Source organism: Drosophila montana, unplaced genomic scaffold, assembly GCF_035044405.1.
Source record: "Drosophila montana isolate Dmon_TW-CO22-7 unplaced genomic scaffold, ASM3504440v1 contig_1624_1, whole genome shotgun sequence".
Classification (NCBI taxonomy): Eukaryota; Metazoa; Arthropoda; class Insecta; order Diptera; family Drosophilidae; genus Drosophila; species Drosophila montana.
The window spans coordinates 2,729,177-2,800,239 of NW_026996559.1; the positions used below are offsets into that span (position 1 = coordinate 2,729,177).

Here is a 71,063-nt window from a genome sequence, read left to right on the forward strand (position 1 = left end):
ACTTATTTAATTTCTACTTTAGTCACGCATTGAAGAAGACATCGTGCGCCCCATAAAGTATAATATATATTTTGGATTAGTGTTCAAAGACGGAGTCTGTGAAGAGACTTGAAATTCGGTATGTAGCTGCTCCTTAACTACTCTGTTGCAAAACCAATATACCCTTTGCCCATTTCAATGGGTAGAGTGCATAATAAACTGTAACAGATTTTTGCCTTCGGGCCGCTAAAATGTTGAAATGAACATTTGAGTTATATGAGAAAGGCCATTTTGTGGTCAAGATTCGAATGTTGCAGCCGTCAGCGCAACTTTATTACACGAATTCATTTTCAGTTGTGTGGATGTTAAAATGTATGGAATTTATAATTATAATTTACTTGGCAAATACATGAGTACAAACTTCAAATAATAATTATTTTCAATACATAATTAGTGCAGTTGTAAGTGGTTCCATAATTGGAGAGTGTATGTGGTTGTGAGTGTGCGTGCGTGTGTGTGTGTGTGTGTGTGTGTGTGTGTGTGTGTGTGTTTCTTAAATTCAATTTGTTTGCAATATTTTACTTTAATTTGTTCATTTGTTCAGCAGAATTCAAATGTGGCCGGTGTAAATGAATTGCAATAAACTTGTCGCATTTTGTCGGCTGTTGTTGTTGCTGTTGTAGACATTTGCTACGATTGGGCTTCCGCTCCACTTAAAAGAGAAGCGCACACTGCAGCATGCAAATTGGCCATGGAATGTCAGCTTTGAATTTGGGTTAGTCGTCGGTTAGCAGAGCCTTAAATCAGTTAACGTTAATAAACCCACTGCGGTTGGGTCCGACAGTCAATCAGTCAGTCTGTCTGTCAGTCAGTCAGTCAGTCGGTCAGTCAGTTAGTCAGATAGTCGCAGAGTTGAACAGCTTATCATGCAGTCAACCAATCAATTGCTTCCGTTTCCGCTTTGGCTTTACCGCTGCAGTTGCGCAGGTGCACCACGAATTTAATATCGCTGATGTAGTCCATTTTATGGTTGATGAAGAGTGTGGGGGGGGGGGCTGTTGTTGGCGACGGGCTTGTGGGTTAACAGTGTGCTGTTGAGTATGTGGCTGTAGTTGTAGATTTTGATGTGTCTGGACGCCGTAATGTTATCGCTTCGCTGCCTCGCGCCCTGAGTGGGTCAGTCGAGGAGGCATTGAAGCGTGCCACGTGAATCCATTGAACGGGTGTAACGGGTGTATTGCCCCGCCTACCGCCAGCTGCCTGCCCCAAACAACGCTTTGGTCAATAACCTTAATTGCTCATCAATTCACACACACACACATACACACACACACACATGCACAGGCACGACAAAGGCGCTAATCAAGCAACATGTGTGTTGTCATGCAAATCCCGCTCTGCGTGTGTATGTGTGTGTGGCATGTATATGTGTGTGGCATTTGTGTGTGTGTGTGTGGTATGTGTGTCAGCGTGCTATCTGCTTCAGCGTTCATTGGCTTTGGCCATTCGCATTTAATCAATATTAATGTACTTCAACAAAACATTTTAATTGAAGTTGCTAAAGTGTCAAAAGTACATGTTACAGAATTGATTGCACACCTAGCACACACACACACACACGCAAACACACAAGCACACTCACATATGCATATTCTGCAAATCATTTGATGCGTTTTTTCATTCTATCGTCATTCTTTCGAGGTTATCGCCTTTTTGTCTTCCAAAGCGTTAATGGGCTGATAACAAATAACAACAATAACAACGGCGCTTATTTAAAAAAAAAAAAAGAGTATAAGCTTTCAGGTTGGTTTTAAATTAATCCTCTGAGTTATAATAATGGGGTTTCATAAAGTACTCCCACTTAAATTCTTAAATTCGCCGTAAATTAAAAAAAAAGAAGAATGTAGATACAAAATTGTATTGAAGGCAATTTTATTTTTATTTCAAGACATTTCCTTTCTTTTAAATTTGTTTTATTTTTAATTTAATTAAATTAAACTTACATGAATGAATACCAATACAACTTATTCTACAGTTAAGCCTAACATGAGGAAGTTAACAAAAATGGGTTGGTTATATAAACCCATCTGAGAAATCGATTGGATGGGACCTCCGTCGTCTCCTCAGCAAGCGGACTCCTCCAAAAAAATTAATAAAACTTTCTTTAATTATGAATAAATATGCGATTTATGCTATTAATAATTCGGAACTCAGCGGTCAGAAAATACTTTGGATATTGATATTCTTGTTCTTGTCAAACTACAAAAAGGAAACATACAAATGTATGCAGAGGCAACGTTCATTTAAAAATCACCAGGCTTGAAAAATCGCATTCAAACATAATTTTATTACAGGGTATTTTTGTGTGTTTGCCGCATTTGGCAAGCAGTCCCTGCCTGTATGCACCATTTTTTAAAGGGACTTTAATTTTGCAGCTCATCAGATTGGCCACAGCGAGTATTGAGAGATAAATGTGTGTGTATGTGTGTGTGTGTATGACTCTGTGTGTGTATGTGTGTTTATCTTTCTGGCTATGTGGCGCATTTGAAATGCCCAAACTCACACAGATCCGAGTTAACAACTTTCATAAAAGTTCATGTTTAAATGCGATGTGATTTATTTTTTTTAATAACGCGTAGCCATTAAAGTAAGTGAAAGGGTAACAATTATGTATAATTAATTTTATAATTAAGTAATTAGGTATACTTTTAAGTGTAATTATTTTGATAAATATTCTATCACCGACCTGTCCCTACGGCTACGAAAAGTTCAGGATTCAGTGCAAATTAAATCATTTCTTGTTAAGTTTGAGATTGACTGCTTAAATTTAGTCAAAATGATTACACATTAGTTGCAATGCCATACAATTTTGATCGGGGCTTTTTATCTAAAAAAATGATCGGTGTATAGTTTAAGGTTCAAGGCAACAACCTGCCTTGAAGTTCGGCTTGGTTCTTCACACTCACGAACCCAGCTCTTGGTTAAAAGCTTGGCCTATCACAGGTCCAGACCAACGTTTCCAGTTAAAAACCGATTTTATATCTTACTAATGATGCTTCAAGTATGTATCTCTAAGATCACATCATAAATATATAGGTTGTAAAACAATTTGCTGAGTTTTAAGGACACAGACAGCACAGACAAGCAAGTATTTATATTTAATACACATGTTAAATAGTTGCCAAATACCAGGTGGGCTCTAGTTAAATTTCCTCAAGACGAGCTTGCATTCAAAGAGCTTTACAGTCGTTACCTTAAATGTGGCATTATTTTTCCATTTTTCTATTTTGTGATGTTCAGTAAACATTCTGAAGGATTGTTCAGCAATTAGAAGGCGGAGGCTCCCCCATCTTGAGGCGCACACGCGCAACATTAGACAACTTAAAGCTTGAAGATAGTACTGCACCATGAGCTTTGCACGTCAAGGAGGTGTTTATTCTATTCAATATAAGGAAGAAAATCATAAATGTATATTTAGAAGCCAAGCTTCCGACAAAACACAACAAAGGAAACCTTATACATGTGTATATATGTACGTGCAGGTGAGTAAGCCTTCAGGTAAAACCAAACTACATCCATCCACACAGGCCTGGGACTTGCTCAGTTACTTAATATAGTTTACCAGGAAAGCGGTTGTTAATTTAATTGGAAATTTTGCAAGCAGCATATTAAGTGCCAGCATTCATAATGTGCGTATGCATTTCGTATGAAGAGGCTGCCATCGTTTTCTGGGAAAGCCCAGAATATGCAACTGTTCAAAGCTATATTGGGTAGCCACAAATGCATGTGTATATGTATGTATGTGAGTACATTGCAGTGTGTGCAGTTTGAAGGTAAAAACATGCCCAATTCAGATATTGGTTACTGTACAGATTCAAACAACTAAATCAACTATTTTAAGAAACTTCTCTGCAGCGCACAAGAATGAAAATAATATTTATTAGTTTTAATTTGTTATTGAGACGCCCACTTCAGAGTACTGGGATTTTATACACAAATATTTTTGGATTTCTATATTTATAGAATTTAATATGTACATAGAACATATAAAACCAACCAATATTTGTTGGGCATGTGTTATTGAGAGCAGCAGCAGTCCGCGTATTTTTGTTTATTTTATTATGTTTGTCATACTCTCAACACTCATATTAAGCCCTGAACCAGAATTGGGCGCAGGCCGCGAATTTACCGAACATGAAATTAACTTTTGAAAGAAAGAAAGCCCAGCTCGATGCACAAAATAGTATTATTTTTTTTTTCAATAGTTATATTTACATAATATATACTTCACTCTTACTCTCACGGATATCTCCGAAACGTCCGTTTGAATTCACATGAAATTTATAATTTATTATATTATTAAATTTATATATTATTATACTTTTGGGCATATCTCAGTGCTTATAAGAGTTTAAGACCTCAAAGCGTTTTTGAAATAATTTTATTAAATTAAAAATGCAGTTTTTCGGATAGCTTACACAAAAAACGTATTTTTTCGAGCGCACCCTTGGGGGTGCGGAAAGAGGAACATACCACAATATCTGCTGGCTAACAGGGTATCTATGCAGACATTCCTCATCTAATATTCCCTTCCCTACTTTCGTTAACATTTGTATTTGTTTTTATACAGTGCTCCTCTGAAAATGGGTAAGAGGGGTATAACCAACAGGCAGAATGAGGCTAATCCGAACACATAATGTATATATATCCAGGCTCAACATCGACAGCCCAGTTAATCTAATAGTAGTTTATATACAACTCATCAATCTCAGATGCTATACGATCTACATTCTTAAAATTTAAAACGATTCTCTCCTGAAAAATCGATTAACCGATAAGAATGCCTCGAAGATTATAAAGGCAAGGAACACCAAATATTATATGTATATTATACATACTTTTTGCTTACCTTCTCCTATTCCCTATAAAATTAAATTAAGACTAGGTTAAAATAGGAGTTATAACCTTGCGCTTATGCATTAATCCAATACACACATTTATGGCCTAGAAAATTGCAAAGGAATCGGACCTTAAACAACTAAGTATTAAAGAAGTAACTTCCCATAGTGTGGTGTTGAGGAAGGGAGTACATGAAAGGCGCAGCTTGACGCCTAGTCGTGCACGCCCGACTAGACCACGTTAACTTACTTTGTTTTTGAGCTTTGCAACTGTTAAATATACGCCGAAGCTGTCGGCTGCTGCTGTCGTCTGTCTTGTCGTTAGTTTTGTGCACTTGCTCAAAACTGGGAAGCCGTTTGTGTGTGGGCTTACTTTTGAGGCCCGGTTGGCCCATTTAATCTAATACTCTTATGTAGTTGCATTGGGATACTTAGAACTCGTCTCTGACAGCTGACAGCAAGCTGCAAACCTTGTCAAAGAGCTCTGGCCGTATAACTTAACCTATCATGTTTTAAATTTCACTTTGCCATGTGCTTATTTATTTTCTTTTTAATGGAAGCTTGTTTACTGCGAACTTGTTTACAAGTGACTTTGACGTCGGTCATGAATTCGCAGAAGATAACTGATTAATGTGCCTTGGATATTTTTCTATGAAAATTGTAAAGGTCACTGTGGAGCTGGGAAAATACGCTGAAAACCAACGACTTTCATCCTTCTGCCTATTACATAATTTTGCGGAAACGTGTGCAGCAGGCAGAAAGAGTCAACTACGACCCCATAAAGTACATATGCACATTCTGTCTTTTTGTCAATCCGGATATCATCGGTAAAATCGATCAAATTCGGTTTCGAAATCCAGCTCTTTGAGCATGTCTCGGAGCTAATTTAAGCTAGATAAATCAACCACGTTCCAGAGTATTTTAACTTTTTGCATAGCCGTTCCTCCCAGGCACTCTATAGTCTTGGGCTTTGGCATTTAAACACATCTGGTTACCATATAAATGCTTTCAAAATATCATAACGATCGGATAATACACACCGAAGTTAGTCAAGAACGAATTTCTCAAACTGTGTCACTAAGGGAAGAGCAAGCACATCCGCTGCTCAAATGGCGCAGCATGCGGCCTGGGTAGATGAAGAAGATGTTTATTTTAAGCCACAGTAACACAGTAAATGTGAAAACCAATTCTGATTTATGCTTCGCTGCGATTGAGCAACCTTTTCTGACTTTAACTTGGAACGACCGTCAACATTCCATTTCTCGCAGCAACGAGCACAGCGCCCTTTTATCTTGTATTTGAGCAATAATACTCCATTTCCTAATGGGTTTTTTTTCTCATACATGCAAGTCTGCAACCTGAGCTCGTCTATTGTTTTATCTGCATGCTAGGTCAAAAGTATCTATCCGAAAGTTCTCAAAACAACTTGGCAAAATGTGTAACAACTTAAATCAGATCTATTAGATCGATCCGATAATTCTGCAGCTGTGCGATGTGAGTTGAAGTCTTTTTATAAAGCTGATCCTTCTTATCCTTGTGTATGAATCCTAAGAAAATCTAACTTCAACAATTTGTATATCCTTTTAGAGTGTTTGGTAGGGTACACAGTGTATCTCCTAGCTCTACACTCCTGATGTCATGTATTATAAAATTAATCAAGAGGTCTTAACAAGTTATGTTTTGACGGACGTTGGGGCTCTTGAGACCTGGGCGATGGGTATCTTCCAGTCACGTGCTCTCGGTTATTGCAAATTAATGGGCCAAGAGTACGTATTGAAACATTCTGTGGTTCCAAGTGGCTGGCAATTGGCTTAGCTCTCAATTAGTTTGCGTATTGCTGACTTTGTATACTCAAGAGGGCAAAGTGGATTTTTGAAACCATTTTTGGTCGAAATTCCCATTGTCATCAAATCCACTTTGGCCAAGTTCACAGAAGCACGCACAAGAACAAGAACAAGAACACGCACACGCACACAGACTAATCAATTCGTCTGTGGACAGAGTTGGCTTTCTTTCCTTTCCGGCTGTAGGAGCCATGTCAAATTGCAGTGCTGGTTCTATAAACTGCTGCCAGCAGATGCTCAACAATTCCACACTTTCACTTAATGGCGGGGTCGCCGAGGGAAGCGGCGCCCAACCTTAGTGCACTTAACTGTGCACCTTTGTGGCATGTACATGCACATGCATATATATCTCTCTCTGTGTGTGTGTGTGTGTGTGTGGGTTTTGGAGTTTTTGGGCATTCGCAGTACCTTAAAATGTGGCACAATCATCGCATAGACTCTCTCAATCACATGTGGGAATTCAATTAAATGAACGGGCCGCAGCAAGTACAAAAGAGGCAGCTGTAAATGCTTAGATTTGCAGCAAAGTGCAACAACAACAACAACAACAACAACAGCAACAACGGCTGTGCGTAGCACTTTTGTTGCACTCGCAGGCCCACACACATATACAGAGAGAAGGGCATATATATGTGTTTATAAATAGATCCCAAAGCGTCCGGAAGTCACTTCCAGCTAACAACGGAAGTTGCAAACGTCTGCTGGTTGTTGTTATTGCTGCTCCTGCTGCTGTTGCTGCTGTTGTTGCTGCTGCTGCTGCTGCTGTTGTTGCTGCTGCTGCTGCTGGTGTGTTTTATAATCGCTTTTGAGTTGCGTACAAGCGACGGCAGCAACATGAGCCCGTCGCCAGCACCAGCACCAGCGTCAGCGTCAGCGCCAGCGCCGTTTGCCGTCTCGCCTGGCCAGCCAACAAGGCTCGGCTGTTATTCGTGTGCCCTTTACCGAGTCCTGGCTGCTGCTACTGCCACAGCTAGTGGCATGCTGTTTGGCTCCATGTTTAGTCATTGAGCAGTTCTTGAGCGCGTCGCACGTTGACGGCAACAGACCGACAGCAGTTCTCTTAAAAGTCAGTGCTTTTGTTTTTGGCGCGCATTTTTAATTCACTTTTAAAGTAGCTACATTTTTATTCTTGTGCTCCTTTTTTTCTGTACATATATATACATATATATATAATTATATTTTTTTTGAGTGCTCAAATCAAATTCAGAAATAAAACGCAACTGCAACTGGGTCCGGAGAGCTGCACAAAATGCGTGATCATCCAGCAGTGCCCAATGTGTTTCGAGTGGCCTCCTCGCACAGTATAAACAGCATGGGCGTAACGGCCACGCCTCGCAACAATAGCAAGCAGCAACAGCAAATGCAACAACAGATTGGCAACAACAACACTGAATTGGGCAAGAGCAACAGCTACGAGCAACAGCAACAGCAACAGCAGCAGCAACCAGCACAGATGGAACTACAACCGCAACAGCAATTAGCTAAGCATCAGTTAACCACCAGCGCATCCATTGAGCAGACCCGTCAATCCGTGCAGCCACAGCAATCGCCATACGCAACGCTGCCACGCGGCGGACAGCAGCGACGCGCACAGCAGCAACATCTGCAGCAGCAGCAGCAGCAACATATGCAGACTGGTGTCATCAACACCATTTCCGGCAGCATTCCAGCAACTGGCTTTTCATCGCTGGCGGGCAGCTTCAGCGACTTGCAGCTTAACAATCTAAACCATAACAACATCAGCTGCAGCAGCAACAATAATGATAGACGACAGCAACAGCACCAACAGCACCAACAGCAACAGCAGCAGCAGCAGCGACAGGTGTCTTCGCTGGGCACCTACAAAACTGCCGAGCAACAGCAGCAGCGGAGAGCGACAACTGGCGCCGGCGGCGCCAACTTGGATGTCCAGAGCGGACTCAGCAACATGGTTAACGCCAATGTCAGTGGCACTTTTCTATGGCTATTGACACCTGTTGCGGCTAGGTAAGTGTCATGGCATTTGACTTTTATTGCTCTGAAAACTGTTTAACAAAATTAAGTAACAAATGGCATGCACATATATTTTTATGTGCTTCACTAATTGTTCCCTAATTGAACTCCTTCCCGAAATGGGTTGAGGTTTTTTTGTTGAAATTTCAACATTGACTTTATATTTTAATATAATTTTTATGAAACTTCGCATTTTACTGCATTTTTAATACGGAGCAAGGTTATAGCTTTAAAGGTGATCTAAGTAACAATGTAACTATTGAAAATGGTCTCAAAATGTGAGTATATGAAAGTAGTACAAAAATAGGCATAAATCAGTGGAAATATAAAAAAATACATATGCCACTTAACGAAAACATGTTGAGCAACTGGGCCCAGGAAATCTCCGTGTATGGCAGACCCAGACTAGAGATTATTACTTTTCTTTAATTCTTGTGTGTTCTCAATACTAAAAATGTATTTCATTATCATCCCATTGTGGAATATTAAATTGGAATAAAATATAATATAAAATAATATATTTACTTGAAAATATTAAATTTTTTATACATCATTTGTTATTTAATGCTGGTTTTGGCGACCTTTCCATTTATGAACATTATTTAGCTAAGGTCCGAGATTTAATTTGGTAAAATCATAAATGAAATACAATTTTGCTGTTGAAAGCGCCACGTCAAAGAGTAAAATAATTGTCCTGGAAACGGTTGCCGTGGCACAACCGAAAAATTTCGGAGAAATATATGCATAAAAAATATTTGTTTTTAATTTTTAATGTAAATAAATTAAAGCCCGCACCTCAAGCCTGCTCAATAAATATTTAAAATTTTTAATAATATAATATATACATAAACAATATTATATATATATATAAAATAATAATAATACAATAATACATAATAATTTTTTTTGCTCTTCGTAATTTTTCCATTTTATAAATTATCCGCTTAGACTAATTTCGTAATATTAAAAATATGCATTAAAAACTTGCTTAGTTAGGCCATAAGTTAGACTAAGTCATGCAAATCGGAAACTTGTGCGTCCATTGTGACCTAGTGTGGACATACAAGTAATTGGCATCTGATTTTTGATTTTTTGTGTCCGAGTTGAGTTGTAGTTTTTTTTGTAAAGGGGCTCTAGTGCTCTCCTTTTGGGGGAACACGTAGCGAACGATATGCTCTTTTTACACTTAAACGATTTCATTCATCCTTCACTCATAAGCTGGATATAAGAGAGTATGACAAAATTTTGCATATATGTGTTTCAAGCGAATGAAAATAGCTTCAATCCGAGTAAATATTGATGTGGACAACGATTTCTTTGCGTATTACCTACGGACTTAAAATTTTGTTTTATGTTTAAAAAAAGAAAATTTCCATTAAAGCATCGATTTTGAGGAGATCTTTAAGGAACTATAAGAGCTGTAATTATAAAATTTGGTATGTATGTATAATTATATTATTTAAAGTAAGCAATAGAGAGTACAATTCTCTTGGGTTGCTTCTCTTCTTAGTTACATAGCCTTACCCTTGGTTAACATTTGAAGGCAATGCTTTTGCCCTGGAAATATCATATGGATAATTAACATATGACAAATGATTTGTTGCAATCGTTAAATGTCGTTTCAAATGTTAGTTTGTTTTTCAATGAACCAGTTGATAATTTTCAGAGATGAGAACCAAATAAAAAACAATAACAGTTTTTCGCTTAAGTATTAATTAATTTGTTGTGACCACTATCTCAAGCTTTCGCCCATATTCCACCCAGGGCGGCGAAATAAATTTGCACAAAGCGCTTCGAGAATGATTTATAAATTGCAAAAGAAAAAACTGTTACACACATATGTACACACACCGTTTAAAAAAATCTTGAAATTTGCGCTTTATTCCATTGTGAAGTACATTGAAATAAAGTTGAATAAAGTTACGATTGCCGCAGGGCTATTTAATTTCTGGCTTAACACTTATTAAATTCAAAAACAATTTTTCGATTTGTAAGGTTGAAATTCCTTGCAGTCCCACAACTTTGTCAAGCGAAAAGACGAAGGACAGGAATACTTATAAAGCGGTTGCCAAAGTATGGCAAATATGACAAGAATTGTTTGGGTGCAAACTGAAGAAACCGAAATCCAAATTGAGATTGTCATTGCGTTGAAGGAGTGTAGCCGAGCTGAGTTGCCAACTTTTCGAAATTAAGCACAAAAATTTGTGTTCCTAAATGTGAAATGTAAAATGTGGAGGCGGAAGAAGAGGGTTGGTTTTGGGTACAAAAAGTAGATGCTGCTCAAGCAAATGATGAAGGCGACTGCGCCCACAGTCACTGCAAATAGTTTGCGAACAAATTAAGCCCACTTTGCAGTGATTTGTGTCGCTAACACAATTATTTGTCAGCGGCAAGGGCGACGAGCAGGAACGCAGCCTGGACCCCACGATGTTAGGATGTCTATGCCTGTGGCTGAGACTTTTCCTTTTGCGCCACAGACAGTGCAGCTGACGTCTTCAGCTCCAGCTCCAGCTTTGGCTCTGTTCGATGCTGCCCCCCTCTGTCCGCCGCTGCGCTGCCCTCTCCTGTTTCTTTCTTCTGTACTGTTTAGTCCCTCAATCTTGTTGCTGTTTATTGCCGTGTTGTTGTTGCTGCTGTGTTGAGCACGTGGAAATACGTGCAAAATACACGCTGCGTTCCTTGCCGCCATCAGCGGATGTGTGAGAGCAGGTGATGTGAAGGGAGGTGAGGTGAAGAGCCGATGCTCCAGTTGGCTGACAAATGTCAAAAGGCAATACATACGTGCATGTGGCCAAGCATATATATGTATATGCATATATTTGTATTTACATACAATATATACATACATACTACATACATATATATGAATATTACTGAATAAGTAGAGCTTTGCATCGACTTTCCTCGAGAGACTTCTAAGGCTTCAAGCTGGACTGATTGAAGCGTCACGATTTAATATCACATGACAAATACACGTTTTTATTAAATCTGTGAAAAAGGAAATTGTCGAAGGCCAAACATTATGATATGTCATTATTTTACATATCTTGACTGGGAAATATATGCAAATTCTCATTTAATCAAATTAAATATGTTTAATTCGCGTACATTCGCATCGTTTAAGTGCATTCATGAGTGCCTTTTTGGCTCGCATTGCTCTATTAGTCACATATATTTTCTGCTGGCAAGGCTTGATCCGGGGCTGCTCCCTCCACCCCCTTTAATATGATATTTGTGCGCATTTTTTTAAGCCAACAATTTGCGAGACATTTATTTGCATATCAGCCAGGATGTCGCTGGAAGCCCATTCGCTTTTTGTGTTCACCTTCCTTTGGCATTTGTGCTTCGCGTCGCGGTTTCTTTATACCCAGCGCGCATCACTTACATGTGGCATTTCAGTTATATCCGGTAAAAGGTGGCAATTGCGCGAGGTCTGACTTCTAAATGAAGGTAGCTTTGTGACAAAAAAGGAATTATTCGGGGCTCCAAAAAAAATCACTTCAAAGTTGTTAAGCAGTTGACAATGCTGTAGAGATACCCTGTACCCAGCTGCATGCTGTCGTAGACTACATTTCTATTGACTTAAATATACTAGCAGTTGTTAACCGGCGTTGACCGGCGCTGCTCTTCTTTGTGATCTAACTAGATTGATGAAAAGGTGACTTAAATTTGGTATTATTATAACCGCCAAATGAAATAAACATTTCCCCGATTTAACGTGCGGGTAGATTTTTCACAAGCGATTGCGATGCAAATTCATTTATTGCAGGAGTGGGATTTTCCAGAAAGATTGAAAAAGGGCAACTACTGAGATAAATTCAGCTTTCCAGCTTTAACGGTGTGCTGTATTCAACTGGTCAGCTAGTTATTCAGGACAAACATTTTTCGACTAAGCTAGCTGCGTCTAATTTTGAGACTATTGCTGCTAGAAATAAATGATTGAGATCTCGCATGGCATAAAATACACTTTTCGATAAATATATTTCTGAATGTGTACGAATGTATGTTAAGTATATTTGAAACTGAAGGATAATCATAGCAAATGTAGAAGATATGTATATATAATACAGAAAATATAGCAGGCATCTATAATAGAATGTTTGTAACGGTAACTGAGCGATGGCTTCAGGGTATCTTCCAGTCGGGCGCTTTCTAGACTAGAGCACTCTTAATTGTTCTATCAAATATTCAGAATGACAATATCGATGAAAAATAAAATTAATTGTGCAAACCCGTATACATATATGTTGTTCGCTGGCAAATTTTATTTTAGAATAGACCAAACATGCAAATTTCCACTGAAACAGTAGCGACCGCACGTTTAAGCCAGCTCTGTGTTCAAAAAGATAAAAGGAAGCATTTTAAGTCGCTGCCAACCCATCCCACTCCAGCCAATGCAATTACCGCCTGTTAATAGAGAAGGACCTTCAAAGCAAATTTATGAAGTTTTCGTACCCAGTGTAATTGCAACATTTGCAGCACCTCCGGGCTAAAAGCGCTGTTTGAGGAATTAAAAGTCCTCAAGTTCTCCTCCTTTAAATCAAAACCGATGAGGTTGTTAAGTGAAAATACTGCGATTTGTATCAGTTAAAAAGAATTCAGCAATCCACCTGAATAGAAAGTTGCTTAAACTATTCACTTATATTTCGAGAATTTTAATTCAATACCCCCTTTGAAATGACGATAATAGATTAAAATAAACACACTCATCCCAAATTGATAATATAAGTACATTTCACTGAATCGGTTTGCTATTAACTTATTCAGTTGTAAAAACCTGCCCTAAAAAGTATGCTTTAATTATTTCAGCGAGACTTGCGCGAAAGTTAAAATGGAAATTAGTATTTTAGGTATTCGAACGCTATGCCATGGCGGAAATATTTAGCATGCCCATTTGTTCATTTCATTCGTTGCTGCTAACGACACAGATATCAGATATTTTTAATCAGCATTCAGACATGAAAACTCACACGCACACACCATCCCACACACACATGATGGCTCTTCTATATAATATTACAGGGCGCACAGGCTGTGTGTGTATGCATGTGTATTCGTGTGTGTGTGTGTGTGTGTGGGGTAGGCGTGCCGCCTTCATTTGGAACATGCACAGACTGCAACTTAGACTTGGCATCATTTACAGCATTTCGGTGGCAATTGTTATCGCCGCCCTGGCCGGTCCCCAGTGGCTTTTTACGGAGGAGAAGCTGCCCAATGCTAACTATAATGGCACCGCCAACTTTAATGCACTGGACGATGGCGCCTATGTAACGAAATATACCAAGTCTAGCCTCTGGATACTGTGCACAACGCTGCCAGGTGAGTGAAAGTGCGTGGATTAAATGAGAACAAATGCGTGCGGCAATGACATTGCGCATACGTCATGTGGTCCAGGCAAGATTTTGGCTGTCATTGGGCGTTAATAAGGTGACAAGGAACAACTAAATGAATACAAACACAAACACACACACGCACACACACACATAGACACAGAAACAGACACCACAACAATGCAGTCTATCATCCCGTCAGTTAGTGAGTCAGTCAATCAATCAAGCACACAAATAAACCGAACAACTGCCTCCAATTAGCGCCAGTCGCTGGCAACTGAACTGATTTATTTGGTTGACAGCGCTGCCATCCGAAACTTATCCAATAGCTGCCATGCATGTCATGTACTTCTCTACGTAATTATGTATACATATATTTTTTTCTGTTTTTGTTTCTGTTAACAAAGTGAATATTGGTTTTGCGTCCGTTCGTCAGCTCATATGAATTTCAAATTTTCGAAATATGCTCGCGTATCGCGTGTCACAAAAAGCGTTTGGTAAAAATATTTCGCTTCTATCCATCGAACAGCAAATGAAAAAAATCACTATACATATATCTAGTTTAGTATTATTCTTATTATTATTATTGTGATTATTATTATTATAATTATGATTATCATTACTGTTTTTATTTTTATTATTATCATTATTATTATTTTGATTTATATTATTATTATTTTTCTTATTATTATTATTATTATTATTATTATTATTTTTATTATTATTATTATTATTATTATTATTATTATTATTATTATTATTATTATTATTATTATTATCATTATTAATATTATTATTATTATTATAATTATTATTATTATTATTATTATTATTATTATTATTATTATTATTATTATTATTATTATTATTATTATTATTATTATTATTATTATTATTATTATTATTATTATTATTATTATTATTATTATTATTATTATTATTGTTCATTTTAATATTTTCCTTAAGCAGCTGCTTACATCCGACTGAAACGAGAGCAACTAAGTATATTTGTATTCTTACAGGTCTAGACGTGGACACATTCAACTGCGTCAAAATTGATTACTTCCCAAATGAAGGCTATCAACCTGACCCGCACGACTCAACGGCAGCCATACCCTGTAAGTAGTGCAAGAGATTTTCAAACTCTGGTGTATTTAGTTTTTAAATTATAATGTATGTATACCAGACTTTTGAATAATACAGAAAAATAATTGGAAGTACTTAATATGCACATTCGCCTTTATGGGATACCAGAACATCTCTTTCATTCATTCATTCACAAATCGGAAAGTGTAGGAAGTGGCAAAACATTGCGCTGTGATTCGCAAGCAGTTAAAGCGTACGGCACAAGTCATTTACATTTTGTGTTATATATATTTGATTGACATATGCAGGCATACAAATTGATTTTAATTGCGGGTTTATAAAATAAATATTTAATTTTAATATTGTTGAAGCATTTAATGACAATATAATTGCATTAAAGCAATTGATTTGTTGTACATTCCGATATCATAGCCTTTCGGTTCCCAGCCCCAGCCTGAATAGCATCAATTTGGATTTTTTTATTGTATTTTTTGATGAAATTTTAAGCGATTTCCACTTTCAATTCTCTTTTATTTTTATTTATTGTAGTTTTTCTTTTTTACCTTGAGATTGCAATTATATGTTTGCACAATAACAACAATCTCAAATATTTCATTGATTCGCGACGTCAATTCGCAGCGAACAGCAAACTTGAAAATAATTTGAAAATCGCTGCGGGTGACAATTTTTTGCTTTGTAACAAACTATTAGATAGCAAAGTGCTTTCCTTTCACATCGTTCGACATTTTCCCATTAATTTTTTATTACGTTTATTTATATTTTAAAGCTGAGCCGCGGGCAAAAAACACACGGCCTAACCAAAGCTTTGACTTTTTTCATGCTATTCACGTTGATTGGGCTTGTTTAAAAGGGGCGAAGAAAGTTATTGATGTGGCAGGCAGCAGTTAGCATTTTTACTATATTTTTTAAAGGCATTAAATCTAACCAGATATTTTCGTTGATCTTAGAGAATTTAGGAGCTACAGACTAATTATATATCCAAGTTAAGTATATACATAGATTCTTTTTTGATATTTGATGGATATACCACGCATATTTAATATTTACACTAGTATGGGTCTTTTGAATGTTCCAAAAGATTTGGGAAATATTTATCACGTTAAATTGTTAATATTTATATTTAATATTTATGCATAACTAGATATATGTATAATATGTGGCTATGAATAAGAGTATAAACGTACTTTGGGCCATGGTTGAAGCATATTCCCTACTGATTCTTATAAGTTTTTCATTACTTTTGTCTATTTTACCTTTATTTAGATACGGTAACTAAGACCTGCCCCATCTTTCTGTCCGCCGGCATTTTGCTATTCATCAGCTTTATTATCTTTATGATACCCACGTGTTCGCATCAGAACAGTCTGTACTATTTTAGTGCCGGAATACTATTTATCGTTAGCGGTAAGTTAACATTGCAAAACTATGGTTTCTTTCTTCTTGAATAATGCTGGAGCTTTATTTATTACAAATTATACAATGTACATATTATTGTTAGCTTATAATATCAACTCATAATGTAGGGGCTTGGCCATTTCATAAATATACCATTGTTTTATGTTTATTTATTGTTTTAGGTAGAGTAGAAGTGATGTGTATTGTAGGTACATTATAGCTATATTCATACATAGCACATTAGTATGTCTGGGCAGATTCTATAGCGTGAGACTTACCAAGTCAACAGGATTTATTCATAGCAGCCTTATTCCGTCCGTACTCCTTCTCCTTTCTACTAGACATCTGGTTATTAAGGTGATCTACCAACTTCTCCAGGTACTTGACAGCCTGTTTTTTTATGGTTTGCCCGAACATTGGGATTCCACATTCACGCTCAGTGTCGCTCAGTCTCAGTCAATTGGTCTTATCCCATTCTGATGCATTTTGGCAGCGATCCATTATAGCTGAACCATATATCGCTAGATGTGGCAACGATTACTTTGAGTTTTTTGTTAGCGTTGAGTAATTAGCTCATCCTTGGTTGTCTTTGAAGACTGCCAACAACTTGAGTAAAAATCCCGAGGTACTTGTGAGATGTGCTATAAGCCAGTAATTCTTCATGAAAGAACAGACCAGGACACATTTACTTCCTGAGTGCATTGGTGACGCTGACGCAGTTCTTGAGCTTTAAACGGAATACTACATTATCAAAAAAAGAAATTTTTTAATATTAAAAGAACGGCACGCCGATGATTAAATATCCGATTATCACTTGGAAAAAGGCCAGAAGCCGGCTATGAGCTGAACCGGATCTCATTCGGAATTTCACATTGTTTTTATTGAACTGTACAACCGAACCGAGACGCAAATCGAGCTATATATTTTTCGAGATCGCCGCCTCAACTCCAGCAGAAATGTTCGATTATTATGTTTTCGTAGCCAGTTGCTTGTTTAACATTATTCATTTGCCCCGAGCGACGCCGGGTAATTGTCTTTTAATATGTATTTTTTTCTGTTTAATTATCCCAAAGGTCTGGTCATGCTCATTGGTTTGATAGCCTATATATCCATACTGAAGGCCGAGATCGGCTCCAAGCTACGACCACGCTCTACACTGCAGCCGGCGCTTATCAAGGTGACCTACGGCCAGAGTTTTTTTCTGTTCGTCTTTGGGTTCATTGCCACTGAGTTTGTCGGAGTGCTCAACATTTTCCTCTTCATTAATCTGCAGGAGTTTAGCTATTACAGCGTAAGTATTGCCGGGCGGCGGCCGCATCCGCTTCGGTAATTATGCATAACTTGGAAATGGGCTATTACATTTCCTTTCGACCCCCACTTCCGGATGAAAGCGGCGAGGCAAAAGCCGCAACGAAATTAATTCCATGCAGTTCTTGGACGCAGTACTTAGTTAGGTGTCAGGATTGACTGCCTCGGTCAGCAATTATGGCCACTGTCAATCTTTCAACAATTATTTCATTACGACCCCAAAACACAGGTGATAAAAATGATTAGCAGTAGATAATTACAATAGTTAATCTATATTTAAACGTTTCATATATACCAGTTAAACTAAATTTAAAATATATATAAAAATAGCTAAAGAGGACAGCCATCTGCGGGCTGCAGAAAATTAAAGATTCTTGCGTACATTTTCGACCAATTGTTAAATAAAATGGTATCCGAAGTTGGTACATTTTTGTTTTGTAATCTTTTTAACTTTTTGCTGATGGATTTAGTTGGCTGTATATTTGTATATTTTGATGTAAAAACTCATTTTTCGGGCGATTACTAATAGGTAGGTTAAAGTAAGCCGAAATATGTTGAGTTGCTGTAATATATAAACCTGGGGTCGGATATAATTCTTTCTGCATGCTACAAACATATGCGTTAATAATTATACTCATTCCCACTACTGCGTGCCATCGAAAAGAGAGAACAGAGTATTGCGCAGTCGGCAACAACCGATTTGTCTTCTCGTAATACTTAATTCATTATGCAGATTTTTTTTTAATTCACACTCCTTGATTTTAAGCAGCGCCTACCTTGCTTCAGTGTGGCCGACATACAAGCCAGGTGCAAGGAGGGGCAGGGGGAGCATGTCCTAAGCCATTCGTATAAGCGATATAAGCAGCCGGGCACTGCAGCTGCTGCATCCCAGGAGACACCTCCGATGCCATTGCATGGCCAACGGGAGCAACAGCAGCCATCTGGCCACCAACAGCATCCGCGCCAAATGGCGCTGCGGTCGAGCAATGGACGATTGCATCAGGTGCACGATGCGGGACGTGGTCCCAGCCAGACGCAAACTCTACCTGCCGGCTATGCGTGCCGCAAACATCCAAATGCTGGCGGCTCCAATTTGAACCTCTATCTTCACAACGATCTGGAGCGTCGGTAAGTAGGCAGCCACAGAATCGTTTGCCACGGGGAGAACAGCTAATGCCATTGGGCCTCGCCTTACAGCTTCTACTTTGAGAAGCCGGCGGTTTCAAAGTGCAATGTGCATTCCCGCAGCTTTGCCAAGTCCTTGAATGAGCTGTGCATGGAGCCAGCTTTGCCGGCACCGGCACCACCGCCACCAGCAGCAACGTTTGCCGATCTGCCCCAGGAGTTTCCGCTGACGCGCTCCGTTTCGACCACGACGGACATTTACACGCCACCCTCGGTGCAGCCGCAGCGCAAGCAGCGACGCAACATGGCCACCAACACCCAGACTCCATATGATGACGAGGAGGAGCAAACGGCACGCCTATGCGGCCTGAAGCGCGGCCTGCGCAAGACCAAAGACGAGCTGTTCCAGGAGTTCTGCAAGCGCGCTGGCATGCGCAGCAAGCCTAAGAATATTTACTACATTCCCAGCGAGGAGGCGGATGATGCGCCCCCGTCCCAGGAGCCTCAGCCGCTGCGACGCAGCTACGAGGAGAGCCACAAGAGCAACCACAACGATGATGACGACGATGACGATGGCGATGATCATGGATTTCGACAGTTTCGCTCTGGTCCTACCTTGGACGAAGATCATCTATATGTCGTCGGGGGTAAGTGGCAAATACATTTGTATATAATTACCACCAAGCATACAAAAGATAGTCTTCAAATCGACCAAAAATTGGTCGAGCGATTTTCTGTTGCGACAAAGTTTACGTGCTTGCGTGATTACGTCCATTTATTACCTATGTTACCCAACTTTTCCCTGGCTAAAATGATTTAGTAAACTTAGTAAACGCTGATCAAAAGAGAAAATTTCATTATTTTTGTAAAGTTAATTTTTTTTAATTATAATCTTATTATTGCTTTTTCTTTGTAAACAATAAGCAATTGAATTTAAAAAATTTTTTACAAATTTTTAGTTTAAGCTATGGTTGAACCACCGACCTGCCGCTTATTAGTTCGACTCAGTTTTTTTCGTTGAATTCTTGACATCACTTTTTTACTAATCTTCCGCTCGTGAATACATTAAAATTTGTTCGTTTTATTTAAGTCTCTGGGCGTTGCATTTTTCAAACCCATCTCAAATGTAGATAGAGTCGGCAGACAGGTTTTTGCATAAAAAAAAGTTTTGCTTTTTAAGATATCTTCAGCAATTTCAGGTTCCTTTTTTTCTTGTTACGATTTAGTAACTAATTTATTTGCTGTTATTCCCAATATTATTAAGTTTTCACATCTATATTAAGGGGTAGATCCTGTCAAATAAGACTAAAAGCCGGAAGACCAGAAAAGTCAAAGAAGAATGAGAGATATTTTTATATAGTTAGCTGGGCTTTTCAAATGGGTTTCTATCTGTTGTTGCGTAGATATTAAGAATAAATTTTAAAGAAATTAATACACATTTTCGACTGCTCTACAGATCAAGCCCAGCTTGTGCTTCCCCGCCGCGTGTCCATGTGTGTGGATCCAATGCTGCCACCGTTGATGCAAACGCAGCAATTGCGCAAACTCAACTCAAATCTGTCGCTGCACACACCACAGTCGGACGCATGGCCCTGGCCGATGCAGCAGCGCCTGGCGTCGGAGCATGGCCAGAGCCGGACGCTGCCGCGGTGCTTCCTGCGTCAGCCGGCAGGCAGCCAGGACAGCCTGGGCTCGCTGCAGAGCAGCTACAGTGCCAGCCAACAGCGCTTCTCGCAGCTGATGCACCAGCACCAGCAGCAGTTGCACCAGCAGAACCGCTATCTATCCACGCTGACGCTGCCACGACCTTGCGACGAGGCACAGCTCAAGCCGCAGCCGGCGGTGCACTGGCCAACGGCCATACCTTCCTCGCCATCCAATTACGCCACCGGCTACCCACTTCCGCAGCCGATATACGCACCCGCTATTGCCGTGCCGGTGTCGAGCGCTGTCGCTGCATCTCATCCGCCCAAATTCCAGCGCGCCTACGCCTTCGACGACGCTCAGCGCCGTGCCAGCTTTGCCGTCAACGAGGGGTATGATCTTGACGAAATTGAGCGCGAACGCAGACGCTCTCATGCGAGTCTCTTCGGTGGTCCTGGCATGCCGCAGACGAGGGAGCAGTATGATCTCATTAATGGCACCGCAGTTTAAGGCCAGGATGAGTTTAGGACAACTGGTATATGTAGGTTGGAGGTTGAAGACGATCGGACAGCATCTATCTATACTCCACGCAAATAAATGTTTCCCTAAGCTTTAGAGAATCGCCATAAAATGAAAAGCTTCAGATTCAGAAATTTTTGTTTTGTTTTTTCATATTTAAAACAAACATTTTCTGCTTTTTCTAGCAAAAATATTTCTTTATTTTAGAAAATTTTTTTTTTTTAAAAAACTTTTTGCTTCTTAGATATTTTCTTCTACATTTTTGAAAGTTTACAAATGGTTTTTAGAAATGTTTATTAAAATTTTTACATTTTTTGGAGAAGCTAGCCTGTTTTTCTGAGTGTATGCTCGTTGGAAAACACCGACAATACTCTAGTCAACTAGAATGACATTTAAATCAAGGCTGCAATCGTCAGGAAATCATTTTAGGGGATTCGGCTTATGGCTCGGAATAATGCCTCGCCCTAAAGCTGGTTTCTTTAGTCTGGTCTTCTACGTCTGTGAATCTGGGATTGGATTCGAAACTTAGTTCACCTCATTTTTGACAATTTATTAACTACAATATTAATTAATTTTGCAAAATTTTGGTTTGCCTCAGATTAACGTTCGACTCTTTTCTATGCAACTAATCTTATAAAAGGCCTGGTTCATGGTCAATAAAACTTTCGAATTCCACCAGGCCCGGTTAAAGCCGGTCTTGCAGCCTTGTTTTAAATACTCTAGACAGTTTTTTAGACTCTCTGAATATATAAAATCAACTAATTGCGATAAATAAGCATTCTAAATTGAACGAAATTTAGGCTCGTGGACCGAACTTTAATGCCAAACCATTCGGTCCAAAAAGTGAAGAAATCCAGCGACAATTTGATCTACTATACTTTAACTGACAACATATGATGACTTTTAATAATTTCAAAATAATACTCATAAAAAAAAAAACGAACGAGGTAAAAAAAACGTAATTCAGCCAAGATTTGTTTATTTTTGTGAGAACAACTATTTATTTGGACAGTTACGAATAAAAAAAAGTTCTATATTCAAGAATATAACCAAACCTAATTTATCTTAGCCTACCTCTTATTTTATATTGAATTTCCTCCACCCGAAGGATACTGAATTTTTCTGTTTATAGTTAATTGTTTATAAGCCTACTACTTCGACTTACTATATTTAATATGATAAGGTATTTATATGTATATTAAGATCTTTGGACATACTGACATAATTTTGGAGGAGCCGAGCTAAAAAGAGTTACTAACTTATCAAGAATATAAACTATATAGTATATGTATGCACGAGTGTATCAAGCTTTATTGTATTGACGGGGCTGGACTGGGGGCGATAGCTTTGCTAGTCAGGATCGCAGCGACACATCTGCGAGCGCGTCCAGCAAAGCAATCGTCGCGTCGCCGTATCATCACAGATTCACGCGTTTCCAGAACTCCAGGCTATGTGACAGGGCCGAGGGACTTGAGGATGCATGCGATGCGGATGAGGCATTGCTTACCAGCTGCGCGTACACCTCACGCATGGCAGTGGGACGATTGTCTAGGCTGCTGCCCAGATTGCTTCCCAGGTTGCTGCCCAGGCTGCTTGAATTGGCCGTTGTGTTGCCAACATCGCTTAGCGCGTCCAGCAGACCCAGAAGGTTCGGACCCCCAGCATGAGCTGGAGCCACCTCCGTGCGGCTGCTTGGCGCTGTGTGCGGCCGCTGGGCCAGAGCAGTGGGTGGGCAGGTCGAATTCAGTATACTTGTGGGTGCACTCCAAGGACGCGATGGTGGCTTCATGTTAGGCTTTGGCAAGGCATCTGCTCGTGTCGAGGCCTGTGCTTCGGCATGGGTGCCAAAAAGCTGATTCATTCTGGCCATGGAACGCTGCAATTTGCGACTGGCGGGCGGCGTTATCGCCTCATCGCCGCCATCCCCACCACTGCTCAGCCTATCCATGTCTGCCAGCGAGGTGAGCGTGCCGCTGCTTAGCAGATCAGCTTCCAGCTCAGCGCCGAGCTGCGATTCGGCGGTCATCAGCTGCAGGCTGGCGGGCTGGGAAACGCGCGCCAACGTCGCCTCCACGCGGCTCAGCAGATGTTGTGTCTCGTGCTGCACCTGGTCGGCCAGCATTTTGTTTGCCATCGCTGGCAGCTCCAGCTCCAGTTCCAATTGCGGAGCCGCCGCTGCTGCTGCTGGCAGCACTGGGTGTGAGGTAGCCTGTAGCTCCGAGAAGAGTTTGCGCCTGGCCACGGCAATGGCATTGGTGAACTGATAACTATCCTGATCCAGCTCGGAGCCACTGTAAACGGGTGATGCCACTGGCGGAATCACCGTGTTCAGCTGCACATCCTCGCGCCGTATGCGTCGCTGCCACTCCCGAAAGCTGTCCAATGTGCGATGGATCTGCTGGCGCTCGCGGGCACAGCTAGCGCGAATATTGAGCTTCTGTTTTTGGGCGCGCGCACGCTCCAGATAGCCCAGGAAGCTCTGCTCCAGCAGATCGCTCTCCTGCTCCAGCTGTAGCATGCGGTTTCTGCAGATTGATGGATCAATTAGTAAGCTGCATGCGAAGCATTCGGTGGGGTGTACCTACTTGGCGCTAAGCAGCGCTTCATTGAAGCTGGGCACGACTTGTGGGCGTGCATCCGCAATGGTGTGCTTACTCTGGCCATTGGTGTTGGTGGCAACGCTGTTTAGCTGCGGTCTGGGTGGCTCAACAGCAGCAGCGGGAGCGGGCGGAGCTGCGCCAGTTGAGGGCGCAGCTAAGCCCAGCACACTATGTGGAAACGACGCGGATATTGTCCTTGCTGTTGACGCAGGCGGTACTGGTGGCGATTTACATTTGGGTTTACTTAATGCGGACGGTAGACGACAGACATCGTTGTTGGTCTCCGCGTCGGTCCACACCGGCTGGATGCGTGCTGTCTGCTCGGCTGCCAACTCCGTTTGCTGTATCTTCTCGGCCAGCAGCTGGTGATGGGCCTCGTAGTGCTCCAGCAGCCGAAATATCTTGTGCACTAGCTCACGTGCTTCCGAGGAGTGCGAGTCACGCTCCACATGCCGGCACAGCGTCTGCAATGGATGTTAATTAAGGATGAGGGGAAATTAGGATCGAGCTGGTGGGCAACACTCACGCGCCAGGAGCTCTGCCTGCGACTCAGGCGCATCAGTTCGGCGTGATGACGCAGTTTCACATCAAAGAGCTCATCCAGGCGCTGCTTTTGCTGTTCCAGTGCTTTGTTCAGCGACAGTTCAACACGCTCCAGAAAGATGTGACCACTATGGCTGTGCAGCATCTCAAAGATCCATTGCTCATAGCTACGTGACGGTGATGCTTTAGTAGCGGGTGCCGGGGCGGGTACTGCAGCTGCAACTGGGACTGGAGCTGGAGCTGGAGCTGGAGCTGGAGTCGTCTGGCTGGCGGCATCTTTCAAACATTGCTGTATGTGATCCGTGTTGGTGGTAATGTGCCGCTGGCGCAATCGCCTCGTTTGGGTGGCGACCGTCTGCATTGTGCATGGTGCTGACAGTATTTGGGTTTGGCTGGAGGTGTCCCGATGCTGCTGTTGCTGCTGTTGCTTCTGGCACTGCATGCCTTCCTGCACGCCCATATAGTGGCCATGGGAGAAGCCCTCGCGATAGCCCAGCTTGAAGCCCTTGTGCCTGCCCACGGCGTACTCTTGCTCCATGGCCAGATTGAGCACATTGCTCAGCGTTTGTACACACCCGGCGAGCTCGCCCACCAGCGCCTCCAGCCGGTCCAGCGTTATGTACATGCAATCCTGGGGCTGATGCGTCTGCTGCTGGAATTTCTGCAGAGCCTGCTGCACCATGGCCAGGCTGGCCACCTGCTCCGCATGCAAGTGCGGCAGCTTTGGCACTGATGGCGAATCCGCCGGCAATTGTATGGGCCCCACCGGGGACAGCACTGTGTTGCCATCCTGTCTCGCCACCTGCGTCTCATGCTGCTGCGTCAGCTCTGGTAGCTGTATGGCCGTCTGTCCAGGTCCCAGCGTTTGTCCAGTAACTAGCAGACGCTCGCGCTCAAGTATCTCCTGCTGCAGCAGCTGCTCAAACGCTTTGAAGGGGATGATTTCGACAGGTGGCGCACAGGATTTACAGAGTGCATCCATGTAGTGCATCAGCTGGGATAGCTGCTGCTCGACGCCATTCAGCGACTGCGAGACGCGTGGTCCAATGAACACAGTGCGTCCGTCGGCGGCCACAACCAGCTCCTCGGTCTGGTACAGGTGGCTGTTGTCACCATCTGGAGAACTTTGCACACATGCCGCCGGCTCTGTTTGCGTGGCCTCTGTCCTGCTCTCCCATGCCCTATGTGTCATTGTGCTTTCGTTGACCTGTGTCAAATCCGTGCGACGCGAATCCCCCAGAGTTTTGAGCAGCGCCAGCAGCAGCGACTGCTTCGGTTTGCCATAAGTCTGAAGTAACGTCTGCCCGAACTGAACCGGCGTTTCCCTGTGCTCGCCCAGCACCGCAGTGAGCACTTGCTGCAGCTCTTCCTGGTTAAATCGGAACTCGGCCCGACCCTCGAAATCGGGCAGCGTATGGCGATGCGGCATCTCGCTGCAGAAAACGGAGAGCGTGTAATGGAAGTTCTGCTCATAGAGAAACTCCGCGACGAGCGTGTGCAGCGCCAGCGCTATGGGCGACAGGAGCAGGCAATTCTGTTGCTGGCTCATCTGTGCAGCGGTCGCTGACGCCTTGCTCAGCAGCTGGCCTGGCAGCAAAATGGGGGTATTAATGCGCTGATGCTCTACCGAAAAACGAATGCCACTTACCCAGCGAGGTGCTGTTGAAGGTGTTGATGAGATCCATGCGCAGATGCGCATGCATCTTGCCCTCGATGCCCTCTTGCGCCATCCACTGGCGAAATTCTCGCTCGAAGTCTTGCTGCGACAGTTGCGCCAAATGCTCTAGCTGCAGTCGAAGCTTCGCGGTCTCCTCGTCAGTGGTGCCGGAGCTGGAGCCGGAGCCAGGAGTGGTGGCGGCAGCTGTGGCATTGCCGGCAGCGGTGGCATCGCCTGTAGCTGCAGCAGGAGCAGGGCCAGCGCAAAAGGTAACATTTCCAGCAGCAGTAGTGGCAGCAGCTGGTTTTACATGGATCTTCTCCGGCTGTTTGCCAGCTATTGCCGTCTGCGGCTTAGCTCTGTCATTGATGGGCTTTGACAACGGACGCGCTGTTGGCGGCGCCGGCGCCGGAGACGGCGTTCGTCTCCTTGGTACTGCAGCTCTCTTCTGCTGCGCCTGCGCTTCTCTCTCCTTTCTGGCCGCCTCGTGCTTGCGCTCGCGTTCGCATTGCTGTGGCTGTGGCTGGCGCTGTCTCAGTCTGATTAACTCTTCTTCTTTGCTGCGCTGCCTAACGGTTGTCAGTCGAGTGCTTCCGGCAGCGCTCGTCGCAGCAGCAGCAGTTGGCTTTTGCTTTGTTTTCATTCCGTTTCGAATTTGAACACTTGCAATTTTGTGCGCATCGGTAGAAGTTTTAGTTTCAGCTTTAGATTTTCGCTATAGCTTCAATCACAATAATTTTTTATTTATTTGTGCATATTTTATATGTTTTACTTGTTTCTGTGTTGCTCTTGTTCTCGCTCTCTTTGTAAATGTTGTTGTTTTATACTGCGATGTTGCCGGCACAGCCAGCGCTTGGTAAATAGTTTTGGGCGCTGCACCAAGCTGCAGCCACCACCGTCAAGTGGCAACCTTTGACAGCAGCGGCAGCGCTGCCTGCGTCGCAGGACGCGAAATGGTCAACTGCAGGCGGTCAACCGGAACGTGGCAGGTGCAGGAGCAGTCGATAATCAGTCTAGCGGTTTTCCAGTTGCTCATTGCAAGACTTGTTAGAATACATACGTACGTACATACATGTATGCTTCAACGAAATACACAAACATTTTGTGCACATTCAATCAAACATTTTACTAACACATTCGGCTTACAAATTGTTAAACATATCCTGTCATCAATATTGTTTTTCTTCTGCATATACATATATAGTTGACAGGAATTGTAAAATAAAAGCATTTGAAATACAAACGCCACAAATTGAGCAGCAACGTCCATCACACAGACAAAAGCTGCTTTCGTTGCCAATCGATATATCGATTACACGTGCTATCGGTGTTGCACAGCTATCGGCAAAGAATCAAAACAAAGACCACGCATTTATTTCGACAGCAAGCGTTCAACAAAGGGCACAAAGACGACTTGCAGGTAAATATATGCATAATGCGCACAAAGGCACATTTTAAAATGATGCCGCGTGCAGCGCATTCCTATGTGACGTGGTGATCTATTTAGTTTTTACACTAACCCAAAACAATTTCATCAGCAGTGAAAACGCGCAGTCATCATTTTCAGTAGCACTTGGAGCAGCAGTCAGTCACGCACAGCTCCCATGTCGCAGATTGACAACATTTTTAATCAGGTGCGTGCGCGCTTGCAGGCCCAAAGCATCAAGCTGTGGGAGGAGCCTTACTATTCCGAAGGCGTGGGCAGCATTGAGGCCTCAATTGAAGTAAGTGCACACTAGTCAGACCATGCAAACTGTAAGCATTTCCTTTGCCCACTGAACAGCGTCTGGCTGATGACTACGGCGCCCAGCTGGGTATCGACGCATCACGCTGCAAGTGCGTCCTCACTGAGCTGCAGGACAATGCGCTGCGGAAGCTCGCAGCTCGTCGGGAGTTCAGTGAAACGGGATTGGCCACGTTCAAGGTGCGACGGGTCGATAATCGCAATGGCACCACCTGCATACTAGACATCAAGTGTGACTTGAACGAACTGGGCTCCAAACTGCAGCAAACGATTGCGGCCAAGCTGCAGCTCAGCGATGCCAATCACGTAAAGTGCATCTCAGCGGGACGCATTATCTCTCCAAATTCAACGCTGGCTGCACAGCAGCTCAAAAACAATCAGCAGCTCATTGTGATAGTAGGCCAGGGCGACGACCAGAACGCGGCACTGCATGACCGAATCGGCAAGATCAAGGCGGATGTCGATGCGGTGGTCGCATCCCAGAGCCAGCTAATGGAGGTGGGTATACTAGAAATCATAGCAAGATCGAATAGGTATATTTGAAGTGCCAACGATTATTTATATAAATCTTTCATGACTGATCGTTCGATTGCTATATGATATAGTGTACTGATCCGATACACGAAAACTCGGAACTTTACAAAGATCCATTAAACACGTTTACGGGTTTTGACACCAATTTGAGGGAGACGGACATGACTATATCCACTCGGCAGTTGGACCTAAAGAATGCTAGCTAATATTTTTGTGCGGCCTTGCCCGGCCCAAGTTTTTGCTTCAAATTTAAGACATCACTGTTTGACCATTTCCCGATTCTGGACAGTGTAAATCTCCACGTTTAATCATTTCAGTCATTTAGTCAGTCAGTCAGTCAGGACAATCGGTAAATTAAACGACTGTAGTAAGAGCTCGCAAGCTAAGAGCGTACAAATAGAAGATACTTTGTTCGCATCTTTATACCGTCCAAAAATTTAAACGAAATTTGTTTACTTTGAACGCAATCTTTGAATTACATAGAGTTTAAAAAACATTTGAGGTCGATGGAATTTTTTGCTCATTTGTTCCCCATGGATGTCTATCCAGTCTTCAAAATTGTTCTTGCATGAATTTCTCAGGATAGATTATACATAGTGATAGGTATTGATATTGACAAGGTTAACAGAACTGGCAAATATAGAAAGCGAACCATGGAATGTTTAGTTCAGTAATGTTCGATCATAGCATTTTAATCTAGCGTTGGCTCCTATCATAGCTTCAAGAAGGGTATACATAAATCGATTAGAATTTGATAATAAGCTTATTCCCCATATAGATGGAGGATCAGGATGGCAATCCGGTGTTTCTACCGCCAAACGAGAATCGCGCACTGCTAACGGGCATGGGCTACTGCGAGAAGGCGCGCGTGGCAATGCACCGTGAGGATTATGAGGAGGCGCTGCTGCTGCTGCTCGAAGCGGATGAACAGTTTAACGCTTGCGATTCCAAGTTCCTGGAATCGGTGGATAACTATGCGCTGCTCAATTTGGATATTGTGTGGTGCTATCTGTGCCTGAAGAATGTCTCCCAACTGCCGGATGCAGACCGCCGTCTGAGCATCTGCGAGCGCAGCTTTCAGCGCAGCTATGGCGAGAACTATTCGCGTCTTTACGCGCTTAAGGGTCGCGGCTGTCCGGAGCGTGCGCTTATTATGCGTTTGCAGCTGCTCCAAGGCGTCGTGCTGTACCATCAAAATCAGCGGGATGCCGCCTATGAGCGCTTCGAGGCGGCTGCCGCGGTGCTCGGCGAGCTGAAAGTCAACGATGAGCAGCTGCTGCTGCTGGTCGAAATGGGCTTCGAGGTCAGCGAGGCGCGCCTCGCCCTGCGCTCCAGTTCGGGTAACGTAGAACGTGCGGTTCAGTACATACAGCAACGGAAACAACAGCTATCCGATGCCCGCAAACAGTCAAAGGGAGAGCGCGCCATGCACCGCCGCTATGCCAAGCAGGCGACCAAGGACAGCGACTGGGTTAATCCGCGTAGCGTTTGCACCCTTACCGAAATGGGGTTCGATCGTCGCCTGGCGGCGGCGGCGCTGCGCCGCACCCAAAACGATGTGCCACGCGCAGTGAGTTAGCAAGTCCCTCTGTGCAAGGGATTGACTTTATATGTGAATATCTGTGAATGCTTTTAGGTGGAACTGCTGCAAACCAACTCCGCTGAGCTGCGTGCAACTTTACTTGAGTCGCAAAGCGCTGACGCCGTACAGCTGGCTGCCCTGTTGCAGCTGGGCTTTACAGAGCCGGCTGCACGCGCAGCCCTCGAGAGCGCACAAAACAATTTGGAGCAGGCAACGGATTTTCTGCTCAAGGCTATTCAGAGCGAGGAGGAGCTGTTGCAGACCGTTGAGCGTGTTACACAGCTAGCCACCGATGGCATTGGCAGTGATGCAGCGTCCACGTCACAGGCGGCCACATCACCTACCGGCTCCCTCATAGATGCCGTGCTGCAAAAGGCCAAAGCCGAGATGGAGGCATATCAGGCGTACAAGCGTTTGCACGCCGATCTCACGCACAGTGATCAGGACTATTTGGATTTGCCGCTGCTGCAAGAGGAACAGCTCCTAGCCGAGTACCGCAACTTGCTCGAGCAGTAAACGGGAGTCGCTAGCTGCGTTAGCTGTTTGTTTTTAGCATTTAAGCCATTAAATTTAATTACGTTCGTTACGGCGGCTACGGCACGCTATATAAAAACCGGTTTATCACATGTGGATAACTGTAATCATGACTTGTGTATTGCAAATCGGTGACTTATAATGGCACTTAAGTGGGATTCCTCCCGTTGCTCCTAATCCCCGCATTCCCGATGCCAGTATCCCAGACCCGTAACCCAGCTTCTAGCGATCTGTCAACTGTAAGCGTAGTGCGCATTGCGTCTTGGCAAATAGTCGCATATTTGTATATATGTATATGTTTGTATATATAATGTATATATTATAATGTCCATGTAATCGAATAGTCTGTGATAGTGTGTCACACAGGTTATTAGCGTCTCATGCTAATTCATTTTATTTACCCAACTGACTAGATCATTGTCAATCTGCTGTTGCTGCGCCCGTTTGACCTTGTGCCAGGCCAAAGGTTGGGGTACATTTTGTAAAGACTTCATTATTCATTCAAATTCGGGCTAACATTTCACAGCACTCGGCTAAGCTGGCTGACAAAAGCTGTATGCTGTCTTAACGATCTCATCCGCGAGCATTTGGTATCAGGAATTCCAAATAATAACCATAAACACTGGATAAATTGCGGCTGACATGCCAATTTCCATAAAGCTCTTCCTGTTTCGTTGTTGTTGTTTTTACTCACTAAATGACATCAACTACGGACAATTATCGAAGCAGATGAGGCGGCATAAGTTAACGGCCAACGAAGCGCAGCCCTGAAATCTCATTGTTGTCAAGGGATTCTGTATGTTGCTGTTGATTTTTGAATATTTTTGTTTTTGTTTCTAAATAACTATTTTTATTGGCATTCAACAGTTATTAACAATTTCGAATGCTGTAATTAAATCGTTTTAATGAAACAGTGATTATATGTATATGTAAAAATGTTCTATCAAAGAGGGGCTTGACAAAGTACTCATTTCTAAAATGGCCTCCATTTATCTTGAATTATGAATAACTAATGTAAAAAATGTTTTTTTTTTTGTTTTAATACCCGGAACCCTATTTAAAATGGGTTAAAGGGTATAATGTATTTGTGCAAATGTATGTAACAGGCATGAACGCAAGGATCTCAGAACCCATAAGAGCTAGAGTCCGCAAGTTTGTTGCCCCCCAATTTAAGCCACAATTTTAATGCAATTGTTTTTTTTTTGAGAATATACGAATATTACGAATAGCATAATAAGATCTACTGTTTAAAATGTCATCAAGACGGCTAAGAAACAGAAGTCATTAAAGAAAACGTGTTTTGGCTGCCCACGTGTGCAGCAGTTAGCGCAAAGTGCAAGAATTTCTGTATACATGTACACACACACATTCATGCGCGTTTTTATTTAATTATATCAACAGCATTGCAACTGCGATTGTATTGTATTCTGAGCTGTGTGTATGTGTTGCTATTCAAATTCGCTTTTTTCTCGGCAAAAGTCAATCGGAGGTATGGCTTTTAAGTTGATGCGGTGGTAATTAGTGCGGTATGTAACGGGTTCAAATCTTATTGAAGGAACTTTTTTTTTTTTTAATTTATTTTTATTACTGCTTAAGCAAACGCGCTCGTAGCGCGAGCTGCATCTTGTGATGGTAAAAGAGGATACAGGATACCCCCTAGTCGGGAACTCCCGACTAGAGCCTCTTACTTGATATTTGTATATATGTACATGTATAAAAAGATTCACACGTGGCTTATACAAATTTATACAATTTGGAAAATAAATAATTTGAATCAAAAAATCGCTGTATCTTTTAAGAAAGAAGTCTCTGAAAATGATAAGTACAAAAAAATAAAAACTAAAACTCACAAAAAATCACAAGTTCCCATTCAATACTCTATTGGGACGAATATGGTCTTCTTATGCCCAATACCCATTGCAAAAGGGTAATTTAATGGGTATTATGGCGTTGGGCGAATGCATATAAGACAGAAGGACTACATAAATGATATATATTCATGCTTAACATCAATAGTTGAATCTATCTAGACATGTCCGTCTGTATAAGATCATTGATTTCAAGAACCATGAGAGCCATAAGGGTTAGACCTAAAGATTGCCCGCTATATTGCCCGTGGATATCCATCCCTTATCTATGAATTGAATAGGTATAGATTTTATAATTAAGTATTTCCACCTTTTAGCCTATAAGAGCTGGAGACACAAAATTTATAGGCTTTCGTTTAGTACACACATATTCAATATATAGCTTTTGAATTTTCACTTTTTGGATACCTTCCACCGATCCCACAAAACAAAGCTAAAAGTCTTTTCCAGAATGTATTTTCTATAGTATGGGACTGGGGGAAGAAGAAACACATCAGCTGCAGTACGAAGCTTGCCGAGTGCTTGTGTGTATGTGTGGAAGGTGTGTAGTTGTGCTTGATTGTCGGTGACGTGCTCTCAACCCTGGGTGCAGGATATATCCTAGCTGGGCATTCCCGACAAGTGCGATCTACTTGTTCTTTATGCGATTTACCTATTTGTTTCGAGTACAGGGTATACAAATAACATTATTTTAACGTTGTCTGCCGCCTTCTTTACTGCAATAAACCTTCAACCCGCAAAAACAATAACCTGGCTCTTAGTTTAACTATGGAATTCTTATTCTAGACTTTAATAGTTGCATTAATGTTCTAAGTTTTGTCTTTCGCACAACTTAAATTGCCGATTGGCATCGTTTACTGCGATTTTCGTTGTTGTTTAATTTAACAATTACATAACTAGACATATTTATACCCTGTAGTCATAGTTGTACATTAATTATTTTTATTTCAAATAAAGTTAAAAAGGCAAGTCAATATATCGTTTTCTGTCACTCCGTTTGCTTGCATATATATCCCACAAAACCGATTTGAGTCGGATAGCAAAAAGACTTAGATTTCTACAGATACACATATGTTTGTGTACTTCTATGTTATGAAGGTTAAAAATAGTTGGATGAATTTTAGGGGAATTTAAGTTGCAGAATGCATTAATGTATGGCATATTTGTGATACATTTGGGTAGAAGGTATCTTCTTGTCGAGCTGCCTTAATTTGTTTACTGTTGTCGTTGGTCTTTCTTGTGGTTTGTTTTGGCTTTAATTCCACTTTTTTTCCACCACTTAGTATTTAAAATTTTTAATGACTTTGGCAATTATGCGCAACTGATACGCAGCGAAGCGAAACTTTTGGCCATTTTATACAAACGGATATCTTGTTGTTTTGGCCAGAATGTTTCTGCTTTTGATTTTGGGTCCAAAGGCGCTTTACTGGCCCGAGTCCACCTAAAATTGTTTTCAATTTTCGTTTTGAATCGTTTTATTTATTAGTTGTTGGGTACGCAAACTTAATTCTTATAAACTTTAGCCTACAATTAGTTTGGAAATTATGTTATATATGTATGCATGTGTAATTTCATCAATTTTGGTTGTTACCCATAAGTTTACAGTTGAATGGGCATGTTATCGGGATGGTTGACAAACTTTGGGTTGGTGTTTGCTGAAATGAGTGGATGATCGAAAATTCGAACTTCGAGAATATACATTTGTCCAGTTATGGTAGTTCAAAGTTCCTTTTTTGTTTTTGGAAATGAGTTATGTTCTGAGTCTTGAACAAACTTTTTGTAATAATCTTCTTGTCCATCTATTCTATCTTTGAAGATGTTCAATTTGTGCTAATATTGTTCAACATTTCGGAATATTATATCATTAGCTTTCCATTCTTTCTATGGAAATTTGAGATATACAAGCTTGTTTGGAGGGTTCTAGTATTAACTGTATAAGAAGTACACTTGAACCCATATCATCTGGTATTGCTCATGGTGACTGCAATGTATATATACCTATCTATATAGAAAGTGTAGATACTGAGTGATATTGATATGCAATTGGCGTTACAACTGTTTTGTATTAAAAATTACGGTACCCGGACTGCTTATAGTCAAAATTGGTCATTTTAATCGGCCTGAAAAAGTAATAGATTTGTTTTTCCTGTCTTGCAGCTGTTTTAAAATCAATGTTAGCTCGACGATAAAGAACTTTTGTTAATTTCGCTTAGTGAACCACTTGGAATTAGCAAGTAATTCTAGGATGTGTCATGGCTTGAACTTTTGGGTTGTTCTGAGTCCTTTCTGGATTCCAGATTCCAGTGGGTGGCTAATTAAATGAATTTGGATTGGCGAGGTAATATTCAAAAATCATTCAGTTAGAGCCAATGCCAAATTGATAAAGATCGCTATAGGCAAATCAAGTTCCAACTCATTAACGTTGTAGCCACAATTGACGGTACAAAGTGCGGATATGGAGCCTACACGCCTGACTTGCGCTCCCCAGTAGCGATGACTTTCAGTTTTTCGGGAGATATATACTCATACTAAGGTAGACTTGTGTATGTGGGTATAGTTGTGTATGTGTTTGCATTGAATCTGGGCGAAGAACTGTAATGTCATGCATTAAAGCGGCAGTGAAACGGCTTTAATATATGGAATTAACTTATAGGAAATGGTGCAGCAATTAAAGCCATGCTATGCGACATCTCAATTTCCTGCGTTCTGCGTTCTTTTTGTTGTTGATTGTTTTGGCCCAAAGTTCTGGCCCTGTAAAGCAGCTGCACGCCATCTGTTTACAGTTAGAACAGATCATGGAAAAGGTAAGCGCCAGCAGGGAAGGGGCGCGGGGCGTGGGGATGTTCGTAAAAGGGGTTGCCGGGCGGTTATACGACTCCAAAACATTGCGTTTGTAGCGCCGATCGACCAGGTGAGAAGCGGCCGCTCTAGCCTAGCCGATCGTCGCTTGAATCGTTGGAACGTTGAATCGTTGCGGCGCCGCAGCTGCGGAATTAAATAATTTTCCGTAAGCGCGCTTTGTGAAGCTCAGTTCAATTGCGGCAAGCGTTGTCAACGGACGTCTTTCCACAACCATAGCACAGCTTTTCAACGGCAAGTTACACGACGCAAGCGCAACAGGCCGAAGAAGAAGAAGTAGTAGTAGAAGTAGAAGAAGCAGAAGACGAACAGTAAGCAGTCAGTGATTAGATGCAAATGATGCACCGCAGCAAAGTGCACAAAGAACAAGAAATTAGCAACAACTAACAGCTAAAAAGCCCACTGTGCGTGCGTGTGTGTGTGTGTAAGTGAAGCAACAACAACAACAATAACGTACATCACAACAAAACGCAACGTATTGAAAGTAAAACTTGGCGTCGCTCTCTCACGCCCAAAAGCGAAAACCAATACCCGAAATACCATTAAAAAAAAAAAACAAACAAACCAAAAAGAAAAAAAAAGAGTCAAGCGAAAAACAAGCCCAAGTCGTGTCTTAGTTTTTATTTTTTGTTTTTGTTTTATTGCTTGTGTGTGTGTGAGTGTGAGTGTGCGTGCATTGCGTGTGCACAGCGAAGAGACGAGAAATCATTTTGGAGCAAGTGCAGCGGGGGTTAGTAAGTCAATTCAATTGCATCTAATACCAGTTTAACTTCCTAACTAACACAAAAAATAAGCAATAACTAAACGAAGTAGTGGAGGAAGGAGAAGAGGTGAATGAAGATGTAGAGGAGAGCACAGACGTAAACGAAGCTTCGATTAAAAGCTTCAGGGCCCTCGTCCGTCCGTCCATGCGCCCTCAAGTCAACAGCTGTTTTTAATCGCTATCGCTTTCAGCTTACTTTTTCCTTTCTTTTGCTGTTGTTGCTGTTGTTGTTGTTGCTATTGCTATTGTTGTTATTGTTTCTTTTTTGACACGTTGCACTGGTGACGGCTGTTGTTGTTGTTGTTGTTGTTACTGTTTCTGTTGCTGTTATTGTTCGGCAATTGTGTAGTTGGCTTATTGTTTCATCCGTGAAGGGCCGCGCTCAGAGTTGCCAACAAAAGAATTGCTTTACTTAACGACAACATATGAACGTTAAATATAATAGGACTTGGTCCACTAACCAATCAGTTTAGTTGCACCTATTGGAAGCTATTCAATATTCCAAGAACTTGATATCCAAATCTTAACAGTAACAATTACCCTTAGTCAGAGAACATTTTTTTTTTCTATTTCTATTTTCTTATTGATTTCAAATGATCTAAGTATACGCACCTGCTATATTACGATTTCTATGATATGTTTATTTATTTATATTGCATTAGTTTACACTACAAATTTATGAGCCAAAGAAACAAGCCATTTTATAAATATTTTTATGATTGATATTCGACTGCATGCATAAATATTTATATGAATATCACATATGTACTATACATACAATATTTATATGTCTTACTCAATATCCGTAATAAAATCTGTGTATATATTTGTTTCGAATTCCGTAAGTGCTAGTGTTTTGAATCATTCTACTTTAAAGGTGACTAGTCGAGGCCTTAAACTCTTGATTTCCATAAAAAAACGCAATACATAATAATATTGGATACGGTACCTAAATCTTCTTTAAACGTATCTCAATCATTCAAGCAGTTGACCGAATAAGCAACCCCAGTATAATATTTTAAATGTAAATTTCCCGAATATTTACACAATCTGGAAGTGCTCTTTATTCTTGTCTATAACTATCTTTAACCGGTTTAAGCTGGGACTGTAATTTCATCATAATATTTGAAAATTTTCTGCCGATATATGTATGTATATACATACATATTTTGCCGGTTACTTGACTTGTTTTGAGCTATTTCAAAAACCAGACCTTAAGCGGTTTTAAGCTTGTCTACTTTGAAGAAACCAAGTTGCTAAATTTGAGTCATATCAGCATTATTTCAGATTTCAGAGAAATTGTTAAGTTATTTGTTAAGCTTAATGAATATAATTCTGCAGCATCGGAAGATTAGCTGTCTAATTAAGCCGTTCCACTAAGCAACTTAACAACGAAAATTCGGGTTCGAGTCCCAGGCGAGTGCCTGGGCATATAACCTAATAATTAATTGTAATATACTTATTATTAGTAAAAGTAATAATAATAATATGTTCTGCAGTAAAGACACCCATTTAAGTACTGCAGCATCGATGTTTTGTTCTTGGATATTATTTGTTTTTGGATATTCGCGAGTATCTCTCATATTTTTCCTTTAAGTTCTATCGCTTACCAATGTCAGCTTATTTTCATTCTTGGGTCCTCTGTTTCTTTATTATATGTAATACATACGTTATTTTATTCTTGCGGAATCTTTGGGCCATTTATTTTCAAAATTCAATAGCTCCGCGAGGGTATCATAGCTTCGGTGTGGGAATGTTGTTTATTAACTTTCTTATCTTTGGCATACTTTAACTACTCTCTGCAGATTCCCCTGTTAGTTGGCCCTTGACGCAACTTATAGCATGCAGTAGCCCCCTTGGTATCCGACAGATACTCGTTTACATATGGAGGTAGCCGGGCTTAATTGCATTGAGACTGTTGCACGTTGACCTTGCAAGTTGCTGAGCAGGTTAAAAGCAAAAAAGAGTAAAATACAAGCAAGACTGCGTTATTCGGGCGTACTCGACTATGAAATACCCAGAACTCAGCGTCCAGCTGCCGGTTAAAATATATAAAAACAATTATATCCACACGCAGCGATTCTGCTTCTTCTTTTTGCCATACACTATGGGAAACGCGTGCTTAAATAACTTCGGTGCATATAATCCGATCTATCTAACTAACGGGCTATTTTTTCCCTTTTGAAAGGAATGGGAAAGATATATACATAAACTAAAATAATTTAAGTCCTTAGCAACTATACGAGATCCCACATTTCAAGTTTGATGAAGTTATGATAGAAAAAACATGTCCGCAAATCGATTTCTTCAATATTATGAAAATGGGAGAAGACATGGAAAAAATGATACTCTCTACGTAAGGTTCGAGATTTTATATGTCAAGACTTTGGCTTTTGACGGAAAAACAAACGGACTTTGCTAAATGGACTCAGATTGTCTTGATCAAGAATGTATACACCTCATGAGAAGAAATGCCGAGTTCTGCCTGTTACGTTCATTGGAGCAGAACCAATATACCCAGCTTCGATGAGCGCAGGGTAGATTAAAAATTGAAAATTAAAAGCTCGGCAGCATTTCCTATGCACTCAGCCAACAGCTTATAAATAAATATATATACGATATACTTAAGCGCAAAAGATTTATAATATTTTAGCCATTATAGGTATATATAGCCAACAATGCGTCTCGGATCGATGAGGCCACGGTTATTGCCGAATCATGCTGATATGCTGATGATAGGGCTTCGTTGGCTGCAAGATCGCAAAAAACGTGCCAGAACCAGAATCAGACTGTTGAAATATCAAAATTAATTCGTAGATCAGTCAGACCACAGTCGTTGTCCGGGAGTTCAGAGTATTATGTATGCTTAAATTGAGAGCAACAGCCATGTAAATTTAAGTGGGGATAATATTCAAAATAAAAACGCATTATAATAATAAAGCTGGGCGGACGACGGGTGTTGCGGTTGGCGGGTTCGGCTTGCAAATTGACAATGAATACACGAAGCAAACGAGTTTTCTATTTATTAACTTTTATTTATTTTTGATATTCATTTATCGCACAAACTACGACTATGTTTCCTCTCGTCTCTGTCGCCTCTGTCTCGACTTAAATGTGTGATTTTTTTTTTAGTAGCTGGTCTTGAAGACTCATGGCCAAGGTCGAGTGCTTAATACACAGAGATCTATATACCATTAGTTGTGCTAAAAGTGCCTCCCCGACAAATTATATATTGTTGCTGTTTTTTCTTTTTCCGTTTTTTTTTTTCTATTTAAATATTGGTTGGTTTCATTTTTGTTTGCAAAGTTTTAAAGCATGCAGTCGCATAGTTATTGCTACTTACAACTGTAGCTGGGCTTTTTGTGTGCCTATGAGTTGTTGTTCCTAGCCCGAAGCATGTGGGCGGTATGTTGCAATAGTATGTTAAAGCCGTCAGCTTCAAGGTGTTCAGCCTGTTCTTATCATAATTAGTGCAGTTGTCAGCCATTTGGGGCAATTATCACATTTGGCGGCCGTTGTTGAGCATCTCTCAGCGATATGTCACACAGTGAGGCCTTCTGACTTTTTTGTGCGTTCCAGAAATTGTAGCTCCTAAGCAATTATATTATTAGTGTTGCATTCATAAATTGCATGACCAATAACTCAGCTTCACATCAAAGTTCTAGTTCGTTGACATTCAGTTAAAGTTAATGTGCAGTTAAATTGTACTTTGCTTTCTCATCCTTAATTTAATGTCAGCACGAGTCAAGAAATGTCTAAGCTTGATTTTTAACTGGCAACATTTATGTCAAATATTCACTATGTGAATAAGCTGCGTTTAATTTGGCGACATGTTAAAGTGATTGCTAACTTTACCAGCCGGAGGAGTGGATCTTAAGTTCGTTGGGGAACGGTTTTCGAGATTTTGTCAAGTTTAATTTATTTACAGAGAAAATCTGTGGCAAGATTAAATACGGAAACAACAATAAATCGAATTTTTTTCCTTTGCTAAGCCGATATATTTTTAGAAGTCCGATGCTATGCTGATTTTGGTCAAACTGGAAATAATGTGAAGCTATTATAGACTTAGTTTGGTTAAGATATGTATGCAAAAAAAAAAACAAAACTAAATCTCATAATTGAAGACATAACAATAAAATAACTTGTGCAAAATGAAGTTTAAAGTAGCAGCCATGTGATATAGTTATAATGTGTACTTTAAAAAACATATCTTTGAAACTGAGAGACTAGTTTTTACAGAAACAGATAGAAGGATAGACATCTCTGCGATTCGTCCTGATTAAGAAGTTGTCTTTTACAGTACTTTACAGAGTTCGTGGCAAAGTAAAAAACCCTTTTCGTGTGGATTTCTAATACTATTCGAGTTCTAAAGTAAACCCCTTTTGGAAGCTATAAACAATGCGCTTTCAAATACTCGGATGGATACTTTTAGGAAAGCCAAAAAAATGTCCATCAAATATGTCTATCTATTTCGAACTTTTCGAATATTTAAAAGCGGGAATATGTTATTATAAAAACGTTTTTTTTTTAAAGAGTTCTTCACAAAATTTGGAATTATTTGCTTAAAATCGACTTTCCCATGCCTTCTACATACAATAAGGCATATCCACTTACCAAAAAAGGAAGAGTTCTGTGAAGTTTTTTATTTTGCAAGATATAAATAAACTTGATACTTGAGCGAGAAAGAGATAGAGAGAGAGAGAGACAGAGAGAGAGAGAGAGAGAGAGAGAGAGAGAGAGCATCTGAATACTTTATCATTTAGCTCTATGGGCATAATTGGTATTATAATTGCCATTGGCTAAATGCTAATCGTCACGTAATGGCGCCTTTTAACTTGTCTCTTGGATGGTGTCATAGATTCATTGTTCTTCCATGACACAAGCGTGCACCCACTGAAATTAGACAAGAGTAAATTAATTTCGGCCATTGTTCTTCTATAGTTTAAGAGGCTGAGAGCATAGTTGAGATCTGTTAATTGGTTCTCATTCATTTAGCGTATGGTTTATTGAATGATTGTATTTGGTTTCGCATCCATTATAGTTCTCCTTTCAGTTGTTTCCAAATGTATTTCGTTTGCTTACAAGTGAAAAGGCTTGGCTTTCAAATTGTATTATGCTAGCGTGTTTTGAATAAATATATTCATATAATTCCCTTATAATTATGGAAGAAGTGTCAGCAGTTACGGGATTCCAGATAAACATTTAGCTAATTTAATGCTTCTCTAACGCTTTCTAACACTTTCGATTAATGTGATGGCTGCGCCTGACAAGAGCCGTGAGGCAATGAAGCTTTTAAGTTGTCTTAAAATTAATTTGAATTAATTAAAATTGCCAACTGCTGAAAATCGTGAAGAACCCTAAACGTCAGTCAGGTGTGCGAACAGGTTTGACAGACAGACGGAGTCGGCATGTCATACATACCTCGGGTACTTTTTCTGTTTTTTATTTAGTTTTTTGTTTTTATCTTAGTTTTATAGGAAATATCACGTTTGAAAACATGTCAAAGATAAGCGTTTTTTTTCAGTGTACCCGGCTTGTTATTCTCAATATGCAAGCGGCTAACTCTGCTGATCATTGGAAATGATCAGAGACGGACAGAGTGAAAAAAAAACTTTGCATTACTTCAAGTGTGATGCGGTCAGTCAAGTGTAAAACTGTGGAAATTCTAAGCTTATATGGCAACTGTTTTGAGTGGACTGTATTTGATAATTCCAGTCAGTCAGTGGTGGCTTAACGCTTCATAGAAGAAATAATCATGTACACACATTTATTTACCCAGGCGCGCTATTTTTCATGTACATTAGTTTAAATTAGAAGATCTAATACTTCTGTACACTTAGCGACTGCTTAACTTTTCCACGGTGTTTACATATAATGCACCAATTTTCGGTCGATTGTTTCTATTAAATATTGATAACTTTTCCTTAAGAACTCTGCTTTCGACAGATAAGCTGTTGCCTCCGGTAGAAGTCTTTCTACATATAGACGGAAGCACGACTTAGCTTGGTCGATTTGGTTGTTGAAGCGAATCAAAATTCTTGTACCCTTTTAAATATTAAATAAGTATGAATATGCCATCATATAACGCAGAGAATGGGACATCTTCGACAGCTTAAAGTATAAATATTCTTGATCCGTATCGACAGCCGAGTGTATATAGACATGTCCGTCTGTCTGTCTGTCTGTAGACCTGACGGGTCCGTATTTTCCTGGCAGCCAGTAAATATGTATCGGAAACGGCCGGATTGGACCACCATATCACATAGCCGCCATATGGAGAATCGGAATTCAATGACTGCTATAGATTGTTATTATACATCTTATGTGCCGAAGGTCCCTGTCAGAGCTAACATTCACTTCAACATAAAGTCAATCAGTTACCATGCCCATTTAATTACTGCCAGTATGCAAAACACCCTTTAGGGATATCAATCGTTTATTTTGTAGACTAGTGTGGCTCGGTTAAGCATACCAAGAACTCAACGGGCTGCCCGGACCTAGCGCAAGGTTCGAGCCGGCAACTCTACGACTCGCTGTCTGGGCCCTACGTGCCTGGACTGGCTAATTGCAAGTGCGATCTTTCGCACAGATATAACCAATGTTTGTATATGGGGATTACGAGACGCGTTTCTTCCGCATGCAAAGTGAATCGTCTGCGTACTGTGGGCTGAGGCGGGTTTGGGCGGGGGCTGGGGCTGGAGCCGGCGCGGGCGGACCATGCAAGCAAATAATAATCTCACATATGTGTTAATTATAACTAGCTATTGTCTTATATTTCCATTGTTATTGTTGGCGCTTTTTTCTTTTGAATTTGTTGTAATGTTTTAGCAAAATCATGTACTCTTAAGTTAGCTTGTCGATTTGGAATACACTGCGAGCCCAAAAGGTGCGAACGTGTTTTTAAAGCGAGCTGTTTTACCAAGGAACGTGACAACCATAAGTTATGCAAATTTACAACTATTTTGCCAGATACAACAACTTCATTGCAAATTTCAATTCACTTTTAAATTGATAAAATTCTACAGTGTTATATAAAAAAAACCGATGCGTTAAATGTGTTCAAAGCTTCAAGCGCAAACTCCTTTAGCCGACTAGCATTTCACTGTAATTGCTAATCACCAAGATCATGAAATATATTTTTATATAGTAAATGAAAGTTTTCCAGTATCTTTAAAGTTAATCATGAAATTTATACTCGTGTATATCAGAGTCAAATAACGTTGAAATATTTAAGGAATGGCCAATAGGGACAAGTCGCGAAAATCTATATTATCCATATCTTAGAGATGAGATGTATCAACATCCACTACGAAACGAACCAAGGATCATTATATTTGGAGCTTGCAGATCAAATCGAGATTTCCTGAGACTCTCAAAATAGCTCATCACCCAATAATCTAGATGACTCTTCTTTAGCGTTATAAAATAGCAAAAACAGAGTATAGCGTAGGCGGCTACCCCCGATTCAAGTTCTTACTTCTTTTAACATTCAAAAATTTAACTAACGTCCAAGTTTCGCCTGCAAATTCTGGTTGGAAACGTTTTAAAGCTCAATTTTTAAAGTGTTATTTTCTAAGTTTAGCTCTTTAGTGTTATAACTTTTATACGAAATGTACATAAAATATATAATGCGTGATCAGATTGATCAGCACTTGAATCTCAGTCGACCCAAATCGGGCTTCAACGTTTATACTGATAAAGAACAGATATATATCATATATCAAACTTAAGACCCAGTCAAGAAGAAGTTTAGGTTGCTAGAGCGAATTTACTTAACAAAGTAATATTTATAAGAATAATGTATTATTAAATCGTCAATTAAGACATACAGATCGATGTATGTATGTCTATCTTTATCAATTCATAGTCGCCCAGTTGTAATACTGCTTAAATTAAGAAAAACTGTCCCTGAGACAGACCTTACCACTATATTTATGAGTACAATCGGCAAATAAACAATATGTGTTGCACATTTAAATACACACATATTTGCTGCTTAATCGAGTTTATAGAACCCGTAATATTTTATAGTAGAGAATTATTTGTTGTATTCTTGTGTATAGTAGCATTGCATGTAGAGAGAATTTCGTTAGTATTTGCCTTGGAATTATCAGTGCCGATTCTCGCTTGTGGATCATTTCAGCCAATAACCAACTGATAGTGGGACCGAGTTGCACAATAAATCAATGAATGACATAGTTCTAAAGAAAAAATTTGTTATTTTATTGAACTCGTGTGTATTTGCGTGTTGGGCTAATGCTCAGCATTTGAATGATCGCAACTAGGTCGATCGTTTGATCGCCACATCATTAATAGATCAATGAAATGCATAATAAAAGTGTCATAATGTCATTAGCTACTCAATCGCTTGAATGAGAGCAAGAGCTTGATTTCTATATAAACACACAAACACACACACACACACACACTCACGCACACCCAATGCACTGAGCAATAAGTGTGCGAATAACTGGTTCAGAGATTGCGAACAAGTCGCAGAGAAGAGATTTAACTGGCATCAGATGGACGCAATTTCGTAATCCATTCAAGTTGGGAAATTGTGAAAACGTGAAAACGACCACAGAAAATAGTTGCCGTTTATGATATGTGCAATACATCTTAGCTCTTTGCTAGCGTACAAAACACCCAATCCTGTATTTTGAATAGTATAGCGAAAAACGAATATGAATACCACTTCATTGATCGAGTTATTAATGCAACTGAATAACAAGGATTGGGTTGACACTCTTGTGTGAGCATATAAATGCTGAATAGTCTTAGTCAAAAAGATTCTTAATACAACCATAACCCTTCCATTTATATTCTTGTTTCGCAATTCGATTAACTTTTTGTTTATTTTTTTTTATATTAAAGTTAAACTATTTTCAAACATATTCCTTAGGCAAGTTATATTTCGGGCTCACCAGAATTGAGCAATTTGTATGCTAATGTAAATATGAATTCTTTTTACAGACTCAGATAATTCTGGATTTGATTGATAGTTAGGGTGTTGCCTTTATTAGCTTTTGAGCAAACACAACAGTAGATGAGCAATCAGTTAACCAGTTCTCTAGCCTGCAATTAAAAGGTCAATAGCTATACATATAACTCTATAGATCGAATGCCACATCGCGCGACTATGATAACTACCGAGAATAAGCCAAGGAAATAGCATTGACACAGAAACTTAATGCACGAGTACAAGATTTTACACAAGACGAAAATGTATTTCTTTTGTTTGGATTCGCGAGAATATTGCATCTTTTTGCAGTCAACATCATTCTAGACAGACGAGTCACAGCAAGACCAAGACAAGCTCAAAGATTTATCCATTTTGGCTCATAAATTTGGCTGTTACATCAATGAAGGCGTAGAACGCTTGAGCGAACCTTGGACCCGGCGTTCAGCGGCTGTCAAACCCCTTTTAGGATGGCTAATTAATTGAAACTTCTAAAAATAAACAGAATAAAAAAAACCCAGCCAGTTGAGACAAAAAGTCGCAAGCCAAGCTTTGCATGCAAATATAACGAGAAGCCCTAACTGGTTTTTTGGTTTTTAACTTATTTTCGTTCCCATCGAAACCTACGAGAGCCTCAAATTTTAACAGTTTCGCGTTGTTCAGGAATTACTTAAATCCGATTCAGAGTTGCTCACATGCAAACGTCTGTGATCTTTAGCATTTAAATTCTAGCCGTATAATATATTGACTTTGAATACCATAACAGAGGTTGAACCTAGAATACCCTGCAAGCGGAAAACGTATTGCAGTGGCTTGGTGAGTTGCACACTTCTTTATCCTATAATCGAAGCCAATAATTGATTATCTAACTACTTATACAATAAAAGAATTTCATTATTTTTATATGATTAATTTAAGAAGTTAAAGATGTGTATAGATTACCCTGTGCGAAAAACAATAGTCGGGTGTTCGGAGATCGAAATCCAACCCATGATCTTAGGTGCGGTTCGTGCGCCCAGTGTTCCAGATTTTAGAAACTAGATTTTGGTTTGGCATAGATTTTAGATAGCTCAATGGAACAATTCAATAATTCTACTAAAAATATTGCAAGCAAATATTTTCATATACAAGAGAGAACCAGCCATGATTGGAATTTACCAAACATGGTTAGACAAATATATATATTTTTTAGAGCAGCTTTTTTGATGCAACTGGTTCGGTTAAAGGTCCGCCACAAGCGTTCGTTAAAATGTAACCTTTGATAAACCAAAGATTTTTGATTTTTCTCCACTTTACTGGACTGCTCCTAGGTGTAGTAAGTGTCAATAGAGTTGAACCAGGGAGATCATATAGATTTGCGTCAATTTGGCGATTGATTAGCTGGCTTCCCCTTACGATGTTCTGTAATTGCGTGTGTAATCTTTGGTGACTCAATTGTTGCGATAATCGTGTAAAAAACAACGTCAATTATTTAAATTAAATAACAACAAACTGTTCAATAGATGTAATTGCAACTGCAACTAAATGTCAGGAGCATTTCAAGCCAGCTGTCGGGTGCAATACATGGGGCCTATTAAAGTCTTTAATGCGCGTTGCGTCCATCAAACATGGAAGCATTTTAAATTCAAGGTGAACTCCAAACTGGCCACAGGCGGAACTGGCGGATATGAATTAATGATACAATCAAACATATGGCTAATTATGCATTACGAGGAAATTAACGCGTCTGTCCCAAGTTGACAGATCCCAGACAATGTGGAAAGTCTCACACTCGCCGCAGGCGCCGATAAAGCATCCACAAATGTCGCCTTAACAAAATTGTCGCATATACTTAGGAATCCATTAGCACCCGCTTCTGGCAATAGCCTCAGGGGCGCGCTGTTGTCACCCAAACCGGCCCAAGACGACTTGATAGTGTTTTGTTGGGTCTGCGAGCAGAACGAGAAGTGATAATGTTTCGCACTTTATTCAATATACAATTATAAAATGTGAGCACTAATACGGGGTTTTAGAAAGTTCAAGTGTGGAAAAACGGTGCAGCAGCAATTGCTTACTTTTATATCTAATTATTTAATTTGTTATTCACACAAAAAAAAAGTTAACAATAATATTCAATGAAATGCAACAAATATTTGTAAAGAGAATGCGAGCCAACCGTTTAAGATAGAGCATAGAATATTTTTATACCCTTGCAGAGGGTATTATAATTTTGTCTCGAAATGTGTAACGCATAGAAGGAGACATCTCTGACCCCATAAACTATTAGTATTCTTGATCAGTATGAACATCCGAGTCGATATAGCCATGTCCGTCTGTCTATTGTCATGAAGAAGAAGTCCCTTTTGTTGTTGCACGCAGTACATATATCGGAACCGGCTGAATCGGACCACTATATCGTATAGTAAAAAAAAGGGTTCTGTATGAAAAACTTTTTGTTTTTTAAGATATCTGAACCAAAGTCGGCAGTTACTATGCCCCCTACATTAATGCAAAATCTTATTTACTTTGGACGACTATATCATATAGCTGCCATAGGAACGATCGGTCGAAAATTAGGTTCTTGTATGAAAAACTTTTTGTTCTTTAAGATATCTTAACCATTCTCTGCATTGACTATTTTCCCTGTGCTTCTTAGATAGCCCTCGTTTTTGTTCTAATCAGAAATATTTATCTAAAGGAACAATAATATGAGCGAAGGCAGCTCTAATGAGTTTGTTAATTATAACACAACAGGGTTCGTAAGCCCAAAATTTTATTTATAATCTATTGGTACTTTATATGGGAGTATGATGCTGACGAAGTTGGCGAGAATAGCACAAACCATTTCGAATCCACTTGCATTTTCATGATTATTCATTTGAACCCGGCGACGATGTGTAATTTATTCTAATTTCCGGGCCGTTGTTTGTGTTTTATTATTACTTTATTAAATTAATGAATTGGTTGTTGAGGGGTTGAACTGAGGAGCACGCGATTGCATACGCGTTGAAAGTTTCACCGGACTAACCGAAACGCACGCGGACAAAGGCTTGTCGGAAAATGCTACTAAGGCTTATATGTTCTTGATCAGTATTGACAGCCGACTCCAAATAGCCATATCGGTTAGTCGCAAAATTATTTTTAAAACTATCGTCAGTTTGCAAATGCTTGGCTCATGCTTGGAGTTTAAGAGTTTTAACTGCTCCCTTTATATTGACCAATTTTTATTAACATTGACCTTAATATAAATAGGTCTTGAGGAGGAATCGGACGAACAATGATTTTTTGTATAAAAACATTTCTTATTTTCAATAAATCTTGACCAGCCTCAGCAATACCAGCTATACAAGTCTCCTCAGCCAGCATCAAATCCATATAAAAGCGTTCTTTCAAGTCATAAGTCTACAAGGACGCTTAAGCTTCGGCGAGCAGAAAAAATCCATTTTTTTTTATGTTACCGTATGTGAAAGTCTTGCGGGAACGGGGAAATTTTTTGAAAATATAAAGGAAGCTTTAGCACTACAAGGTCTGTTAAGATTCTGTCTACATTCTAGTTGACCCAACTGGGGCAGAGTGGCTGTCCTTTGGTACATTGTATTCGTATAAAGTAAATGTAAAACTGCATTTCAACATGGCTTTCTTCTTGTCAAATAGCTAACATGTAGATTGACAAACAGATTATGTCTAAAAGTTCAATTTTGTATGCGTACTCGTGCAGAAGCGATTGGTTGATATCTGTCAAAGAATACATTGAATACATATGACAAAAAAAAAAAATTTTAATAATGTTATTAGCTCTCGTGTAACAAATATTAATTGAAAATTGGTGCTGAAATTGCACCGGCGACCTCTCGCAAGTTAGTTCGACGCTCAGACAGCTAAAACCCGCAGGCTCGTTTGCTTATCACACTTATTTGGTTGTGTTGTTGTTGCTGTTGATGTTATCCATACATACTTTGATTACGGTTTCCCTCCATTTGGAGATGCAAGTTTACAAAACCTCGTCTTAGTGCTTCAGTGAACATTTCAGCTTCGTAGCTCCTGCGCCTTTCGCTGGCGATGATCATCAATCAGACAGACAGTCAGGCTAAGCTCTTATAAATATGAAGATTTTTCCAACCTAACTGGATCGATATTTTTCACTTGCAAAAAAATTACAGCTTTAAAATGTGTTAATGATCTGGAAGATAGTGACGTCAACAGAGAGTAACTGCCGAAACCCCCAACTGCAGAGCGTGGAATTGGAGTAAGCAGCTGCAAGTGGATACGATCGCAATGTCCTTCAGAACGAGCGAGGTTAGAGCCCTGCTGCGCAAAGACGTGCTTGTGCGCTGGCGCCAGAAGGGCTTGACGTTGACGCTGTTCATCTGGCCTTTGGTGACCTTCATACTGCTTTATCTCATACGGCTCAAGTATGGCTCGGAACAGGTGGATGCTTGCCAGTTTCCCACACGCCTGCTGCCCACCAAGAATCAGGTGGTGCCCAGTGCATTCTCCTATATTTGCAGCATAGAGAACAAGTGCTTGAAAACCGATCCCTATGAGGAGTACTCCAAATGGCAGGGAGCACCGTAAGTCTGGGTCTTGGATGGCATCTTGTGAACCATTTTTGCTGATACTCTGTTTGCAGCTTGCATTCCGTGATTGACATTGTTAATGTATTTGTCACCGATGATCGTCTGTACAATGCGGTTATTGAGCTACCGGAGAAGGCGAACTTTGTGAATGCGGTGACTACGCTGGTCACCAGTAATCACCTGGATCTTATTCGAAGTGAGTTGTTTGCAGATATCCTAGTGAAATTGTATATCCTAATCGAGCCTTTGCAGGCAACATAAGCGAAATTATTTCTCTGGTGCCTGAAATTGAGCGCCTGATGAATTACAGCTTTGATATCACGAAACTGTTTTCAAGTAAGTTGGCAGCCCCGCAGCTCGCTCTTATGCTATTTGTACTCAGAGCAAGAACTTTGATCTCTTTCCTAGACCGGGAGACATTCGTTAAGCTGGGCGTTCTGCTATGCGGTCATCCGTTTCCCAGCACGGAGAGCATACCTCTGGTCAACGACATTCTATACTCCGAAGACTTCAGTGAGGTCAACGACGATGAGCTAAAGGCCATGCCAAGTATGCCCCATTCTCCTCTGGTTTCAGCTCTCACCGGAACCTCTCTTTCTCTCACACTCTCTCTTTCTCTCTCTCTCTCTCTTATAGCCAAGTATTGCAAGCGTTTGTATTTAGATGTTACTTCAACGAACCAGGGCAAGCTCACCTGGAACTTCATCAAGCCGATTATACAGGGTAAAATTCTATATACGCCAGCCAATGCTGATACGGAGAGCGTTGTCAAGTTTGTAAGCACTCCAAGCTTGTTAACTGATCTTTGGTCTTTGCGCTAACTCTTTTTTTTTTTGAAGACTAATGCCACATTCGAAGAACTTGGTCGACTCAAGAATCTTTCGAGCGCCACTGCCGCCATACTCAACAAGCTGCATACGAACGCCACCTTCCAGGAGGCCTTCGACAATCTGCTGAAGCTGGCGCGTTCGCCGCTGGTCAAGAGCCTGTTGGGCAATGACTTTGACATTGAGGAGATCGAGCGCATCATGAACTATGTGCGCAACAATAAGCTTATCTACGAGATACTGACGACAATTAGCGAACTGCTGGAGTGCCTTTCGGTGGACCGCTTTGAGCCGGTGTCCGATGTAGACCAACTGCGGCGGCGCGCCTACGAGCTAAATCAGCAGCGTATTTTTCTGGCCGCCCTTAACTTTGAGAACGTGCGGGGTGAGCACATAACGTACAGATTGCACATGGACACGGACAATACGCAGCCCACGTTCGAGAACAAGAATCGATTTTGGTTTCCGGGGCCGGCCGCCAGCATGCTGGTGGATCTCAAGTACCACAGGGGTTTCGTGCAGCTTAAGCAGATGGTTGACCTGGGCATTATCAAACATAAACGTCAAGAGTTGGGTCCCGTCGAGGAGCCAGAATCAGATCAGCCCACACGCCCCGTCATCAGCTTGCAACGCGTGGATGATGACGAAGACCTCTTCAATGATGAGGATGACGCGGACTCCGACAAATCGGAGGTTTCGCACACGACGATCTTGCCGCAGTCACCAGAAGTAGAGACAACCACCGTTGGGGAGCAACAGCAGGAGACTACCACGGAACAGAAGACTACGCAAGAGGAAGATAGAGTCACATTATCCGCTAATAACCCAGATTTTGTGTTCCTAAGCAATGGCGATGTAAAGGAACGCAGCGAGCGCGTGCGGCGCCAGCAACTGTCCGACCTAACTAGCCCAAGTGACAAACAGCAGGAGGAGGAGGAGTTAAATTGGCCAGCGGTCAATAGACATCGCGTCAAGCGTCAGGGTCTCTTGGATCTGCTCAGCAGCTTCGGCAGCGACAGCGACTCGAAGGGTATGAAATTCGCCGTGGACGATATGAGATTCTATACCAAACAATTTCCATATCCGGCCTATGTCAGTGATGAGTAAGTGATCCATTATGCAAGAGCCTTACCCACCGAAGTGCCTAATTGCCTAATCTTTGCAGCTTTAAGCGTGGCATTTACTTGGCCCAGGCCGTCCAAGTATCCTTCTGTTTGGGTCTGGTTATAGCCGTGGCCATATGCGTTCGGGAGCGTATCTGGATGCGTGAGAGCCGAAACAGCATGGTGGGTAAAAGCAAGAGGAATCCAAAGGTTGCCACATAATTCTGATGATGATTTTATGGATCTTTCAGCTAATGCGCTCAATGGGCCTGCATGCACACTCAGAACTGGTCGCCTGGATTCTAATTAGCTTCGTGGAGCTGTGCGTCATCTTTGTGCTGATCAGCATCGTCCTCTATGCCGGTGGCATTCTGGTCTACACCAACTGGTTCTTCATGATGTCCTATTGTCTCGTCTTTGGCGCGTGTCTGATCTCATTCTGGTGTGTACCGCAAACAACAAATTGACTGTGGCATTTGACTAAGTGACACCTTATTGATATCTGCAGCTACATGTGTTCCAACTTCTTCATATCTGCCAACATTGGTGCCGTCGCCGCGGCGCTGATTTTCTTCATCACCCTCTGTCCATTTATCATAGTGCTTCTCTTCGATGCAAAGCTAAATTTGCTGGAGAACTTTTTGGTGAATTTATCCTTCACGACAGCCTTCGCCAAGGGCTGGAGCGAACTGATGCGCATGGAGCTGCAAGAGCAAGGTCTGGGCGTAGGTCATCTGCTCCAGCTGGGACCCACGGGCAGCGACTGTGCGCTGGCATTCCTCATGTTCATTCTTGATCTTCTGCTATATGCGGCCATTGGCTATGGCTATCAGCGCTTTAAGAAAAGTGAGTCCAACTTTCGATCTTTAAGGTGGGTGAATCTAATCTAATGGCTTCCTTTTAGATAACTATAGCTTCGTGCGGGTAGCTCGCGCTCAGCTGGATGCCAAGTTGGGCGCCTCACTCAGCAGCGTGACCAAGATGTACGGCAACAAGTATGCCATATCGAACATCAGCCTAGACTTTGCGCGTAACCAAGTTAGCTGCCTGCTAGGACGCAATGGCGCCGGAAAGAGCACGCTCATCAAGCTGCTCACGGGCCAGACGGTGCAGACGACGGGCCAGGTGCTGCTAGCCGGCGAGCACAATGTGGGCGTCTGCTGGCAGGATAATATACTTATACCCAAGCTGACGGCACGAGAGCATCTGGAGCTGTACGCACAGCTCAAGCTGGATGCGACAGACAGCGAGCATGCGAATGCGGAGCAGGAGGTGCGTCGTACTTTGGAGGGCCTCAACTTTGGCAAGTACGAGAATTACTTTGCCTATCAGCTCTCCGGCGGCTACAAGCGGCGTCTGTGCGTGGCCATTGCGTTCATTGCCTCGCCCAGTGTGGTCATCCTGGACGAGCCCTGCAATGGGGTGGATGCCAAGGCGCGCAAGGACATCTGGCAGCTGATTGAGCAGCTGCGACAAGGACGCGCTGTCATCTTTGCCACACACTTCCTGGACGAGGCCAAGTACCTCAGCGATGCGCTCTACACCATGCGCAATGTGAGTCGTTCTATGAATTCCACTTTATCCTTGGCTAATCATATCCCACATCTTCTTTCAGGGCCGTATTGTTGCCCAGCACAGTCGGGACTCGCTGCAACGACTCTGCACCTCGGATTACAGCGTGGAGATGCGCTGCATAGATCCAAATGCATCTGCCGCCATTGTGCAGCTGGCTCAGCAGCTGCTTAGCCAAAGCCATGTGTTGCCAGGACGAGAGCCACAGCAACTGATCATTAGTGCCAGCTATGGGCAGAATCTAACGCCGGCTGCCGTGCAGCTTCTGGAGCAGTTGCAGGCGCAGGAGGCAGCGGGTATCATAACCGATCTGAGGCTCAACAGCAGCGGCAGCCTGGAGCAGGAGTTCGAGCAATTAAATCGCAGGGATGAGTCGCTTACTCAGCGGCTGACGGCAACCACCTCAAGCATTGTCACCGGAGCCACCGATGTAACGGAGCAGCCGCCTGGCTGCTGGACACAATTCCTACTGCTGCTGGGCAAACGGCGGCGTCATCTGATGCGCAACTACCGCCTGCTGCTCTACGTGCTGCTGCTGCCAGCAATCTTTGAGCTGTGCGCCATGTGGTTTGTCAGCTATCGTCTGGAAGATGACTTTGACACGGTGCTGCCCCTGACTCGCAATCTCTATCCGCACACAGCGCAAGTCTTGAGCCGGGAGCGATTGACACGCTTCACAGAACCCCTCTACGACAATCTAAAGGAGGGCTGTGACACGGACTTCGAGTGCAGCGAGTTCAGCAATTCCCGGCAAGCTTTCCACTGGGTGCTGACCAGCCTGGACGAGTACCGTGGCCGCCGCTATGGGGGCTATGGTCTTAATGGCACCGGTGCCACCGTCTGGTACAACAACAAGGGCTACCACGCCATGGTGTCCTGGTTGAATGACCTGAACACTCAGCTGCTGCGCACGTCCCTCAACAGGACGGACTACGACATACGCGTCCTGAATGAGCCCTGGAAACTGGGCTATGCTGAGCTGAGCACCAGCTCGGTGCTGCGCCAGGCTGGCGACTCCTGCATGGTTTTCATACTGCTGATCGCATTTGGAATGGTGGTCGCCGCCGGCTCCGTTTATCTAGTTAACGAGCGAGTTAACGGCGAGAAGCTGCAGCAACGTCTGAGCGGCGTCAGCGCCATCACTTACTGGCTGGTGGCCTTCCTTTGGGACTACCTGATCATGGTGCTGGCTCTGGTCGTTTGCCTGGCCATTGTGCTGATCTTCAACATGCCGGTCTTTGTCGATCGTCAGCAACTGGGAGGCATTGTGGTCCTATCCCTGATGTTCAGGTATGATTCCATACTGTCAAGGGAGTGTTCACTTATCCTTGTGATTGACAATTATTCCATTTCTTTTTCACTTCTAAGTTCCCTTTTTCACTTTCCCTACTATATTCCCTATTTATTCAAATTTTCGTTTTCACTTCTAAACTCACTGCAATGCCCCTTTTATTCCACTTCGATTTCACCTATTATTTATTCTACAGCTTTGCATGCGTGCCGGCCGTGCACGTTGCGGAAAAGATCTTCAGCGACTCAAGCATAGCCATTGTGTCCATCTTTTGCGCCAGCATCATCATTCCGCTAATTACCATGGGCATCGTGCTAATCCTGGGAGTTGTGGGCGACAGCGCCATCTGGGACGTCTGGCGGCATGGCCTGAACAATGCCTTCCTCGTCTTTCCCCAGCACGCACTGGGCGACGGCCTGTTGGAGCTGTGCAAGAACTACATGGCCGCTGTGGTCTTCAAGCGCTATGACATTGACTCCTACAAGCAGCCGCTGGCCAGCGATCTCCTGCAGCGGCACTTCACTGCTTTGGCCGTTGTGGGTATTGTCTGCCTGTTGCTGAATCTGCTGATTGAGTGCCATTTGCTGAGCCGCATGTGGCAGCAGGTGACTAGCCTCTTGGACTGCCAGTACCGACGCGAACTACGCAAGCTGGGTCAGCTGAAGCTAGTCAACATTCAGAGCATCTTCAAGAGCTGCGTTAGCGCCGGCGAGGCACTGCGGGTCGAGAATCTCTGGCTCGCCTACCGACGTGGACGCTATGCGGTGCGCCAGGTCCACTTTGGCGTACAGCGCGGCGAGTGCTTCGGACTTCTTGGAAAGAACGGAGCCGGAAAGTCGACCATTTTCAAAATACTCACGCGTCAGCTACTGCCAAATGTGGGGCAAGTCTATTTGGAGCATGTAAGTTAGATCAAATTGTCATTACACCCTATGCACAAAGGGAGGAAGGGTATAATGAGTTTTTCCCTTTGATTGGTCTTTCGGCATGAACGCACACCTTTTTCTAAGCTCTTGTAGCCAGGTATCCCATTCTTGGGATGACCGTCATAAAGGGGGTTATTTCTCAACCAACCCATTTAATGAAGTTTTATGCATTTATTAAATATTAAAGTTTCAAAGCATCGATAACTCAATAAATCGTATCTGAAAATCGATTCTTATCGGTTTCGTGGCAACAGAGTGAGCTATCGATGGCTTGAAACTTAAATATTTAATAAATGCATAAAACTTCGAGTTGCAAATTTGAATTTAAATTAATTAGATATGTATTTTTTGACCATCAGTTTTATATTCATTAATTTTAATTATTTATCATTAACTTTTGAAAATATTTTATTTAATTTTGCCTTGAATAATGATAACATGATACATTCTCATTCGATTACACAGCCCGGCATTTCGTATTGCCCGCAGACCAATCCACTGGATCCACTGCTGACGGTGAAGGAGTGCATCCTGCTTTATGGCCAGCTGCGTGGCATCAAACAGCTGGATCGCCTGCTGGAGCGCATACTGGACACTTACGAGCTGCGCAGCTATCGGGACGTCCAGGTGAAGAAGCTAAGTGGCGGCAATCGGCGCAAGCTAACGGTGGCCATCAGCTGCTGCGGGTACACGCCGATTGTATTGATGGACGAGCCGACGAGTGATATGGATCCGGTGACGCGCTCCTTTGTTTATCTCACCATTGAGCAGCTGCTGTCAGCGCGTCGAGCCGTGCTGCTAACTTCGCATTCCATATCGGAGATTGAGCACCTGTGCCAGCGCGTCGCTGTGCTCAAGGATGGCCAAATCGTGGCCAACAACAGTCCGGCAGAGCTAAAGGCCCAGCATGGTGGCTACTATGCCATCAACTGCTTCTGTGCGCCCATTCAACAGGCAGCGCTGGCCAAGATGCTGGTCGAACGCCTGCCCGGCGCGTCCGATCTGCAGCATTATGCGCATAGTCTGCGTTTTCTGGTCAAGGTGCGCCAAGCCAGCAGCTCGGAAGCGATTGCCAAGCAGCCGACGCTCGCCGAGCTCTTTGAGGCGGTGCGTGTAATGTCCGCCAGTCTGGAGCTGTCGGCGCACTTTGCAATCAGTCGCTGTCGCTTCGAGGCGGTCTTTGAGCGCATCCTGGACAACTGCGAGGCAACCTCAAATGGGGGCTCCGATCTGCCCACCAAGTCAGCGGCGGTCAGCGGTACGCTTGCAACGGGCTATGTGCATTGTGGCTACGAGGAGACCACGACCTAAAAGTAGAGCACAACGTAAATCTTTTTTTTTTTTTATTATAATTATTAATATAACATATATTATTGTAGAATTGTATGTTTATGTTTTATGTTTATGCTTCTATTTTTACTTTATAGACAATTTATTTGTGATAAGTTAGGACACTCCGTTCCAGTGATAAGTTTACGGTAAATAATTTGTTCGATAGGCTTCCAGGTTTTTTTGGGTTCGGGTTCGGGATCCCCCGTCAGGGTGTCTCTAAAGTTAGGACAATCTAGAGCTTTAATCAATGTGTGTAAATGACTTCACAGTTAGACTAGGTACTTATCTAATCTCAAGTACAAACATTTTAACCAAGCGCCGGCGAGTGCAATGCAAGCGTTTTAGTCCCCAATTTCAAGTTTTTATATATTTGAATGTTAAACGATAATGCTTGATATATGTTTGTGTGTATTATAACTGAATTATGTATAACAATAATGTATAACAGTAATCTGTAAACCAATAAACTAAAAAAATCTATGTGTAATTATAAACTTGAAGTGGGCATTATTAGAAGAGAAGGAGACATCTCTGGCCCCATGTCCATATTTCCGTCTGCCAGTTTTAAAGCATCGTTATGAAACTGTGCAGGCAGTACATTTGTTGTAACCGGCCTGATCGGCTAACTTTATTATATAGCTGCCACAGAAATGATCGGCTGAAAATTAGATCCGCAATTTATCAATTTTTCTATGCTCCTTAAACGTGAGCAGAATCTTATTAATTAGCGAACCACTATATCATATAGCTATTATAGGAACGATTGGTCGCAAATTAAATTCATGTATGACAACTTTTTTTTAGCTCTACCATGCTCCTCATATGAGCCAAATTTCATCAATCTAGGGCTAATATATAACATAGCTCTATAAGAATTGTCGGTTGAAAAATTACTCTGTTTATCGAGATATCTTCACCAAGCTCAGCAGCTACTAGCTTTACAATTATCCTCAAGTATCTGCAGAAAGGTAAGCCTAATGTGTACAAGGGGCATCCAAAAAGAGAAATAAACTTGTACCTTAAGATCTATAGTTGTTATAATCTCCTAGACATACCTTTTAAAAAACCTTTTACGACATCGATACACCATAGACTCATCTTTTACGCCTATCACCAACATTTTCCCAATTTCAGTTTAGCCTTTTTCCCATTCACAATGCGAGCTGGGTGTGTATTCGAAAAAAAAGAGAGCAAACACATTCGTACCGAGCTTTTTGAATTTAATTAAGCAGTTTAAAGCGCCAGAAATCCGAGCTCTGGTCTATAGAAAAATGTAATTATACCAAATGGTGTAACATTAACGAAAACGCGCCATGAAAGGCATACTGGGCACTGGAACCCAGCCTCATTTCTAAACTTTTTGTCTTTGTGGATGAGTTGTAGAGAGTGTGATGTGTGCGTGTGCGTGTGTGTGTGTGTGTGTGTGTGTGTGCGTGTATGTGTGTGTGTGTGTGTGGTATTTGAATGGAAGCTTTTTAAGTTTTGCTATTCCATTGTAGGTCCCAAACGGTAATGACAACGGGGCAAGGATCGGGCAACGGGTTAGGCGCTGGGCAATGGCATGAAACGAGCTCTTCGCCAAAGCGCTTTATATATTTTGTATTTGGTTTGGAGTCGGCGGACTGGGGACGGGATGTTGTGGCGTGGTAACGCCTAAATTATTTTTTCAAAGGATTAAATTAAATTCTATTTGGTTTCGAAAAAACGGAATATGCCCAGGTAAAACAAGCGCCTGAAATTAAATCAGCGAAAAATCAACATAATTAAAAATGTTCGTTCAATTTTTTCCCCCTGGAACTAGACTCGTAACGTAATTAACGTGCGCAGTGTGTGTGTGTGTGTGCGTGAGTGTGTATGCCTGTGTGCCTATGTGTAGGGCTGCATACAGAAGTGAATAGATAAGTATATATATGTGTGTAGCGGGACGCTGTTGTCTGGCGGTGCTGTTCTCATACCCTGTACATTTTATTTGTCCAAAAAGGGGCTTACTACTTTTCAATCATATAAAATGTACACATTTATCGAGTCAGTTTGTATATATACTTTTTTGTCGTATGTCATCGATTAGAATACATAAACACGAGCAACTTCATATCAAACTAGAAATTCCAGCTTGTGAGAAAGATCACGAGAATTTCAATGAAATGTTCTAGACATGTTCACGTATTGTAGTGTATTGTATTTCGTGTCGGGCACTTCCAACTTGATCTCTCGTACATGTCTTGCATCGTTATTTTGTATTTTTTACTGTTAATTGACACACACTTTTCTAGGAGCGGCACGTCTCCCTAAAAAATCATCAAAGAGGGCAAATTTGTTGTAACAAGCGGAATAGGGCTTTTCCGGCCATAGGGTATCTGCTTGCCGGGCATCCTTGGCTCCTAGAGGACTTTTTCTTATTTGTGCATTGCGGATTGCACTTGAAAAAGCAAATATTTTGTCTCCATTTTTTCAACAATTTCTTAAAATAAACAAACTGAAAGAAAGGAAGAAATGCTTGAAAATGGCGAGTATTTAATGCTTTGTTCGGTCAGATAATCTAATTAATAGTATTATTTCTAGAAAACACTTTAAAATATTAAAAATAAACATAATATTAGTAACAATAATATTAATAACAATTATAATAACAATAATAATAATAATAATTATAGAATACAATTATTAATCTATGTATATGATAATTGAATTATAAATTTTTACCTTTTCAAATATAAAACATCTGGCTTGGTCATTTCCCAATCGCTGCTGTTTACTTTTTCATATAGATACATTATCAGTCTTATGCAGCTTGGCGTTGTGTAAAAGGGTTTGGTTTTGGTCTGGTATCAACATCTCTATATATATACATAATTCTTGGCTGACTTACTAACACAACCGTAAAAGCCACGAAGCTTCCGTTTGGGTCGGAAGTGAGCCCTTAGACGGATCTTTGGAAAAATCGAACCACAAAAAATCGGTGGTCAAATTTGGCATGAGATATAATAAGAACAACATAGCTATACTATACTATACAATATCATGTGTGGCGTAGACGTCAGAGCGTTGGACTCACAAGCGAGAGGTCGTCGGTTCAAAGTTCCTTGTGGTTTTTTGTTTGTTACATTTTTTTTATTCACAAAGATAAAAGCAATGTTGAAAAATTGCAAACAACACAAAAGGAAAACTAATGGGAGTTAACAAAATTAATTAAATGTTTCTTTTGTTGTATGTGTTCTGTCAACCACAATGCTATCATATATCCGCACGCTGAGCACGAAGCAAGTGAATTGGATAACATGTACTTTTTGTTAAATTAACACCAAATTTTTGTTGCGCAATTAAGGCTACAATTTTTATGCAGAAGAGTTAACATGGGCAATAAAAGAAGTTATGTCTGTTTGTATCTGACTGAAGTTGACGCGAATTACACAAACAATTTCTGCGAACGACGGCTAATTTCTTCCATATATTATTATTACTTTCCCAATTAGTAATATAATAGGAAGGGTTTGATCCGGGCAGCACGTCATTTCCAAAATAAGTGGTGAAAGTTTTACCGCCTAACCAAAACGCGGACAAAGTCGCGACGGCTCGCAATAATATACTTTAACTCGCTGGACGCTATTTTTTAAACAGTAGCCCAATTAAAAGCATTAAAAATTTAAGTTTATTGATTGCAAATTGTTAAATGTCCAACTAGGTGCAATTCGCTTGGGTATATACATGGTTTATACACTGGCGGGTTGGTATCGCCCCTGACTGAATATATATGTGGAAAACCAAACTTTTATTTGGGTTGTTACATGTTTTTTTTTTACTGTTAAGCGTTATTAATATTCAATATTTCTAATAAATTATTTTATTTATTATGCAATTATTTGTTTGTACTTCCGCTCGAACTATGTAAAACCACAATAATTATATTTTAAATTACACATTTCGATACGTTAATGTAATTACCTAATAAAATAAACAAATAGTTTTGTAGTTAAAATAATAACTGTCAGATCGCAGGGGAATAATATGTAAAACTAATAAAGTTATTATCTACCTATTAGTATTAAATACGCTAACGTATATTTACCTATGCATATGCCATCTTTCCAACAGTGTGCATAACTCTTTAAAGTCTGATAAGTGAAACGACTCCAAGAAGAAACGCCAAGTCCCACAATATTTTTGTTACCAACGCGCTATAAAGTTGAAGCTAATTATAATTCAAATATTAAGATCGGGTAGGTGAAAGATGAATTATTTTAATATAACTATATGGGAATACATATAGTTTGATTCCTTCTGATTCTGTTCATTGATAAGCTTACAGTTTATAACGGTTGGAGTTCTGATTCAGCTTATCTGAGCTTACATATCGAATGGTAACCGACATGGATATATGCAAACATGGTTTAGTATATCGGTATACGATATAGGAGCGATAACAAAATAGTTAGGTCGATATCCCAGATTTAGTAGGCTCTGACAAAAACTTGTTGTTTTGCTTACTCTCGCGAAAGTTAGTTTAGCAGAATATTTTCAGTAGTCGACAATAGTCGGTAGCGCATAGCAGAGCTCTCTGAGAGTTAGAAAAGCGAAATAAAAAGTAAAGAAAGTAAGTAAGAAAAACCGAGCATATGATTTGCGAAATCTAGGTGAGTAGTTCCTTGATCCACACGAATCAGGTTACTTTCAAAAATATTTCTAAAAAGATATAATGGACGGACCTCAAGTGGCTGTGCGTTTGAATAGCAAGGGCGATGTTGTATATGGCTGGGAGCGCGGACGTGATTTGATCAAAATCTGCGATGCTTTCACATTCAAGGAGGAGCTTTGGTTTCTGGTCCTTTGGGAGGGCTACGAAATGCTGGAGGCGGTGCCAGCAATTCTATTGGGTCACAACTTTCCCCTCATGGTCATAGAATATTGTGAGAATATTGTCATATTCGAGCAAGAGCAATCGGAATGAAAACTGTTCAAAAAATGATTGATATAATAAACTGAAATGCCTGCTCTTTAAATATATCAATTTAACTAGTATTAAATTTAATTCTAAAAAAATTTACAGCTTTTTTATGTTTTCACTAGCAGCTCTCAAATGCGGACCATATGAAGTATTACATTAGTCTTATCCCCAGTATCATCCACCCAGTAGCAGGTATTTCTGCAAAAAAGAAGAGAATCTCTTAAGATTTTAGTTTTGAGAATTCATAGAACCTTTAAGACCTTAAAGAACCACCCGGGCCTCATCTAATCTATTTGTCTGCCAATGCTACACAACATGCCAATTTTAAATATATTCACTATTTACGCTAAGCTTTCTATGAAGTAAGTATGTTTAATTAAAAATAAATAAATTACTTATTAAAAATCCTATATACGAGTTAAGCTTATTTAAAGAAGTATGCAAGTTATGATCAACGCACAGCCCGAACCGTAAGATATACGTAGATATATGTATATAAAATAAAGTTACACGCTTTACACGTTACAACACTCCGTTTAGTGTTGGAAAGTTTTAAACACAAGTGTGGAAATTTAATCCTTATGAAAATTGATTTGAGAAGTTTATCACACTTGTCGCATAATTCAACCTTGGTGGGTGAGAGCAAAGTTTCACGTTTACCGGTCGGCTTCAAAACTTCACATAAAGATCTAATGAATACGTATTCATTTCAGCGATTTTGGAAATTCCACCCGCAACTGTGGAAAATTGGCCTTTTTAACTCACTTTTAAAAATGTGTTCGTGTGCTTAATGAATGTATGTGTGGGTGGAATCCAGAAGCTTTTCAAGGCAGCTTGGCGATGCGTTCAGGGTGTCTTCTAAATGGGTACTCCTGACTAACCTTATTTATTTCATTACCAAAGATGTACATTCTATGGCAAAAAGAAACACAGTTGGCTTTGGTTGAGTCCACCACAAAAAACGGAATCAAGTAGGTTTCGCAAAGCTGTTGTTAAACTGTTATTAACGTGCCCAAGCATACACACAAATACATAAATATACCCCACACTGGGCGCCATCTGAGCTTAGATTTCAAAAGGCCGAGATGTCCAAGACGAAAAAGAAATTGAAAAAAACAGCAGCAGCGCCGTGCCGCCTGCTGGTGGCAAAGGCTAGTATCAATGACGATTACCTGCGCACCTGTCAATTGGATGGAGTGAACCCAAGTAACGCGATTGTTTCGTTGCGCTTCCAGGAGATGTCCTTGCGCCACTCGGATGTGCAGCTGCTGCAGGGACCGCACGCGTTGAACGAGCGCCTGATTGCCTTCTATTTCGCATATTTGCAGAGCCGCCGATACAAAATGCAGCCCGAGCTATATTTCCTGACGCCTGCGCTGACATACAGCATGCGGCATCTGGAGGGGCGCGAGCGTCGGCGCCTGGCACGCAGTTTGGAGCTCGAGAGCAAGAGGTTTGTGTTCATGCCGCTGGCGCAGGACTCGCACTGGTCGCTGTTGCTGGTATCCCGACCAGACCGAAAGTTCTATTATTTCGATTCGGAGGACGATCGCCACCTGGGCTTTGCGCGTCTGCTCGAGGAGCGCCTGCGCCGTACGCTCGTCGCCAATGATTACACATTCACTCGCGGCCGCTGCCTGCAGCAGGGCAAAGATGAGAGCTACGAGTCCGGCGTCCATCTCATGTGCATGGTGGACAACATGGCCGACTATGTCACTCGCTGCGGCTATGCCACCAGCACGCTGCTCGTCTCCATACAGGAGGTGCGAGGCAAGCGCGCCTCGCTGCTTCAACTGATTCGGACACTCGGCGGCATTTTGCCTATGTCTAGCTCTAAGTCACCGACCTCGACCTCTGAATCATAAGTTATCTTTAGTTTTTGTTTCCATCCCATCAATTGTGTATCGCCTAACAATAAATGCAGTGGGCGGAGGCCACCTGGTAATCGGAGCGGCATGCAGGCAATCAGACAGCCTCCTCTGCTACGTTTGTTGTATGTATGTGTTGTATGGATGACTTCATCATTCTGTGGAATTTCAATTTTTTTTTCATTTTGAACAAGCTAAGAATAAAAACATCGGTATATCGAAGTTCACATAGTCATTGTTAACAGTTTTTACTCGATGTTTCGATAGACAGTCGATTTTCGAAAAGCGTCGGTGTTCGAATAGCCGGTAAGCTTTATTCTCCGGCGGACGGTTATTCTTCGATTTAGTTCCCCTACGTAAATAATGTCCAAATCTGCTTGGGGGTGGTGTCTATTGAACTCATTTTTTATAAAGATTCCTTTACTGGTGGTAGAACTTAACTATTTGCGTATTTTGCAGCATAATAAATGAGCGGCGTAGCCGCATATTGCCGGAAGGATTTTCTAAACAAAAATTTTCTAAAACAAAATTTACCTAGAAGTGTGCAAATGTTTAGGAAAAATTCATGTTTGGATGTCGCATAATCCGATATATGGAGCCATAATTGTGACTTATCACACTCGCATCACAAAACAAATTGCTGTACTAATAAAAAACTATGATATTGTTGTCTGAGAAATTTGTCAATGCCATTTTCTGTTCGGAGAATAAGTCTCAACTCTGTTTGTTGGAAAGTTAGTGTTGCTAAAGATCATAAGACTATTGATTTATAGGTTAATGTAACCAAAATAACTTTTCTCACTTTTCCGGCAATCGTTGGTAGCCTACCTCATATTTGGAAGAGGTAGGGGAGGTATGTACGCGAAGCTGTAATTTGTAGCTAAGCTGCGCAAATAACTCAATTAGTCTTTGCACTGCCACGCCCATTTGGTCAGACACCCACCCCCTTCGGCTATTAAGTATAAACATGGCAGCTCGCTGCTAAAGCAGTTTGTTGGCTCCGGGGCGTGTCGGGGTTCGGTGAGGGGCATTTCGCTTGGCGCTAACTTCGTTACGCCTTGCACCAAAGTTTCCAAGCGCGTTGATGAAGAAGTCTATAAAGGTGCGAAGCCCAGCGGCCGCCCCTCAGCCACGCCTCACTCCGCATCTCTTCATTCACTGCTCATCTCAGCGCTTCTACTCCGCCATGCTTAACTCTCTCTCTTTCTCACTCCCACGGATTGCTTGGCTGCACGGTGTTGGCAACTAGAGATAGACGCGGGCCGTGCCGAGCTACATAAGTGGCGCGCGAGCTTTGTGACGAAAATTTATATTCAGGATCATTTCGTTTGACGTCGGGCCAAAGCTCACAGCTCGAAAGGGCACGGACGGCTTGGTAGGTACGAAAGGCGCTAGGGCCCGAAATTGCACACCTATATGTATGTATATTAGATAAGAAGCTATTCGCAGCAGTTGTAAAAATTAATTTATTTTAATCGGAAAGAGAAATGTAATTGTTGTGTGTGGAAAAAGTTATAATAAATTGAGTACGACATCGCGGTGGTTGACTTTGTCTGCTGCGTAGTTTTTATGGATTTCATGGCCCGGGCCGTGCCTCAAAAAGAAGGCCCGTGCCCATCTCTAATGGCAAAGCCAGAAACAAACAAAAACCAACTCTCGACGCTTGAGGGCGCCACAGCAAATGGCAAATAAATAAAAGCAACAACGGCCAAGGCAACACTCGACGCTGCAACTGTAAAGTAAATTTCAAAATGGCGTGAAAATGTAAGCGAAAAACAAAGTTAATTGTTGCCCGCTCACTGCCGCTGCCAGCTGTCTGCTGCGACGTCGCGACGCGTCGGCAATCCGAATAACACTTCTACACACAGGTACATACATACATACATATATAAATATGCCGGCGATCTGTCTAAAGCGCAGCAAGTTCCCGAATTAGCTGAGGCAACAAACTACATACTTAACAGTAATCATTATAGTCGAAGCGCTTGTTCCAGATAGTTGCCTTTAAATGATGCAGCTCCAACTTATTCTTGAGCGAATAATTTCAATGGAATAGAATTGTTAACCCCAAAAACTGCCATGGCTTTAATCAGCTAGGAATTGTCTTGTCGGAGTGCCCGACTAGGGATACCCTTCTATGCTTCTTCTTTTCTTAGCCACATACCAAGTATGAAAAATGACTTCTTGGTTAACTTCGATGTCTATCGTCCGAGCTTTATGACATGTTAAAGACTTATGTGCGTCAAATTAGCAGCGGTGAGTTAGCGTCGATTTTTGGTACTTGGTATCGGAAAAGGAATCGGTCACTTTTAAATGCATTTATTTATGTTTTTAAGCACAAAACCAAATAAATTTAAATGCAGAATTGCAATAAATTAAATTATTTACTATCTACATTCATTTATTTTTGAATTTTAATTTATAATATGGGTAAACCAAGGGGTTAAAATATTAGGTTTTCACCATTCCATAAATATCTATATTAAGGGATGATGGCCCCGAAAACCGCATATACACGATTAAAGCCTATAGTTTCTCCTAGCCAACTGTGAAAATTTGATTAAAATCGTCGGTACCATTTTTAAGATATTTGGAAAAGAGTGCAACAACCCCCAAGTCAGCCCCATATAAAATGACCGCAAAAAATCAACCTTGTTTTCGAGCCCTTATTTCTTAACTCAGAGACAATGGCCCTCAATGCACGGTATACCCTCTTGTAGATACATATTTAAGGAAGCTATAGGCACTAATTTTAAGTAAATGGACGGTACAGATTTTGAGAAAATTAATTAATTGTAAACCAACCTCATATAGTTCATTAAAAAGTCTATCGAACTGCTAGTTCCTACGTGAACTGAATCACTGCCTGGCATCAGTGCTGAACAATTTTGTGCAGAACTGAGCGGGAACCAATTCAATTTGAATTATATGTAATCATGAAAAAATGGAAAGGACTCATAGTAAATTAAATTAATAAGTCAAAGCAAATTATATGAGAAGTACTAAGTCATACTTAATAGCGCAGTTTATGGAAAAATTGCATTTTTCCATTTTTTTCTTTACATCCTATGTTAATGCAAAAAAACATGCTGGCAATATTAGATATCATACTGTTAAATGGCAGCCATATTTTAAACTTTATTATTTAATTTCTCCGAAAACGGCCCCAAATGCACGGTAGTTGTGCATATAGAGCACGATTTATCAATCATTTTGCTATTTATTTCATTAAAATCATCGGTACAGATTTTGAGAAATTCTCATTTTTCTATTTCTCTCATAACATCCTATGTTAATGCAAAAAAACATGCTGGCAATATTAGATATCATACTGTTAAATGGCAGCCATATTTTAAACTTTATTATTTAATTTCTCCGAAAACGGCCCCAAATGCACGGTAGTTGTGCATATAGAGCTCGATTTATCAATCATTTTGCTATTTATTTCATTAAAATCATCGGTACAGATTTTGAGAAATTCTCATTTTTCTATTTCTCTCATAACATCCTATGTTAATGCAAAAAAACATGCTGGCAATATTAGATATCATACTGTTAAATGGCAGCCATATTTTAAACTTTATTATTTAATTTCTCCGAAAACGGCCCCAAATGCACGGTAGTTGTGCATATAGAGCACGATTTATCAATCATTTTGCTATTTATTTCATTAAAATCATCGGTACAGATTTTGAGAAATTCTCATTTTTCTATTTCTCTCATAACATCCTATGTTAATGCAAAAAAACATGCTGGCAATATTAGATATCATACTGTTAAATGGCAGCCATATTTTAAACTTTATTATTTAATTTCTCCGAAAACGGCCCCAAATGCACGGTAGTTGTGCATATAGAGCTCGATTTATCAATCATTTTGCTATTTATTTCATTAAAATCATCGGTACAGATTTTGAGAAATTCTCATTTTTCTATTTCTCTCATAACATCCTATGTTAATGCAAAAAAACATGCTGGCAATATTAGATATCATACTGTTAAATGGCAGCCATATTTTAAACTTTATTATTTAATTTCTCCGAAAACGGCCCCAAATGCACGGTAGTTGTGCATATAGAGCACGATTTATCAATCATTTTGCTATTTATTTCATTAAAATCATCGGTACAGATTTTGAGAAATTCTCATTTTTCTATTTCTCTCATAACATCCTAGCATATAAACGAGCGAAACTGACAATCTCTGAAAATAAGTGAATAATTAAAATATCGGTCACTCTTTTTATACATGGCGATGAATAGTTTGTAATTGGGCTCACAATAAAAATTTATATTTTGTATCTATATTTATATATACACAGATAATAATACAAATTGTAGAATGTTTTAACAACTATGTAAAGTATTTATTTTATATAAATAACATGTTTAGATAATATTCATCGTCATGTGTACTTTTACTTATTTTTACAAGGTGGCATCTTTATGTTCCCATAGGTTAGCTTTCTTCGTAAGTTGGCAGCCCCTAACATAGCGGCACTTTTGCATTCCATGTTTATATCAAATAAGTTTTATTTTTGTTTGCGAGATCTTTTATTTGTAGTTCTGTACATCACACAACTGATCAATTGGGCCATATATGTACATCATGCACTGCAATCGCCCCACAACCATACTTAATCCGCACAGCAGCATGGATCGCAGTAAGTTGTGTCCCAATTGAATGACTGATTGATTGTACGTATTTTTAGATAATACCATTATTATCTGACAGCACATCCTCGGATGTGGGCGACACCAACGGGGTCAGCGTTGTGGGCGTGACCTAGCCGGGTCTGAAAAAGTGCTCCAGGCCATTACCAATATCCAGCGGCGCATTAATCAGCGGGTTGGAGCGCGCTTGGGCCGACCCTTGACCAGATGGTGCAGATGAAACGAAGCGCTGGTCAGCTGCGTAATCGAATCACAGCACTCGTCCACGTTGCCATCGTCCATGGCCGCATTGCTGTTGCTCATCATGTGGCTGACAGACGAGGCCTATGTAAATGTAATCCTTGGTCACGACCAGCGAATTGATGCACTCAATAATGCCGGAGGCTATCTCAAGTACAAACATCTGAACCTTCTTCGCATCACGTTGATCCCAAATGGTGCAGCTAATTGGCGTAAAGAGATGAGTATAAGAAATCAAATTTAATCAACCTAGCAGATAATAATGGTATTATCTAAAAATACGTACAATCAATCAGTCATTCAATTGGGACACAACTTACTGCGATCCATGCTGCTGTGCGGATTAAGTATGGTTGTGGGGCGATTGCAGTGCATGATGTACATATATGGCCCAATTGATCAGTTGTGTGATGTACAGAACTACAAATAAAAGATCTCGCAAACAAAAATAAAACTTATTTGATATAAACATGGAATGCAAAAGTGCCGCTATGTTAGGGGCTGCCAACTTACGAAGAAAGCTAACCTATGGGAACATAAAGATGCCACCTTGTAAAAATAAGTAAAAGTACACATGACGATGAATATTATCTAAACATGTTATTTATATAAAATAAATACTTTACATAGTTGTTAAAACATTCTACAATTTGTATTATTATCTGTGTATATATAAATATAGATACAAAATATAAATTTTTATTGTGAGCCCAATTACAAACTATTCATCGCCATGTATAAAAAGAGTGACCGATATTTTAATTATTCACTTATTTTCAGAGATTGTCAGTTTCGCTCGTTTATATGCTAGGATGTTATGAGAGAAATAGAAAAATGAGAATTTCTCAAAATCTGTACCGATGATTTTAATGAAATAAATAGCAAAATGATTGATAAATCGTGCTCTATATGCACAACTACCGTGCATTTGGGGCCGTTTTCGGAGAAATTAAATAATAAAGTTTAAAATATGGCTGCCATTTAACAGTATGATATCTAATATTGCCAGCATGTTTTTTTGCATTAACATAGGATGTTATGAGAGAAATAGAAAAATGAGAATTTCTCAAAATCTGTACCGATGATTTTAATGAAATAAATAGCAAAATGATTGATAAATCGAGCTCTATATGCACAACTACCGTGCATTTGGGGCCGTTTTCGGAGAAATTAAATAATAAAGTTTAAAATATGGCTGCCATTTAACAGTATGATATCTAATATTGCCAGCATGTTTTTTTGCATTAACATAGGATGTTATGAGAGAAATAGAAAAATGAGAATTTCTCAAAATCTGTACCGATGATTTTAATGAAATAAATAGCAAAATGATTGATAAATCGTGCTCTATATGCACAACTACCGTGCATTTGGGGCCGTTTTCGGAGAAATTAAATAATAAAGTTTAAAATATGGCTGCCATTTAACAGTATGATATCTAATATTGCCAGCATGTTTTTTTGCATTAACATAGGATGTTATGAGAGAAATAGAAAAATGAGAATTTCTCAAAATCTGTACCGATGATTTTAATGAAATAAATAGCAAAATGATTGATAAATCGAGCTCTATATGCACAACTACCGTGCATTTGGGGCCGTTTTCGGAGAAATTAAATAATAAAGTTTAAAATATGGCTGCCATTTAACAGTATGATATCTAATATTGCCAGCATGTTTTTTTGCATTAACATAGGATGTTATGAGAGAAATAGAAAAATGAGAATTTCTCAAAATCTGTACCGATGATTTTAATGAAATAAATAGCAAAATGATTGATAAATCGTGCTCTATATGCACAACTACCGTGCATTTGGGGCCGTTTTCGGAGAAATTAAATAATAAAGTTTAAAATATGGCTGCCATTTAACAGTATGATATCTAATATTGCCAGCATGTTTTTTTGCATTAACATAGGATGTAAAGAAAAAAATGGAAAAATGCAATTTTTCCATAAACTGCGCTATTAAGTATGACTTAGTACTTCTCATATAATTTGCTTTGACTTATTAATTTAATTTACTATGAGTCCTTTCCATTTTTTCATGATTACATATAATTCAAATTGAATTGGTTCCCGCTCAGTTCTGCACAAAATTGTTCAGCACTGATGCCAGGCAGTGATTCAGTTCACGTAGGAACTAGCAGTTCGATAGACTTTTTAATGAACTATATGAGGTTGGTTTACAATTAATTAATTTTCTCAAAATCTGTACCGTCCATTTACTTAAAATTAGTGCCTATAGCTTCCTTAAATATGTATCTACAAGAGGGTATACCGTGCATTGAGGGCCATTGTCTCTGAGTTAAGAAATAAGGGCTCGAAAACAAGGTTGATTTTTTGCGGTCATTTTATATGGGGCTGACTTGGGGGTTGTTGCACTCTTTTCCAAATATCTTAAAAATGGTACCGACGATTTTAATCAAATTTTCACAGTTGGCTAGGAGAAACTATAGGCTTTAATCGTGTATATGCGGTTTTCGGGGCCATCATCCCTTAATATAGATATTTATGGAATGGTGAAAACCTAATATTTTAACCCCTTGGTTTACCCATATTATAAATTAAAATTCAAAAATAAATGAATGTAGATAGTAAATAATTTAATTTATTGCAATTCTGCATTTAAATTTATTTGGTTTTGTGCTTAAAAACATAAATAAATGCATTTAAAAGTGACCGATTCCTTTTCCGATACCAAGTACCAAAAATCGACGCTAACTCACCGCCGCTAATTTGACGCACATTAAAGACTTTAAGAGCCAAGTCTCAAAATCGATACCTATCGATATTTTAGAAATGCGCAAGACATCGACCAAAAATGGAAAGCTTTCAAATTTAACGACTCTTTGTAGTTTACGTTTACGTTAGCTCATATATTTTCACACAGAAGGACATGACTAGATAAATTCAATTCATAATCGTCACTCTCAAATAGCTCTCGCTTACT

General features: G+C 40.7%; 5 protein-coding genes and 1 long non-coding RNA gene across 9 annotated transcripts; 4 read left to right on the forward strand and 2 right to left on the reverse strand.

Moving 5' to 3' along the window:
* The first annotated feature begins 7,931 nt into the window (after positions 1-7,931).
* On the forward strand, positions 7,932-21,275 carry stg1 (stargazin-like protein). Its single transcript, XM_064699122.1, has 8 exons — positions 7,932-8,707; positions 13,857-14,032; positions 15,066-15,161; positions 16,414-16,554; positions 17,619-17,836; positions 18,623-18,981; positions 19,051-19,625; positions 20,435-21,275. Exons 1-8 carry the CDS (start codon positions 7,971-7,973, stop codon positions 21,130-21,132), a joined length of 3,000 nt encoding a protein of 999 aa, XP_064555192.1. The 5' UTR covers positions 7,932-7,970; the 3' UTR covers positions 21,133-21,275.
* Positions 21,276-22,147: 872 nt separating this feature from the next.
* Positions 22,148-27,136, reverse strand: unc (uncoordinated). 2 transcript variants are annotated; one of them, XM_064699102.1, is made up of 4 exons: positions 25,933-27,136; positions 24,268-25,871; positions 23,727-24,205; positions 22,148-23,666 (listed from the first exon to the last, which is right to left on the reverse strand). In XM_064699102.1, the coding sequence occupies exons 1-4, from the start codon at positions 26,582-26,584 to the stop codon at positions 22,559-22,561; spliced, it is 3,843 nt and encodes a 1,280-aa protein (XP_064555172.1). In that variant the 5' UTR covers positions 26,585-27,136; the 3' UTR covers positions 22,148-22,558. The 2 variants fall into 2 exon arrangements, with proteins under 2 accessions (XP_064555172.1, XP_064555177.1); XM_064699107.1 differs by having other exon boundaries at positions 22,149-23,666; positions 24,268-25,866; positions 25,933-26,112.
* A 41-nt stretch (positions 27,137-27,177) lies between these two features.
* Positions 27,178-30,442, forward strand: LOC135440104 (NEDD8 ultimate buster 1). 2 transcript variants are annotated; one of them, XM_064699115.1, is made up of 5 exons: positions 27,178-27,361; positions 27,480-27,665; positions 27,725-28,183; positions 28,998-29,789; positions 29,856-30,442. In XM_064699115.1, exons 2-5 carry the CDS (start codon positions 27,546-27,548, stop codon positions 30,315-30,317), a joined length of 1,833 nt encoding a protein of 610 aa, XP_064555185.1. In that variant the 5' UTR covers positions 27,178-27,361; positions 27,480-27,545; the 3' UTR covers positions 30,318-30,442. The 2 variants fall into 2 exon arrangements, with proteins under 2 accessions (XP_064555185.1, XP_064555188.1); XM_064699118.1 differs by having other exon boundaries at positions 27,483-27,665.
* Positions 30,443-48,917: 18,475 nt separating this feature from the next.
* Positions 48,918-56,871, forward strand: ldd (lipid droplet defective). Of its 2 annotated transcripts, XM_064699236.1 has the most exons (13): positions 48,918-49,334; positions 49,394-49,536; positions 49,593-49,676; positions 49,749-49,889; positions 49,977-50,116; positions 50,180-51,270; positions 51,333-51,453; positions 51,522-51,712; positions 51,779-52,116; positions 52,175-52,824; positions 52,886-54,132; positions 54,330-55,035; positions 55,525-56,871. In XM_064699236.1, exons 1-13 carry the CDS (start codon positions 49,039-49,041, stop codon positions 56,368-56,370), a joined length of 5,994 nt encoding a protein of 1,997 aa, XP_064555306.1. In that variant the 5' UTR covers positions 48,918-49,038; the 3' UTR covers positions 56,371-56,871. The 2 variants fall into 2 exon arrangements, with proteins under 2 accessions (XP_064555306.1, XP_064555299.1); XM_064699229.1 differs by having other exon boundaries at positions 49,749-50,116.
* Positions 56,872-62,310: 5,439 nt separating this feature from the next.
* LOC135440467 (sentrin-specific protease 8) lies at positions 62,311-63,333 on the forward strand. Its single transcript, XM_064699651.1, has one exon. The coding sequence runs from the start codon at positions 62,419-62,421 to the stop codon at positions 63,196-63,198; it is 780 nt and encodes a 259-aa protein (XP_064555721.1). The 5' UTR covers positions 62,311-62,418; the 3' UTR covers positions 63,199-63,333.
* Positions 63,334-67,934: 4,601 nt separating this feature from the next.
* Positions 67,935-68,697, reverse strand: LOC135440592 (uncharacterized). The gene is made up of 3 exons (XR_010438321.1): positions 68,627-68,697; positions 68,434-68,533; positions 67,935-68,316 (listed from the first exon to the last, which is right to left on the reverse strand). It is a non-coding gene; the product is annotated as an uncharacterized LOC135440592 (long non-coding RNA).
* Positions 68,698-71,063: the final 2,366 nt, after the last annotated feature.

Coding starts and splice junctions, on each gene's coding strand:
- stg1 (XM_064699122.1), top strand. CDS start 7,971: ATGCGTGATCATCCAGCAGTGCCCAATGTGTTTCGAGTGGCCTCCTCG. Junction 18,982..19,050: donor CACAACGATCTGGAGCGTCG/GTAAGTAGGCAG, acceptor CTCGCCTTACAG/CTTCTACTTTGAGAAGCCGG. Junction 19,626..20,434: donor TCATCTATATGTCGTCGGGG/GTAAGTGGCAAA, acceptor ACTGCTCTACAG/ATCAAGCCCAGCTTGTGCTT.
- unc (XM_064699102.1), bottom strand. CDS start 26,584: ATGAAAACAAAGCAAAAGCCAACTGCTGCTGCTGCGACGAGCGCTGCC. Junction 24,206..24,267: donor GCAGGCAGAGCTCCTGGCGC/GTGAGTGTTGCC, acceptor CATCCATTGCAG/ACGCTGTGCCGGCATGTGGA. Junction 23,667..23,726: donor GAAGCGCTGCTTAGCGCCAA/GTAGGTACACCC, acceptor ATCAATCTGCAG/AAACCGCATGCTACAGCTGG.
- LOC135440104 (XM_064699115.1), top strand. CDS start 27,546: ATGTCGCAGATTGACAACATTTTTAATCAGGTGCGTGCGCGCTTGCAG. Junction 27,666..27,724: donor GCATTGAGGCCTCAATTGAA/GTAAGTGCACAC, acceptor CCCACTGAACAG/CGTCTGGCTGATGACTACGG. Junction 28,184..28,997: donor CCCAGAGCCAGCTAATGGAG/GTGGGTATACTA, acceptor TTCCCCATATAG/ATGGAGGATCAGGATGGCAA.
- ldd (XM_064699229.1), top strand. CDS start 49,039: ATGTCCTTCAGAACGAGCGAGGTTAGAGCCCTGCTGCGCAAAGACGTG. Junction 51,454..51,521: donor GTGAGAGCCGAAACAGCATG/GTGGGTAAAAGC, acceptor TGGATCTTTCAG/CTAATGCGCTCAATGGGCCT. Junction 52,825..52,885: donor CGCTCTACACCATGCGCAAT/GTGAGTCGTTCT, acceptor ATCTTCTTTCAG/GGCCGTATTGTTGCCCAGCA.
- LOC135440467 (XM_064699651.1), top strand. CDS start 62,419: ATGTCCAAGACGAAAAAGAAATTGAAAAAAACAGCAGCAGCGCCGTGC.